The sequence below is a fragment of the Rattus norvegicus genome, chromosome 13 (genome assembly GCF_021556685.1).
Source record: "Rattus norvegicus strain SHRSP/BbbUtx chromosome 13, alternate assembly SHRSP_T2T, whole genome shotgun sequence".
Lineage (NCBI taxonomy): Eukaryota > Metazoa > Chordata > Mammalia > Rodentia > Muridae > Rattus > Rattus norvegicus.
In genome coordinates, this window is record NC_141546.1 from 23,249,158 (window position 1) to 23,306,030 (window position 56,873).

Below are 56,873 nucleotides of genomic sequence, written 5' to 3' on the forward strand. Positions count from 1 at the left end.
TTGATATAAAGTCTATCACAATTACCCTTCCTAAGACCCTTTAGAGACCTCAGAGGCTTAAGAAGATTAAGTTCTAGGAAAGGAATGTTAAGTTTCAAACCTGGGACAAGCAGCCTGAGGTGCCTGTTTAACACATCACAATAGACCTGGCGTCCAGGTTCTCCCAGAATCCCTCAGTCTCTGTCTACTACAGTATATGGGTGGCCTACTTCCCCCTCTACCCCAAACTCTCTAACCCAGGGGCTGAACTGTCCTCCACCAGAGGCTTTTTCCTGTATAATCCAGACTCTCTCTCTCTCTCTCTCTCTCTCTCTCTCTCTCTCTCTCTCTCTCTCTGTATGTGTGTCTTCCCCTCCCCCTCTCCCCACTACTCTGGACTCTCCCAGATGTGTCTGCCTCTGGCTATGCTCTCCCACATATCTATAGTAAACCTTCTCCTTCACCATGCCTAGGAGCAGTCACAGCCTTTCCTTTCCTTTTCACTGTTTTTTTTTCCACTCAGTGAGCATGGATGTGCATGTGTTGGTAAACTCTTCATTTCTGTGATGAGACACTTGAATCATAAGAAGATGTCAGTCCATGCTCATGGATTGACAGGAAGCTGGCATAGCTCTCTGAGAGGCTTCATCCAGCAGTGGATGGAGGCAGATGCAGAGACCCACAGCCAAACATCAGAGGGAGCTTGGGGAGGGCCAGGCCTGCCGTAGCCATGCTTGCCAGGCTTGGGTCTGTGAGAGCCTTTTCAGAAAGAACAGGTTTTTCTTTTTCCTTTTTAAATTCTTTTCTCATACATTATATCCTCACCCACAGTTTCCTGTAACCCCCCCTCCCCCACAACCTTCTTTCTTCTTTTGATCCGTTCCTCCTTTTCCCATCTGAAAAGGACAGGCCTCCCTGGGCTATCTGCCAAACATGGTATATCAAGTTGCAATAGGGCTAGGCACTTCCCTTCATATTAAGGTTGGATGAGGCAATTGAATAAGAGGAAAAGGGTCCCGAGAGCAGGCAAGAGTCAGAAGAACCACAAGGACAGCCAGCTGTACAACAGCAACAAGTATGCAGAGGGCCTGGGCCAGGCTCGTGCAGGATCACTGTCAGTTCAGAGAAGGACAGTTTTTAAGATTAATTAATTATTTTTAATTCTTCGAGAGAGTTTTATACAATGTGTTTTATCACATCCATTCTCTGTCCCAGCCCTTCCCAAATCCACCCTCTCTTCACTGCCCACCCAACTTTGTGTCCTCAAAACCAAACCAAACAAAGCAGGGAGAGGAGCTGAGTAGGCAGAGCATAGAACTGAGGGTAGAGGTGAGGCAGTGATGGGTGTGGGAGCAGTGTGGGAGCATGGCTGCGGTGGGCAAAGGGGCACACATGGTATGCGCTCGTTAAGAAGTGGCATTCACTGTTAAGTAAAGGACAGTCATGCTGCAATCCACCTGCTGAGAGGCTAAGTGACAGGAAGGCTCAGGGGGAGTGCCTGGATGCTACCGGGAAGGGGTAATAGACTAGATTATGTGGGTGGACTGCAGGTGGGTAGGGATGGGAAGGGGGGGTGAGGCAGAGGGTGGGAAAGATGACTGTGATTGGGGGACATTTGGGGGCAATGTAGAACCTCTTGCAGTAGAGACTCCCTGGAATCTAGGAGAGTGACCCTAGCAATGTCTCCTGCTAATGGGGGATACAAAGTCCAAATTGGTCATCTTCTGTAACCAGGCAAGGATCCTAGCAGTAGGACTGGGACCAAGTCACAAAACGTTAATGTACAGTCTGCCCTGCCTGCAAGATGGGCTGGGGCAGAGATGGCAAAGAACTCGTGTGGCCCACACCATGACACGAAGCCCACGTGCGACACTGCCTGGATGATTAGGAACCAGAGGTGGGACAGCCCAGAGACCCAGGATAGACCAAACAAATGGCAAAAAAAGTCAATAAAATGATTTCTTTTTCTTTCTTTCTTTTTTTTTTTTTTGGTTCTTTTTTTCGGAGCTGGGGACCGAACCCCGGGCCTTGCGCTTCCTAGGTAAGCGCTCTACCACTGAGCTAAATCCCCAGCCCCAATAAAATGATTTCTAATGATATTCTCTTATACTCCTAGATTGGTGCCTAGCCCCATTGTCATCAGGGACCATCAGACAGCAACTGCTGGGAGCAGCTGCAGAGATGACAGCCAAACATTAGGCAGGGCCAGGGGAACTCTGAAGAAGAGGGGAAGGAGGAACTATAGGATCCAGAGGGTGGAGGACTCCACAAGAACACAGCCCACAGACTCAACTAAGCAGGGCTCATAGTGGCTCATAGAGACTGATTTGACAAACTTAGGTGCTGTATGGGTCTGAGCTAGGTCCTCTGCATCTCCTTTATGGCTGTGTAGCTTGGTGTTCTTGTGGAACTCCCAACGATAGGAGTGCGGGCTGTCTCTGACGCTTCTGCCTGCACGTGGGACCCTTTACCTCCTACTGACTCTCCAAGTCCAACTGTTACACGAGGGGTTTGTGACCAGTCTTATTGTATCTTATTAGGCCATATTCAGTGCATATCCCTGGGAGGCCTGCTCTTTCCCTTTTACTTTTTCTGAAGGGAGTCAGGGGAGTTGATCTGGAGAGAGGAGAAGTAGGGAAGAAACTGGGAGGAGTGGAGGGAGGGGAAATTCTGGTCAAGAAGAAAAGGAGGAGGAAGAGGAGGAAGAGGAGAAGGAGGAAGAGGATGAGGGGAAGGAGGAGGAGGAGGAAGAGGAGGAGGAGGAAGAGGAGGAGGAGGAAGAGGAGGAGGAGGAAGAGGAGGAGGAGGAAGAGGAGGAGGAAAAGAACAAGAACAAGAACAGGAACAGGAACAGGAACAAGAACAAGAACAAGAACAGGACAAAAGAACAAGAGAAAGACCATGTCATGGCTGAGTAGGACCATCCTCCATCCACTGGGAGGCTCAGCCCAGAGGAGCCTGCCCTGCAGCTAGAGCTCCTCACCTAATGGGGAGAGGAGAACAAAGGGCCTCGCAGCCAGTGGGATGCAAGTAATGAGGGCCATGGAGAGGTTTGTGCTGAGGGCAGAGAGGTGTGCAGCAGCCTGGAGATCTTTCAGATTCTGTGCCAAGATACCATGCTCAGCTGCAAGATTATCCTGACTCTGGGCAACACTAAGATATTGGAGACAAGTCTCAGAAATAGCCCCATATTTATGGTTTTTCAGAAACTAGAAACCTTGAACCACACCAATGTCTTGTTGCAATCAGTATTTTAGGCAAAACCAAAACAAAACAGAACAAAAATACTGTGCGACATACAGCAATTTGCAATGCCACTTTGATGAATAAATGTGCAATGGAGAGGTAGGGAAGACGGCACAAAGGAGCAGCTCGTGGTGTATGTGGAGAGTGGTGGAACTAGGTACACCACGGCACGGTCGACAGGTGCTGGGACTGTGGTGGGGGTGGGGGGGGGTGCATTTGCTGAGTAGAATCTGCAGGCAGCTGTGCAGCAGCCTGGATGTCTCCCAGGCTCTGCTCCAGATAGTGCTTAGCCACATGATCGACCTGGCTCTGGACAAAAGCAAGTTATACAAGATGGAGGGTAATCAAAAGCAAAGAGAAGTGACAGTTATCTGTAATGTTTGGGGGTCTTTACACCTCTCTGGCCAGTGACCCCCAAGATAAGCAGCCTATTCTTGGCACTTGGCTTTTTATTGGGTGGTCTCTGATGTCCACTAGGGGCACAGTTGTCCCCATTATAGGGTAGCATATTTTAACTTTTTAATCTCTATATATTGTACATTATACATGTGCGCATACATGTACATATATAGTAAGCGCAATTTATTCCCCTTTCAGAAGTTTTCACAGTAGTCGATTTCTGTCATACTTTCCCATAAGGCCTTTCATGTCATTTGCGTCTCTCTGTGCCCCCTTTTCTACTAGGTTTTTTTTTTTTTCTTCGGAGCTGGGGACCGAACCCAGGGCCTTGCGCTTCCTAGGCAAGCGCTCTACCACTGAGCTAAATCCCCAACCCCTCTACTAGGTTTTTTTGGTTATTAGTTGTTTGTTTTTGTTTGTTTGTTTGTTTGAGACAAGACCTGTAGTTCACTTGACCCGGAACTCTCTATGTAGCTCAGGATGGCCTTGAAGGCAAGGAACATTTCCCCCCCTTCCTTTTTTAAAAAATTATTATTTTTATGTGTATTGATATTTTGCCTGCCCTCATGCCTGGTGTCCTTGTATGCCAGATGAGGGTGCTGGACCCCTTGAAGCTGGAGTTTCAGATGCTTATAAGCTGCCATGTGGGTGCTAGGAATCAAACCTAGGCACTCTGGGAAAGAACAGCCAGTTTTCTTACACCTGAACCATCTCTCCCACCCAGGAAAGACTCATTTTTGGCTTATGGTTTTAGTCTAGGACCATTTGGTTCTACTGCTGTGGGCCTATAGTAAGAAAGGGAGAAGAACATCAAGACAGAGGAGGTGGAGAGAGGGTTGGGGGACAGAGGGAGGGAGAGAGGGAAGGAAAGAGAGAGAGAGAGAGAGAGAGAGAGAGAGAGAGAGAGAAGAGGGACAGAGAGACAGAGGGAGGAGGGGGAGGGGGACAGGGACAGGGACAGGGAGAGAGAGGGAGGAAAGAAAGATAAACTTTTAATGCATTCCCCAGAACTTCAATGGGTTCTTCACACAGTGTACTACCTGTCAATAGTCCATTCAGCTGTGAGTCTATCTGTGAACTTCCCACTGAGGCAAGACACATCAAAGCCATCAAGATCCTATCAGTTTTCTAGGCTCCATCTCTCAGTGTGGCTTCTTGGACGAAGCTTTTAACATATGAACCTTTTTGAGGACAGTTCAGAACTAAACCCTAACAACACATAAACTGTGGGCCCTGCCTTTCATGTGGTTTGTGGGCCAGGAAGGGCCTGGACTTAAATGGGAATAGTATATACACATAAATTACAGAGTGGAAATCCAGTTGAGGCTCAGAACAATGTCTGTCCTCCACTCTCTCTGTTGGAAGCACTCATAGTTAAAGCACATGAAGAGAGTCCCCAGGTTCTGGAGGAGGTCAAAAATGCTAGACAGGACGGAGAGACCAGGGTTTAGAGTTCTTGCCTAAAAAGTCTATTATGGGCACATACGTATAAGGTAAGTGGATTCCCACTGTCTCCAGATTCAAATTCTGTTGACGCCTTTATAAAATTTCCTTCCTTCCCAGATGTGGAGGTCAGAGTTCTGAGATCTTTGAATCTCTATACTTCATTTCTCGTGAAGTTGATCTGTCATCGCAGGGTAATGAATGATATTTAGAGGAAAGCATCTGTTTTTTTCAATCCAGTCAGAAATGGACACATTAAATCCAAAGTTAATGACACACAGTTGCATCACATAGAGTCTATGTTAGGCACGTTCCTAGCTTCAATATTCATCTGTCATTCACTGCATTCTGACATAAAAGAAGTTGCTCAGGCACACTGCACACCGTGTTGTTTTCCTTTTCACTTATATAATTTTATAAAATATGAACATTATAAGCTGGGCATGGTGGCGCACACCTTTAGGGGAGGAGAGAGAGGTGGTTCTCTGTGAGTTCAAATTCAGCCTGGTCTTCATGGTGAGCTACATAAGGAAACTCTGTCTCAAAGACCAAAATTAGAAATAAAATAAAAGAAATGCCTTATATAAGGGGCTCTTGAAAGGCACATATAAAAGGTCTTATTAATATATTCCCACATGTGGCCCTGGGTATGGTCCTCTCATCACTTAGAAACACCTTTGTATTGACCTTAGTGATTTAAACTTAGAGATGGCCATGGGTCCTCCAGAGGGAAGCATTGCTTCTCTATGCTTTAATTACAGAAGAGGAGAATCTGGAGGTTTAGTGTGGCAGCTGAGTTAACTCTAATCTTGTCTTACTCATTTTCAGTTTTTGTTCCTGTGAGTAAGAGTCTTAGTAAAAATTTCAACCATTATTTTCTAGGACTAGTTATAATTTAATATAAGATTTCTTCTCCCAGGAGGAACCTAGGACTTGATAATACAAAAGGCATGAAACATCGATTCTCACAGTGGAGTAGCTACATCATGAGCGAGAAGATCACTGCCCAGGGTGGAATGTAGATTCATGAGTTACAGATCTGAGGCTTAGCCAGACAGGGCAGCACATGCTGGTAATCCTACCAGTCAGTAGGTAGAGGTAGCATAATCAGGAGTTCAAGGCCAGCCTCCACTACATAGAAGATCACAGTCAGCCTGGGTTGCATGAGATCTGTCTCACAAAGTAACCAAGTTAAACACAAATAAAAACCCAACTAGGGAAATACATTTCTATCTTGCCTGGTTCAGTTTTTTTCACAGGAGAAAAGAGATAACAGTCCTCTGTGAGTAGGCGTGAACTGTGCAAGCTTCCTGTGACCTGCTGGGAAAGTGCAAAGCCGGGGAGAGACATACAAATCAGTGGGAAAAGTCCTGAGGACTTATAAATGTGGGAGAATGTCCAGGAGTATACGGCTGGAATGTGAAAAGGAGAGAGAAGGAAGAAACGGAGAAGGGAGGGGAGGGGAGAAGGGAGGAGAAAGAGGAGAGAGAGAGAGAAAGAGAGAGAGAGAGAGAGAGAGAGAGAGAGAGAGAGAGAGAGAGAGAATATCAAAGAACATGTTATAACAAAGCTCCTTTGAGTTGCTGCTGGGAGTGGCTGGGTGTGCCCAGTCATCCCTCAGCTAGAATGCCGGGTAATCCAGTCATAATGCTTGTAATGTTTAAACCCATGGGCAAGAAAAACCACCAACCAGTCACCTAGGTTATTAAATATTTGTTCCACTACTTTTGTTGAACTAAAAAAAATTGTCATTTGATAAAAGTGCATAAGGAATGGCTGGATAATTCATTCTTTAAGCTGTAGTTCTCCCCCTGTCCTCAAAGCCCACCCACTCTTTTGATGTGCATGGCTGTAAAATGGCTTTTGTGTTGTATAGGAGAGAGACCATTAAGAATTATTCTGGAATTTTAGAGCAAAGAAAATTTCTACAAACAATTGTATTCTTTCCTACCAAACCTTCTTTAAAAATGGAACATGGTTGGAAGTGACCTTAAGATTCCATAAAGGGAACTGAGGGAAAGAGGGCTGTGTTTAAGGGAATACCTGCTTTTAAATGTATGAATTGGATTCATCATTGTTTGAATTAGCAGCATCTGTGCAACATACCTCTTCCACAGAGGTCATTAACCCCACATCCACCATGCCAGGGACCATTCAGAGAATGGTGAACCCTGCTTAGGTGTTAAGAGGAACTGACCAAGAGTACACAATGACTTAACCATACAGTGAAGTGTAATATACTGATGTCCAATTTAGTTTTGTATCTGTTTCTTAAAGGTTCAAATGTTATTTAAACTGGATAGAATATCAACAGTGCTCAAGAGTTGGATTTTTATGAGGCTATAAGTAAGGAATTGATGGCTAAAACAATGCTATGTGGATACTGTTGCCCTTGCAGAACTAGGATTGCAGCTCCTTAAAATACTGGTATGGATCCATTGGATAGCGTTGTATTTCATGAAGACAATCTTTCAAGAACATGTGTATTTGGATCATATTCACCTCTCATTCCCTCTCCTTCTCACCCCCCTCTAGTTTTCCTTTCTCTCTCATCAGCTTTCATATAAATAGCTTTATGTTGGTATTAAAATATAGGATTTTTTAAAAAGCCAGTACCATTCCTCTAAGTGTCCTTGCTAACATCACTGACAACAGTGCTCGTTCCAAGCTTTCCCTCCTGGCTGTGGATTTTCACATTACACTAAAGACCACAGATGTTAGACTCAGGTACTAAAGCTGAGCTAAAGCCTCCTAGACAGTATCTAGGTCTTATTCTTCTTGGTGTCTAGGTGCTCCAGGGACTCACTCAACAGAGTGCTGTTTAATCAACCAAGACTCCTGTCAAGAGGGCCCAGTTTGAAGGGAGGGGACAGAGTAGGAACTGACACGCTGACAGCAGAGATTCTTTCCAGAACACTTTCCTACACTGAATCTGTTGTGTTTTCCACAGGCTTGATTAGAAATGTGTGTAGACATATGAGATACTTGTAGAGCTCTAGTCTCTCCTACGTAACTGGTTTCTGGTGTCTTTTAATGTGGAATACAAGAATATTTAAATTTATGGCCACCACCGAGAAACATACTTAGGAAAACTTATTTTTAGTCAAATAGAATCAAAACATTAATTCCCCTAACCACAGAGGGGAGTCACTTTGTCTTCCATCACTAATTACTCTTGTCATAGATGTTACACACAACACTGGTCTCAAACAGAAGGCGCAGACACTTGGGTACATTGTCCAGAGACACTTCAGCAACGAGCGCTTTTGTGAGGGAAAGCTCTATTTAGCTGTTTGCTGCCATAGCTGTCTAATTCATTGTTTGCTGTTAAAACTATTCACTTCCCATTCTTTGTTTCTAGGCCTGCCCAGTCCACTGATGCCCAAGTACCCTGCCTCCATACCTCCCGAGCACTCGGAGGCTGGAAGACTTGTGTATGTAGTCCTACAGCAATCTTATGTTTCTCATTATGCACCGTCAAGTCCTTTAATTCATGTATGTACTTCCTACTGGGTTATTTGTAAGACTCCTGGGAGAGGGAATAGGACACATTCCTCAGTATGTGCTACCTCTAACTTTTAAACAATCAGAATCGTGCAATGTTTGGGATCCTCAGGGCTTGCTGAATGACCATCACCTCTCCAGGATGGGCAAAGAATGATCGAGAATGTAGCAGAGGAAATGAGAACATGAAAGAGGGAGAGGTGACCAAGCACTAAGAGATTTAAGGTCTCCGGAGGTCGTTGGATCACGGTAACCATCAGGGAGCAGCCCAGTGCTGAGCAGATAGTTGTGGTGAATTAGATGATAATGTCCTGGTTCAGCCTCTTGTGATTATTCTCTGAGCCTTTTTGAGGACTGTGCAAAGTGGTGTTAACTGTTGTCATACATGTGCATGTGTATTTACCTCACAACTGTGAAGAATCAAGGGCTAGAGAGATTAAGCATGTGCTTTAGGATTTCTCCAACTGTAAGCGGTAGGGGCAGTTTGCAAACTTAAGGCTGCTCTCACACCCACCTGTCCTCCACTTCAGCTAGACACTGTGGTATTTTACAAAGTGCATGGTCCACATCCTAAACTTTATGCTCTTGCTTCTCTTGCCCCACTGATGCCTGAAATGCTGCTTTCAGAGTTGAACTCATTTTTCTTTCTTTATGAGTTTGATCTTGGCTAATAGGACTCAGGACAAGGGGGAAGGAGAAGCTGTCATTGATCAAGTCAACGAGCCCTCACTGACAGCCTAGTAAGTCATGGAGACACCAAGGAGGGCTGCTCAGAATTGAATGAGGCTAACCCCTATCGTTCAAATTCTAGCGGTCAGTGTGGAGGATGCTGAAGTTAAAAGGCTATGATGAAACAAACACATGAACAACAAGGAGCATGGGGGATAGCATTGGAGAAGCAAACTGGCTCACTTTCAGGGGCTTCCCTGCAAACAGAGTAGGAAACAGATCCTGCTGTGGATCAAGTTGCTACAGGAGACCTGGAGGTGTCAAATCAGGCTCCCCGAAACTGTTTCAGAGCAAAACTGTGTCACCTATTAGGACACTTCCACCCTTGCAATTCTATTAAGCTATCTCTCCTAATCAATTTGGCACTGCATATTTTGCCTGTATGCTGTGTATGTTATCAGAATGAGTGATGGCGCTCGAGCACTCTACACAGAAAAGATGGAAGTCAGAGTTAGGATTTGTAGTATTTCTTTCTATCACCACCTATTCTGCTCTTATTTCCTCCCATTCACCTTTCTGGCACTCCCTTGGCAGGTAGGGTTGGTTGCCTTTATTTACTTATGCATGTGTATGCTTAGCTTAGGGCAAGATCCACCAACAGAACCTTCCTGCCCGTGCTTGTCGCAGGCCACCAGAAGCTGTGCAGACAGACTGCATCGGCAAGTTCGGCCTGAATCATGTCTTCCAATCTTGCACAGGCTGCCAAGAGTCATGAGTTAGAGCCCAGCAGTGGGGTGGTGCAGGCAGGGCAGGCTAGGCGGGGCCAGGCTGGGCGGGGCCAGACTGGGAGACTCGGGTGTGGTCACAGGTGAGCGCTTCTCCCTAGGCCCGGAGAACACAGCTTTCACTGCCTCTGAGTTCTTTAGGCCTTTTTCCCTTCTTGCAGCTCATTTGCTGGGATACCTGCAACTAAAGGTAAGCTAAGCGGGTGTCGCAGGGCTGTTGAGTTCCCTCTCGAGGTTGAGTCATGGAATAGTTAGGGGGTTCACTCCAAATGTTGAAGAAAGTGGCTGGGTTTTATCAAGGGTAGCCTGGTTTCAGTAAAGTGAGCCCCAGTGCCAGCTGCTAAGGTCTTTGTGTGCCTAAAGTGGCTCTGTGGGAGCTATCACCACATTGCCACCTACATTCAGAATATGAAGAAGGTACGGGATTGGAGGCTTGGCTGATGGTTCTGTGGTGGGAACAGCAGTGATTCCGGGAAGACAGCCTTATGGTGAGGAGATTGGAACCAGGATGTATTCGAGATACTGGTCTTTGAATTGAAAGGGTGTGGTACTGAAAGTCTAGGGAAGGTCAAGGAGATGGGAACGGGGGCTTACCTTTCTAATGGACATTGAGGGGTTGAAATTCTCGTCATTTTAAGCATTATATCAGTGCTCGTTGTCGGACACCCATCTTCTAGACAGAAATCATTGTTCCTTGCTCATATTAGATTCAGCAAACTTGGAAAAAATCGTGTACAACATAAATTCTTGAACATTTGTGATTGTTATTGTCTTTTCCTGATGGGCTGTAATAATAATAATAATAATAATAATAATAATAATAATAATACAATGATAACAACAATAATAGTTCAAAGATTTCATAGTGAAAACTCTATTCAATATAATAGGTTGTTTCATTTACCTAAATTGAATCTCAGAACTGGGGGACCAATTTTTGCTCAATGGCAAAGTGGTGTCTGTAGTACATAGCCTGAAGATGGGAGACTTAAATGGAAGGATGCCTTCAGATTGACAACAAGACATGTTCTCATGACACAAGTTCTGAAAAAATTTTCTTTTACTTCCTCCTTGCCCCAAGAGGAATTTTAACAAAATTGTGTTACACGCTTCAGTCACCTTCAAGTAAGTGCAAGTGTGGATCAGTTCTGAGATGGGTGGAGAAAAGGAAGCCTAGCAGAAAGGGAGTCTCAGAGGTGAGTCAGCGGCTTTGTACCATGCTTCCTCACGCCTCATAGGGTGCCACTTCAGCCCCTCCGGGTTTGAGGTTGACTTTGGAGCATGCAGTCTCAGCAGTTTGGGCTAGCCAGGTGTGGCCTGGTCTGGCACTGTGTGCCAGCAATGCCATGGGCCAGCAGTGAAGCTTAGGCTTCAAGAAACCAGGTGCTGCCATGATGGCTGAGACTATGTGAGACTACATATTTAAAAATATGGTACCAATTTTTATCCTCCCAGGGTCAGAAAGTGAACCATAGAGGCTGTGATTTTATGGTTTGGGTCATATTATTGCCCAAGGATCAGTCACATCAAAGCTCCATGAAAGATGGGCTTGGTGACAGATACTTGGGGTTCCAGCCTCTTGGGAAGCGGAGGCAGGAGAATGGTCAACTTAAAGGCCCAGTTGGGTGAGGGAAAGAATTCAAATCCAGCCTGGATAACATAGGAAGACTTTTTTTTTTAAATACAAGGTAGAATAGAATGGACTGGGGTCATAGCTCCACGGTGGAGCACTTGTCTAGTATTCATAAAGCCCCTAGGTTTGGTCTTCAATTTAACGGTGAAAGAATAAATAAATAAATACCTGAGAGGCCTTTGGTCATCTCCATTCTGTACAATGAGGTAAGCTAGGCTACAGACCATCCATACAACTCCGGTGTGAAAGTCGACAGGATCTTAGCTTACTGTGTAGCTTCGCAAATTCACTATGTAGGGCAGGCTGGCCTTGAACTTATGGCACAGATTTCTCCTCTCATGCCAGTGCATGTGGCTCCATCCATTCATTTTATTTTTAATTGAAACAGAATGATACCATTTCCTCCTCTCTTTCCTTACTCCAGCCCTTCCCTTATCCTCTCAAATCCCTCCCACAACCCTCACTGTTAGATTGATGTCCTCTATTTTTGTGATTGCATTTGTTAAACATACATACATACATACATACATACACACACACACTCACACACATTCACACTCACACACACACAGACAGAGAGACACAGAGAGAGACAGACACACAGACACACAGACACACAGAACATATAGAGACCCTCCATATGCATGCCTCTGTGTGTATATTTAAATAGAGTCTGCTGAGTATGTTTTGTTGTTGTGCATATGTGATTTCAAAGCTGATCACTCTGCATTGGACAGTCAGTAAAGGGGCTCGACCTTAGAAAGGAGTATTTCCTCTCCCAGCGGTCAATAGTCCTTGTCTGGGTATTGAACCTGTCCAGCTCTCCCCCTTCTGTGCCAATGTGTCCATTCATATTGTTAGCATTCTGGTTCTGCTTTGAGGCCATTTATGGGAAAGACTCTTTCACAACAGACTTTCTGGTATTCTGGATCTTAGAATCTTTCCACCCCTTTCCCCAAAATGTTTCCTGAGTCATAGATACAGGAGCTGTGATGTAGATGTTTGTTGGGGTTGGACTTTTCACGATCTGTCAATTTCTACTCTGTGTCCGGCTGTAGATTCCTGTGTTTCCCTGTAATTTGGATTCTCCTATTTGCAGCAAAGAGAAGTTTTTTGTTTTTTTGTTTTTTATTTTTGTTTTTTGGTTTTTTTTTGGTGAGGGGAATAATGAGGAGGGGCCTCCAGCTGGTGAGAAGAGAGGGGGCTTAATATAGAAGGAGAAGGAGGGACAAGAAACAACAAAGTTATTTAATAGGCCTCAGGAATTATATTATTATACATTAAAATTATATCAATACATAAGTGTAAACATACACACATATACACATCTATCTATCTATCTATCTATCTATCTATCTATCTATCTATCTATGAATAAATTGTCTACTTATCTTATCAGAAATTAAGCCACTTGGGATAGAGCCAGGCACAGGACATTCACTGGGAAGATGTGACAAGAGGGATACAGGGTGAGCACAGACAACCATAGCAAACTGTCGGTTAAAATAAATAGATTATTTTAGGTATGATACAATGAGAGAAAAGCCAGCTATGTGACCAAGGTATTAATATATTTTGATATATTTCTTATTTCTGGGAGCATGGGTCTGGGAGGAAGAACCAGCTCACACTCCTACAGTTGCTCCCATGCTTCCAGAAAATACTATACGAGCTGCCCAGGGAGGGAAGCTGTTAGGGAGCTTTGCTCAGCTGCAACACTGATGAACCATGACAATACCATCATGGCAGGGTGTGCAAAAGGTGCGGTAGTGTTCACATGTTGGTGGTAACTAGTAGCTAGCTAATTGCATCAATAGGAGGGAAGTCACATCTGGTCCTGGAAACCTAGCCAGCTTCCCAAAGCCAGTGAAGCCATGGACCTTCGTGAAGAATCTACTGTGGATAGACTAGCATAATTCCTGACTACACTCTAAACCTTATCCTTACACCCACAGATTTGTCTGCATTTTCTCTCTACCCCCCACATCTGTCTGGCTAAGATCTTACCCTTTCATATGACTCACTTGGGTGTCAGTGCTTCTTAGGAGGTGTCCCTGAGATTTCCTCTAGGGCGGCAGTGTTGATGAGAGTCCCCATGGTAACTAGTACACTCTGGTATCACTCTTAGGCCAGTAGCTGAAAGCTTGCTGGAGGCAGAAGTTACTATGTGTGCACCTTGGTTTTATTTTTTTGCTGATTGTTTTGGTTTCTTTATGTTTCTTTTATATGTGTGGGTGTTTTGCTTGCATGTATGTCTGTGTACCATATGCACATAGTGACCACAGAGGTTATTACAGCCTCTCGAGCTGGAGTTACAGATGGTTGTGAGCTACCATGTGGGTGTTGGGAGCCAAACCCAGTTCCTCTGGAAGATCAGCCAGGGCTTTTAGCCACTGAGCCATCTTTCTAGCCCCCGCCTTTGGATTCCTAATACCTACTTCTGCCTGGCTTGAGTTAGGTGCTCACACTTTATGGAACTAATGAAAGAATCGAAACACGAGAGCAGAAAGGAGGACTAAAGCATCCTCAAGTAGGAAAACCTTAGGGGAAAAGCCCTGTGTCATTAAAACCAACCAACTAAACAAACAACGGGAAAATCTAAACAAAAGCAACATCCCTCTCCAACACAGAGGGTATCTTAGTATCTTCGAGGGAGATCACTTAGAATACAGGAGTTTGGGAACTTCAGAAAAAACCAAATGCTGGCAAAAGCCCAATTATGAAGAAAGAAGGTGGGGAGGTGTGGGGAGGCCTGGCTGGGAGCCAGGAGAAATGAATTCTAGGGTTGGCTTTGCCACTCTCACTCCTGCGTGGGTGGCCTGGGAGAATCACAGCATCATCCTCCATTTCTCTCATTTGCCAAATGAAGAGGTAGGGCCAGTCTAGATCCTTTGCAAGATCTCCCCCTACTTAAAAGTCGATTATTCAATACCTCAGCTAAGAATGGCAGGGACACATCTCTCGACTTTTAATTCTCACCTTTCTTAATAGTTAAAAAATTAATTAAAATATAATCACATCATTCCTCCTCCCTTTCCTCCACCCACCCCCCCCACTACCCCTCAAATTCACGGCCTATTTTTCTTCTTCTTTTCACGTGGAGTTTTAAACAAATTAACATATACCTACAACCTACTGAGTCTACTCAGCGTTGCTTGTATGCTTACGACTTTTGGGCTGACCAGATTAGTACTGTAGAAACAATTAGTGGGGTCATCCCTTCGTCAAATACAGAGTCTTGAAAATTGACTGTGTTACTACTTGAGGAGTTACTGAGTTTCTTCCTAATAAGATAAAAGTTTCTTTAAAACTCCAAGGTGGTTTTAAATGGTGTAGTTTTTTCCTTTAGGGTAGAATAGAATAATAGCCATTAAACAAGATTCTTGTACTTTCGTGCAAGTGAAAGAAAACAACTTGTGCGAAGTTGATGAAAAGGACATGACTGACGAGACTAGCGTTTTGAAGCTGCTGTCAGCCACAGAACCGACTGTGTGTCACCCACTCGTCTCTGATGTGGCATTTGAAAGCTTTAAAATAGAACTGACTTCTGCAAAATGGCCTGTGGAGGAGCGTCTCACCTTTCCCAAGGCATTACTGCCAGCATGTTGAAGTAAACCTTTGCGTAAACCTTACAGCACAGGGAAAGCCAGTTGACTGTGTCTCAGGCCTCTTTCAAGCTAGTTGGAGCAAATCACAGAGCCACTCATGTGATTTTTCCATGGGACATTTCGGTTGATTTCTTCTTATTTATTTAATGTATACGAGTGTTCTGTCTTCCAACACACCAGAAGAGGGCATCAGATCCTGTTACAGATGGTTGTGAGCCACCATGTAGGTGCTGGGAATTGGACTCAGGACTGCTTGCCACATGTCTAGTTGTTGTGACAAAATGCCAGAGGCAAACAAAGTAAATGACTGTGTAAGGAAGGGTATGTTTCCTTTGTCTTTTGGTTTCAGAAGATTAGAGCCATTCCTGACAGGAAGGAACAGCAGGGACCAGGGACTGGGTGTCTGGGAGCTCTGAAGCCACAGTCAGGAAGCAGAGTGTGATGGTGGTTGTTCTCAGTTTGCTTTCCCTTTCTTATTTCGTCTGAGATCCTGGCTCCTAGCATGGGGCCACCCATAGTTAGGGCGGTTCTCTACCTTAATTAATCTAATCTTAAAACTACCTCACAGGCATGCTCGGGGATCTGATTCCATGGTGATCCTAAATTACGTAAGTTCCCCGTGAGGATTAACCATCACACCATTTCAACACTTTCCACATATACAGACCTTACCTTAGGCTCTATCAGGCAACTGTGCTGTGGAGGGGACCTCAGATATTGAGGGCTGCTACCTTTCTCCATAGCCGAGGAAGATTTTCTGATAAAAGAGCCAGCTGTCAGGCAGATAGACAGGTTTGGACTTCAGGTGCTGAAGCTACCATGCAGAAGAAGGTTCTCTGTGGAAGGGAAGGTCTGGCAGATAGAAGCCTGTCAAGTATAAATCAGTTTATAGTTTCTAAGCAAAATGTGGATTCAAGCCTCAGCAGCACTGAGATACTTTGTAATTAGCCTTCTTAAAAGCTGAAGGAGCCTTTGTGCGCAGTCATTTAGGCTAAGTGCATCTCTGCACAGGCTGTGTGCGTTTCTTGGTCCTGGAATGAAGTCTCTGATAGCTTCCCTTGTGGCGAGCAGATGCCTCAGAACTGTTGCGGTATTTAAATTTGCACAAACTTCCCCATTGTTGGTGGCAACCCGACTTCCTTGCTATCTGCCCCAATGGTCTTGATTCTCTAATGAAACACACACACACACACACACACACACACACACACACACCACACCACACAGCCTTGTATTTAATATGCCTTAAACAGCACAATCAATCAATGTCTGGGCACTGCCAAAGCTTCCTGTAGCTAACACTCTCTCCTCCAATATTTCTGAGTTATTTCTTACTAAATCCTATCCTGCATCCTGGCCTGCCCTGGGCCCAGGCCTACAACCCTCCGGCCTAGATTCCTGACTTACGTGTTGGCAGTGTCTGTCCTGCACTTCTCAGGCTGGATCTTTGTTTCTCTGCCATGGCCATTCTCCTTCCTTTCTCTCCCGCTTCCCTTCCTGGGAACCTCAAATCCCGCCTCTGTCTTCCTGCTCAGCCATTGGCCACCTGTGACTTTAGTTACAAAATTAGAGCCAGCTGGGGAAAGGGACCCAGAGAGTCTTATATGCAGACGTGCAAATTCCTGTGTAATTTGGGAACCCATAATGCAGGCATTAAACCAAATCCACAACACAGAGTCCTCCACAGACATCCACAGCAGGCGACTCTGCTGATTTCTATGAACTTAACACCAGTCAGCCTCTAGGCTGGGCTGACGACGTTTTCTCTTCTCACAACCCAGTCGAAGAGAAGGAATAAGACTATAAAGAAAGTATAAACACCCAACCTAACTTTTGGGTACTTTGTGATATATTTGCAATAAGCATACTAGCCTGAGGGGTACAGTCATCCAGGTATAAACAGAGGGAGGGAGTCACGAAGCACGGCTGGTGGTCAGCAGTGGAGGGTGAGGTCAGGGAGCACGGCTTGTGGTCACCAGTGGACTCAGCTTTGTCTTCCTTTTGCTAATAAATACCCTTTTTGGATTCTGAGGAATATTATGGTCTATTTGAGTTTATTCTGTATACAGCCCTTTACAGAGGATTCTGAACTCTGATGTGAAGATTAGGAGCCCACTTTTCGACTTCATTTGGACTTTCTGTAAAGGACTAAGGTGCAAACTGTAATCCTGTCTATGCATTTGACTCTAACACACCTGTGGGTCCTAGCTAAGGAATCTTTGACCTTGAGTGGAAAACTGTCTCTCTGACCTTGGGGTGCACATCCTGTCCAATTTATGTGACGGTTGTGTACAGGTTGTCTTTTCTTTTCATACATGTCTCTGTATTTTCTTTTCTGTTTTTAGAAAGACACTTGTCACATTGGATTAATCCTTACCTAACTTCAGTATGATCCCATTTTAACTAATTAAAAATGCAGGGCCCCTGCTTCCAAACAATGTTACATTCATTGGTGTTACAAATTAGGGATTCAGTGTATCTTCTTTGAGCACAAAATTATACATTTAATAGTAAGTAGAACTAAATACTAAACAGAACCACACATAGATGCTATAATTATTTTTCTTATATAAATAACTTTTTTGTATGATTTAACCAAAGGAGTAATAGAAATATATGATTTTTTTAAAGTGAGCTGAGTGTTTCTGATGCTATTGGCTGCTCTGGTCACTACCTGAGGAAGTGACACATGGCTGGGTTCCTGATGCTGGCCATAGTGGCTGAGCATAGAGATATGCCATGTGCCTCAAAGCATCTGCCCAGAGGTTTCTCTATTCTTGTCTCCTGTCCAAAAAATCATTGCTTCACGGAATTCTTACTGTTATTGGCAGGGTGTAGCTGGGTACACATTTTGCATTGGAAATTAAGTTTTGTGCTTGGTTCTAGGCCCAAGATGGATGCCTTGAGACTGGCAAATTCAGCTTTTGCTGTTGAATTGTTCAAACAACTATGTGAAAAGGAGCCAGCAGGAAACATTCTCTTCTCTCCGATATGCCTCTCCACTTCTCTGTCCCTTGCTCAAGTAGGCGCCAAAGGTGACACGGCAAATGAAATTGGACAGGTAAGCTGCCCATGCTTTGTTTTGATTTTGAATGGGGATGGTCACTAGAATTCATAGTCAAGGCCTAAGGAAAAAAATGTGTGAGTGGACCTATTCAGGGCTGAGAACTGTACCATTTCCAGGGCTCTTTTAATCTACTCTAAATGTGAACACTTATTTAGGGGTAGCAGAACCTACATTTAGAAAAGGTATCAGATTGGGATGGAGAGCATTGGGACCTGACAGGTGTTCCACTCACCAGTGACTGTCAGTCGGCCATATGACATCCCGTACTGACATATTTGAAGGTCAATTAAAATGACTTATTAACTACTCCATTGCACATATATATTGTAAATGGGGAATAGCTATCTCCTGCCTCCTGCCCTACATTAAGAGAACAAAGGCACTGCTCTTCAAAATCAATTATTTTAGGACATCAAACTTAACGTTAAGATAAAAGCAGAATCGCAACCTCAGCAGTAACATCTTAAATGCTCTATACTAGCATAGATGAAGAAAATAAATCGCTTGAGATCTCAATTGAGAGGCATGGACTAAAGTAAAATTTCCCATGCAAACACATACATATGCGTAGGGATGTCTCAGGGTTGCTTTTGAACTATGCTTGACTAGCCTTGAATTTCTGGGACCTTTAAATGAGTTGAGTTTCTTGATGGCTGTTTTGAGATGAGGTCTTAGACAGTAGGTGTACTTTCCCATTCCTTTCTACTATTTTCCTTATGCAGATTGATGTAAGGTTCAAAGGAAAAATAAAAGCCCTTTCACAAGTTCATCGGTGTTTAAAATAGAAACACCTGTTTCACCAGGACCCCTAAAATTATGACTGATACAATGTTGACCAGGTCAGGATGAGAAATTGGGGGAGGCAGAAGAGTCTCAGCCCTGGCGAGAGGAGATGTGGCATTGAACTTCTCACCTCCATATGCTACAAAGCCAGCCTTCGCTCTTCAGGTTCCATTTCTTTTTCTGGAAGGACTGTTGGGGGTGGATGGGGTCCATGCCTCAACAAGTATCAACAAGGAAGGTACTTCCCTGCATGTGACCTGTTTGTCTTTCCCAGCACATCTGGTCTCTTTGCAATATTATTTTTCTTATTTCTTGAGAATTTAAATATATGTGTACAATGAAACATGATCATAACTCCCTTCACATCCCCCCTGAACATGGCCTTTCCCCAGCTTCATGTCTGTTCTTTCCAATAATCTATTTAGTCCAGTTAGTGGTTATTGTATGTGTATAGGTGCAAGGCCATCCGCTGAGGCACAGGGATTATACCAGTCGCTATAAATGTTCTAAATTCTGGTTGGAGATGGAACATCTGTCTTCACCTCTCTTTCCCTCACAACACCAAGGAAGTGATGTGAAATGCAAACCTCTGGACTAGACATGTTTAGAGACACATATACTCCTGGCAGCTGTGGTCACCTGCACAAGACCCATACAAGATTGATGCAGCCCAAATCCTGGATTGATGGGGAACTGATCTCTGTGCCTCATCCCTTACTGAGGACCTACTGATGCATGGATCTGGTTATCCAATTCAGGGCCGCATGTTTGCAGGGCAAGTACCCTGTCTCCTCAACCCCCAGGGCAATGTTTTTGTTTTGTTTTGTTTTAATAATGGAATTTTTATTCTCTTAACAGGTCCTTCATTTTGAGAATGTTAAAGATGTACCCTTTGGGTTTCAAACAATCACTTCTGATGTTAATAAGCTCAGTTCCTTTTATTCGCTGAAACTAATCAAGCGACTATACATTGACAAATCTCTGAACCTTTCTACAGTAAGTTGTTTATAACAGTAGGGCGGGACCTTTTCCCAGAAGGGGCATTTTACACTGCTAGGTTTCCTTTCTAGAGTGACAGTTCTGATTTTAGGAGTTTGAAAGCGAAGCAGCCCGCTGTAGATGTTGAATGCTAGTGGACCAAGCAGTAGTCGCTTCTGCTCAGAGTATAGAGGAGTGTGTCTCTCTTCCCCAGCAAAGTTGACAAGTACTCCCCGCCAACACCCAGTCCTTTGGAGAAAAGGGATAATGGAAGCTCCAACTATCTAGTAAATGGATCTTCACATGGGCTCAATCTGCAAAAAGCTCTCTCAAAGAACCATGGCCTGATGATGTCTTAAATTCCCCAATTCAATTTTTAACATGGTCCAGAAATCTTTTGGAATCAGTAATAAGACAACCACTACAATTGATCAGTTTTTCATCAGATGTGAATCGCTGTTGTTTTCCCAGGCCAATTAAGAACATTCGTATAAAACTGTTGTAGTCATTTAAGTCGAATCCTTTCTTGAAGCAGTCATACGAAAAACATTGTGGTCCACTCTTGTTAGGATCCAGAGTGTTGCATAAGACTTTTGAGATCTCTATTTAAATACATAACCAAGATTCTTGATGACCAGACCTTCCCATGTCTGCTAATACAGGGCTGACTCAGCTCTGATTTCTGTGGTCAGAACTTCAAGCTTCTTGATCACCAAACCAAATGTCCCACCACGGCATGACAATGTTCTGGACTCAGTATTTGTTTGTGTTTAAGATCTCTGGGAATTAAGTTACTACATACTGTTGCCAGTTTACTCTTATGGCTTGAGGACACATACGTGTAACTATTTTTATTCCAGCTGTCACCTGGGAAATTAAAGAAAATTGAGATGTGAGTTTCATCCGGGCATTGAAACATTTTAAAAGCTCCCTAAGTGATACTTAAAGACTTCTGTCATTCCAATGACAGTGTAGGCTCCTCACCTCACCGTGTTTCTGGTGTTCTTAGGCAGTGCTGGCTGCCTCAGTCAGTTCAAGGTTGGGTTCAATGGACTGGAGCTAAGTTAATTGGCTAAGACTGTTGTTTCTGCGAAGGAATTCAAGGGTAGACTGATGTGCCATTCAAGTTATGTTAGCTTGGTTTGACTTCATTCCCACAGTTAGAAGAATTTCTACCAAACCAGGAGTGTAAGCGTTTCTTGTTTTCTTTTCCCATCATTTTCCCTTTCCTCATTCCCCTCCCCTCCCCTCTCCCACCCTTCCCTTTCTTCATTTCTTTTCCTTTTTTTCCCCTCCTCTCCTTTCCCTTTCTTCTTCTCTTTCCTTTCTCCCTTCTCTTCCCTTCCTTCCATCTCCTTCTTTTCTGCCCTCCTCTTCTCTCTCTCCCTTCCCATTTCTTTCCTTTCTCTTCCTCAGTTTGTTTTCCCTTTTCTCCTCTTATTGTGTAGTGCCTGCAAATATACAAGTTATAGTGCAAACAAATGTGCTCTGAGGGGCATTACCTGACTCTACACCACTCAAATGTTTGTTGAAAGGCCATTTTTGTGGCCTCGGATCTCTTATGTCAATACCAGTGGAAATAGGATTTGCATTTTCAATGTGAGTTAGAGTTAGACAAAGACACACTGCTGTGTTCTTTACAGCCCCAAGTTTCACTTTTGAACATGCAGATGAAACTCCCGGAAATCTGGCTAAAATGCCCAGTCTAAGTCAATATGTCTAGAGGCCTAAGAGTTTGTTCTAACAAGAGCTCAGATGCCTGACTCATCTTTGGATCTTATTTGAGTGCCAGAATCCTAAAAAATATTCACTAATTTTAGTGAAGATAAAAGTTTTCTGTTCATTGTTTTATTTTCTGTTTTAAACACACACACACACACACACACACACACACACACACACACACACACACACACACGCAGTGTTCGTTATTTGTTCTTGTTACTCTGATAAAATGCCATCCAGAAACAACTTGATGAATAAATATTTATTTTGGCTCCAAGTTTCACAGGGTTCCATCCCTGGCTGTTTGTTCTCATTTGCTCCGGCAGATCTATCAGTAGGGTATAGTTGAAGACCGTTGTTCACAGCATGAAGCACCGGGAACTATGGACTGACAGGAAATGGTCAGAGATAATAGAATCCTCAAGTTTTCCAGTGACCTATTTCCTTCTGTTAGCCCCTGTTTTCCAAAGGCTTAGAAAGTCTCAAAATGATGCCAGAAGCTGAGAACTAAGTGTCTAAACCATAAGGGTCTAAGGCATTTTTAAATTGAAACCACAGCTATATATTTGTATTATGTATGTACCAATATAAATAAATATTTTTTAAGTAATGGGGAGATTCACATCTAAATATATATTTAATAATATAGTGTTTCTTTTGTTTTTCACAAAGTTGATATCCAACTAATAATTTAGTAATTGGTATGTCTTATAATTGAAGAAATAAAACATCTAATTCAGAGAAAATACTTATTTCTATACAATGCTTCAGATAGTGTGACCCATTTTGAAAATGTATGAATAGTAATAGGCATTTAAGGAAACTGTTTCTTAGCACAGTGTGGTACTGCATTAGCTCTAGTTACATTTCCAAAGAGCTGCCCTAAGTGTGTGATTTGGATGTTTTCATTTCAGGAATTTATCAGTTCTACAAAAAGACCATATGCCAACGAATTGGAAACTGTTGACTTCAAAGATAAACTGGAAGAGACGAAAGGTCAAATTAACAGCTCCATTAAGGAACTCACAGACGGCAAGTTCCATTTAATGCTCTGTTGGCCCTCCCTGCTTAAGAATCCTCGCTTTAAACTTAGAAGTTTTGAGCATCTGGAAGCTTCCTTAGATATTTTTAGTACACAAGCTAAATTCTTTGCTCCTCAAGACATGCCAACAACTTGAGTTTCTGGGCATTTCTCATACCAGCTCATTACTTGGCAAATTATTGAGGTGCATTGTTCTCTATGGGCCTTGCCTTGCTCTCTGACAAGCTGCCACATGCCCACACGCCCTAGTAGGGGCCCAGATGGTCCTTTTACGCTATGGGCTTTGGCAAATGATGAAGGCAGGTTTTAAAGTCTTGAAAGATGATCCTTGAATCTATTTCCAACTAAAAATTCTTATAACTTTACCCAAAATGAGAAAGGACAAAAGGTCTTAGGCAAATGTGAACGTAGAACAAAGCCAAACCTAGTATCATAGTGGAAGTTTGTCCTGCGTTCCTCAGCCGATCAGGCTGCAGTTGAGTTCCAGCATCCATTCCTGCTTCCTGTGGAGCCTTCTCTGCCCTTACTTCAACCCACCCCAACCCCATTAAAGGCCCAGTCAGTTGTCTTCCTTGCTAGAAAAGCATTGGAATGAAGATGGTTTGGACTGCAATCAGTGTCTAGGTATCCTTTCCTAGAGACTTGTTTACAGTGTTTGTACGGGGGAGTCTGTTGGGAAATAGAAAGTGATTGTGAAGGGCTGGCAGTCATGGTTGGTTATGGAGGGATCCACTGCTGGAGTGAACAAGCACACAACAGCGAGTGATTTAGGTGAGTAACTGCTCTATGTGGTTTTCTGTAATTATTTGCAGGCCACTTTGAAGATATTTTGCCAGAGAACAGTATAAGTGACCAGACCAAAATCCTTGTGGTTAATGCTGCCTACTTTGTTGGAAAGTGGATGAAGAAATTTCCAGAATCAGAAACAAAAGAATGTCCATTCAGAATCAACAAGGTATGTGCATCATGAACTGGAAGTAGAGTCCAAAGTCGTGGCAGTAAAGCAGGGCACAGGAATGAATCTCTGTGTAGAAAAGGAAGACATGTGGAAATCGAAGGAGGAGAAAGGAAAGAAAGCAAACAGACAAAGCAGACTACAAGCCTCCGGATTGTCAGGAAGGCTTGGCCACTTAGGACTTACGTTCCTGACTCAGTAAATGCACTTTGATCCCAGTTTTTTACTCACCTGGCAACAAAACACATGGTTTAATATTTATCCCCACTCCTCTCCCTCCCTTTTGTAGTGCCCAGCCTAGCTCAAAGTATTTATAATATGACTGACTATGAAGAGAAAAAATATAGCTTTACTCATTTACGTTTCTGGGATTCATTATAGAAAGAGTTAGAAACCTGTTTTTCAGCTATTGAGGTGGATGTAGTAAAATTACTATTCATAAGTAAAGAGGCTTTCTTTTTTTAAAATCAAACCAAAGAACCGAGACTAGAAGTCTTGAGAGAAACTAGGGAAACTCAGGGATCTGTTTGTGATGTGGTCTTCCTTGATGGGATGGGACTTGTGTGAATCCTCAGACCTGGGCCAGACGGGTGAAGGGACTTACTGCCAACTCTCATGGCTTGTGCTTTGTCCTCAAACCCCACATGGTAGAAAAAGAGAAATGACTATTGTATGTGTGTCCTTTTGCCATGGTGCTTGCATATATGTGCACACCCTCACAGGCATGAATGAATGTAATAAAAAAAAAGAGCAAAAGAACTCGGGCCCATAGCAATTAACCCTTCAGTTGCAATGTTCAAGGTATCTTGCTTTATAGATATTATGCAATATTTTTTCAGTGTTGTGTTTCTCCCAGATACTGACCAAATGTCATATTCTAAAAATAAATTTATTTTTATCATTCTTTCTGACCATAACCCTCTCAGAGCCTCTTCCTCCCTGCTCACCCAACCTCATGATGTTCTCTCTCTGTCCAAAAACCAAACAAGAAAAACAACAAAAACACAAGCAACAACAAAAGAGTCAAAACAAATAAACAAAATAAAAGATAAAATAAGACAACAAGCAAAAAGTACACACATGAAACACATGGAGTCTGTGTTGGCCCCACACTCCTAAGCGTGAAGCCTGCCCTGGAGTGTGGTTGATTAACACCTAGTGGCACTCCATTGGAGAAAATGTCTTTGCCCTTTTCCAGCAGGTATCAACTGCAAATAGCTTTTTGGTCAGGGTAGAGCTTTGTGTCTACTTCCCCTTCTCATGATTGGGATCCCATCTAGATGGACCTTATGTGTGCTGCCCCTGCCTCAGTAACTTCATATGTGAATCCATCCTGTTGTGTCTGGAAGATGCTGTTTCCTTGGAGCCACTCACTATGTTTGGCTTTTACAGTCTTTCAGTCTCTTCTCCTGCACAGATCTCTAAGCTGTAAGGAGAGGGGTTAGATAATGACATCCCATTTAGGGCTGAGTGCCCTGAAGTCTCTCCCTCTCTCCAGACTGTCCAGTTGTAGATTTCTTTGTTAATTACCATCTACTTTAAGAGAAAGTCCTCTGATGATAGTTGAGTGATGCTCTGATGTTTGGGTATGGCAGCATGTCATTAGTAGTCATTTTATTACTATGTTTCTTTAGCAGAATAATAGTAGTAGGTCTTTTTACCTGGGTCCATGACCTATCTAGTCTCAGACTCTTAATGCTTGAACCTAGGAGGAAATCCCTTTCAGATACCAACTTGGTCGGGGTTAGCTAGAATGGCTTCTATGACTTCCCCTTTCCCCCCATAGACATTTATACCACACTTGCCCCAAATGTAATTTCCTTCAGATAAATTTACTTTCTTAGTTACTGTGTTAATGTGTGGACTTTATAAGGTCAGGCACCTTGTCTTTTTCACCACAGTGTCTACAGGGTCTTACTGAATATTTTTGGGCGAATAATCAATTTCCAAAGACCAGCTTTAATTTTCTTTGGACAGGCTCAGGTAATCTCTAACTTGTAATATAACCCCAAACATCTTTGACCTTCTCACTCTCCTGTCTCTACCTCTCCAACACTGGGATTATAGGCAGGCACCACCACACTTGGTTTATGTATTGCTAGAGATTCAAACCAGAGCTCTGCATGCTTGGCAAGCATTTGATAAACTGAGCTATGCCCTCAGCCCTAACATCAGTGTCAGATAAAACCCAACAGTCCATGACTGTATAGTTTCCCAGGGACAGAAAAAGGCTGTTATTGCTCCTAATAGATTTGAAGTCTGCCAGGGTGCTGGGTAAGGGGGGGGGCGTCAGATCTCCACTCTCTCCCTGAGCTTTCTGACTACAGTGGACTTAACCAATTTCAAGGGACAGAGCAATTGTTACGATTTAGACATCTCAGACTCAGTGTAGTCCACACACAGGCTTTTAGCATGGCTCTGGACATTCTTGGCACTGTCTGTCATTAAGGGCTGAGGCAGCATGTACTTTACAGCCTCTGCTATTACAGGGGTAGCAATCACCCCGCTGCTAGTCATGTCAAGAAGACGGCACAATCAATTGATGATTTAATTGGTGGTTGATGTTTTTTCCTGTATGTGTGTGTGTGTGTGTGTGTGTGTGTGTGTGTGTGTGTGTTTGCGCGCGCGTGTGCATGCACGTGCAAGCATGTGAGTTTAGAGAATGAAGCCAGAGCTTTACACATAATAGGCAAATGCTAAACTCCTGAGTTATGTCCTTAGCCTGTTGCTTTTGTTGTTGTTGTTGTTGTTTTTGAGACAAGGTATTTCTATGTAGCTCAAAGTGGCTTTGAATTTATTGTGTGGCTCAGGCTTGTCTTCAATTCATACTCCTTCTACCTCTCTCTCCAGAATGCTGGGATTACCAGTCTTATATAATTCCCTGTATTTTGATTGTTGTCTGTCACATGACATATGAAGTCATATTGTCTTATTTTTCTTTTTATATATGTAAATATAATAGATATAGTTCCTATAATGTAGAGTACATGGGTTAGTAAAGTGCGTGAATAACTTTCAAGGATGTCATAAGATGTTTAAAGGATTCATACCATGTGGATTCTTGTGCGTGTGCTTAAGCCATAATGCTCCAAAACTACAAGAGAAGTTTGAATAGTCCGATCTTGACTGTCATTCCTATCTTTAATTCTGTCTTTATCTTTTATTCATCTAGATCTATATCTATGTTTGCACATATGTATATATATATGTATCTATATACACACACGCATACATATATGTGTGTGTGTATATTCATGTGTTCTTTTATAAATTTGAAAATTAACCCTTTCAAAATGTTTTCTTTTAACAGACAGACACCAAACCAGTACAAATGATGAATCTTGAGGCTACCTTCTGCTTGGGTAACATTGATGACATCAACTGTAAGATCATAGAACTTCCTTTCCAGAATAAGCATCTCAGTATGCTCATTGTGCTCCCTAAGGACGTGGAAGATGAATCCACAGGCCTGGAGAAGGTAAGGAGGCAGCTGGCCACTTAGACAAGAAAGCCCTTTATAGTAAAGAAGTAAAGATCGGGTCCTGTGGAAGCTCAGAGGGGCCAGCCTCACACACCTCAGCTCAGTCATCTTTAAGGGATTTGAAGTCCGTTCTGTGTCTTTTCTTCTTTAAAACGAAAAACAGACAATATTTATTGACATGTACAATAGGTGGAGGATAGCTTTTTTATTTAATTTTTATAGCATTTAGAACACAAATTAGAAACTGTTATCATGTTCTTTTTTTACCAGTGAGGAAGGAAGTCACAGAGGGGAACTAGCCAGTCCATCGCCACATGGTCATCTGAGTACATGAAGACCAAGGATCTGAGCTTGAGAGGAAAAGAGCCCTTGGCTTATACTCCATGCTCAAGAAGTAAATAGACAGAATAACAAGCATATCAGTTGCAAAGATAGTTAATGCTAATGCTTTTGGTTTTTTTTGTTTTGTTTTGTTTTGTTTTTTCGTCCTAGTAATTTTTACCAAGCAAAACCGAGAATGTAACTGAAAAGTAATTGTTGTAGTCTAATAAGATAACAAATTATTCTTTTCCCACTACAAAATGCACTTGTACTAGCTTATAACCTTAGTGTACCCTTGGCTTTTATTTGCACCAGGAGAATAACACTGGTACAGTATTGTTTCATGTTAGTAGTAGCAGTTAGCTACTGTCATTCTTGGTGGCACCTGTGTGAAGGTCAAGGAGCAACTTAATTTCATTTGCTCCAGGAAGAATTTTATGACTAAGTTATTTTCTGCTTTGTTGCATATCTACTTGACAAATCTCTTAACCCAGTTGAAATGCTTGTGCTCATCACTTTTGATAATGAAAATCAGAGCTAGTCTAAGTTCCTATTATTAAAAAAAAGAAGGAATAGGTTTTAATTAACTTCGTAGTATGCCTAGATCATGAATTCTCTTTGTAGAGAAGTTCTAACAAACCGGAGATCTACAGGAGAGTCCCTCATTTTACATTCCTTTCACTGTTGTGTGTATAACATCACAATCTGTTTCTGAAAAACTGTTCTAGAATTTAAGTAGATAAAAATCCATGCTTCTCAGACTGAGAAGAGGACCTTCCCATAGAGTGGGGAAGAGAAATCTAGGTGGCTGGTAGATCTTACATGAGGAACTTGTTTCTGTCCTGTGCTGTCTTCAAACCAAGGTTGATTTAAATTCTTTAAAACTAGACTTAACACCTACTGTTTTTAACAAACTAGTTTTAAACATTCTTTTCAATTAGAAGTAAATAAAATTAAGTACTTTTCATTTTTGTCTTTAGATTGAAAAACAACTCAACCCAGAAACACTGTTACAGTGGACCAACCCCAGCACCATGGCCAATGCCAAAGTCAAGCTTTCCCTTCCAAAGTTTAAGGTAGAAAAGATGATTGACCCCAAGGCTAGTCTGGAAAGCCTAGGGCTGAAAAGTCTCTTCAATGAAAGTACATCGGATTTCTCTGGAATGTCAGAGACCAAGGGAGTGTCCGTATCAAATGTGATTCACAGAGTATGCCTAGAAATAACCGAAGATGGTGGTGATTCCATCGAGGTGCCAGGGTCCCGGATCTTACAGCACAAGGATGAATTCAAAGCTGACCATCCATTTCTTTTTATCGTTCGACACAACAAAACTCGAAACATCGTTTTCTTGGGCAAATTCTCTTCTCCTTAGCTGGCAGGGCCTGGCCAACTCTCAGGTAACTTGTCTGTAGTTGCAGGGCTCTGTAAACTTTGTATCCAGAATCACTTTCTATACAATAAATTGTGAATGTTGCTGAATCAGGAAGCACTCCATATTTGTCATATGTCACCTTCATACTAACAGACACTTCCCCCTAATTCCTCCTTGTTTTCCTTTGTCAAAGGAAACAGAGGATACTTGTGAAAGGGAATCCCTTTAGAAAACATGTGCTCTGCATTTGTCAAAGCATCCAGAGCGATGGGCAAAAATTCAGTCTTCAAGGGAGGAATTGCTGTAGGGATGACGTGGGGACATTATTCTCAGGGCTTTGCCTTTACTGAGATAATAAAGAATGTTCTAGAAATCTTCACTCCTTTCAACCCTTAAAAAACAATAGTGTATAAGACCCACAAAGTACCCTTTTCAAGTGAATTTGTGTACATGTCACAATACTGTAGGTCCAGAAGTCTTCATGTTAAACCTTAAGAAACAGTTTTTTTTCAAGATACTAATTGGAGATTTTAGAAGAATGACATATTGTTAATACTATTTATCATGGAATACCACAAATAGTATCTGGAATATTACCCTATCAACCAATATCTTAATATTTCTTCTATAAATATACACTATTTTCACAAAACGAGTATATAAAGATAGTTCATAAGTGATCAATTTTTCTGAAAAATGAGTACATTATCAGCTCATAAAAACACTTTGAAGAACATTCTAGATCTTGGAGTGTTGGATAAAGAATTCTGGGCCTATTTTAGCAGAAGATCAAGACCCCAAGGGAACGCTCAGCTTTTAAAAAAAACTGGCTTTCATTTTCCCTAGCTCTCCCACGTGGTCATTTGGGTAATGCTGTATCGGCCAGGCTTCTAACCAGATCACAAGGTCCCTGACGTCTCCAGCATCAGCAACTTAAAATCTACAGGGATTCTCGTGATGATAAGAGTTTTGTGGCCATTAAAGGGACTTTCCTCTTTGCCTAATGTGTCGGGGGTGGGGAGGTAAGGGATCCCAAACTCTCAGAAAATACAAGGAAAACTATTTAAGTACCCACAATGCTTTGGCATATATTTTTCTCAGTTTATAAATTTAGCTATTTCAGATAGCAGTTTGTAGCCTACATAAATAATTTATAAAATGGTAAGTCAGTTATGTTGCAATCCAATTTTTAAATTCACCACCAAAAGGAAGTATTTGCTGCAGTTTTTCTTATGTGTCTTTCCTTATCCAATTTCTTACCATTTATGGCAAATAAGTTGTTCCAAGGGTTCAGTGGTGACTTCTTTTCTGTGCTATTTGACAATAAAATATTATTGAATTACGTGCCTGTTCTTTCTTTTGGAATAGAACCAAGACACCCATTTATTAGAAGCATTTACATGTGTAAATCCCTTCTGGGATAATGCAGAGTAAAAAAAAATACAAACGAGTCATGTCCTTGCCATTCTTCCTTCTCCCTGGCCATCCGTTCTTTCACTAAGTAGTCCAACAAAGATGAGACCAGATTGTGTCAGAATCATTCAAGCAGTTCTAAGTTGAAACCACATCCACCTATGAGGATGTACAGATTTTCCTTTTGGGTCCTTCCTCAAAGTGTAACTTTACTAAGATCCGTAAGCTTGTGGTGTTTTCTTAGTTGGTGCATTTTCTCCTCAATGACACGTTCATTTCTTTTTAATTACTCATAACATCCTTGAATGTGTCTGCTTTTCCTTTGCAAAAGGGAAATAATCACTTTTACAGGCTGCCCACTCTTGCTCATTTCCCCCTTCCAACTTATACATAAAGTATGAGACGACTCTGGGAATGGTGCATGAGTGTAGAATAAGGAAGGGCCTTGTGTCTCCTGGCCAAGGGCTCAGGGAGCTTCAGGTGTCTCCCAGAATTTGGAAAACACTGACAGTTTTGGTTAGTGTCTCCCTGGGATAGTCTACATTGGTGGTTTCCAACCATAGACAACGTCTGCCCTCTAGGGGATATTTTTGTTTTACTACTGGAGAGCATCTCTTGGTTTGGTTAATACCTGCAACAGCAAACGATGCCTCCTCTCTGAAGAGTGTTATCAGGTACACTGTGCCTAGAGTAACTTAGGAGATGTCAGTCGGGTACTCCCTAAAAGACAGATCCAGAGACAGCATCCCTGAGGCAGACAAAGAAGAATGGTTTGGAACTGGAGTAGAGGATGAAGGATGTCTTCTTTCTGTCAGCTGCAATGAGACCTAAAATTTATTTGATTGTTTATTTTGGCATAGCCTGCTTAGAGGACCTATTTGGCTGAGGTATGGATTCCAGTGGGATTAGATGGTCTATAGAGTCCCCAGACGATGCAGTGCATACAAACCATTGGCTCCTCTCATTCCTGATAGCACATCACAATGGCTCCAATCTAGCAAGGCCTTTCTACCTCTTCTTGTTCTCCTATGCATATGGAGTGGAGAAGGATATATGTGGTAAGGAAAAGCAGAAATGAAACTCACTCCTTTCACCTTTCCCTGTGAGTTAGTAGATCTCAGGCAGACTTAGCTATGGAGGATGGTGAAGTTTTCTATCAGAAAGGACCCAATCCTGATTTAGGTTTCTAAGCTTGTTCATTTCTAGAAATGTCCATATGACATATGACAGTGGCTGGGGAACATCATACACAAACTGAGAGCTCAGTCTTTGCCATGACTAATAGGCCTTCTTTTTCTTTTGAATTTTAATTTTGTTTTATTGACTTTAACAATCTAAATTAAAATTTGAAAAAATCCACCATTTTTTCTGCTCATTTTAATGACTATACACGTGCATTATTCCACTTAAATATCTCAAAATTCTCCTACTTCCAGTGAGTTTTTTCTCCAACTAATACTTACAACCCACTGTACTTTTTAGGTGGGGTACAATTTATTATTTTCCAATTTTTCCTGCCGACTACCATTAAGGCAAACTTCTTATCTCTTGATTATGGATACCACATGTAGCAGCAGGTCTCTAGTCTTCCCTTCCCTTCTTCTGCTGGCCCTACCTGTGGCTTTGAAGGTGTGCTAGAAAGGGAGCTAAAAGTTCACTCGTGTGTTGGGATTGCATGTAAGGTGAGAACTGGCCATGGCATAGCAAGAGGAGGTCCTCACAGTCGAGAGTTCATCATGTGCGATATCATGAGTGCTATCTCTTTCGACAGCTCAGGGGCTACTGCACTTCTATCTGCATTGCCAAATGCCCAGTCAGCTTGTAGCCATACTATGGACAGGAGAGAATTAGCAAAGGACAGATACTAATGATTTCAAAACTGCATTTGGATACTTATCCTCACAAACTCTAGGTTTGCTTTTTGAAAGTATTTTTCATGATTGTATCAACCAGTGTTGTTTGAGGGGCTCTGCTTGTTTATGCCATTTTGGGCTAAGTGGAATGGGAGTTAAGAGGTATTAGTTTCAGAGGCAGAAGGAGCACCCATTCAGAGCCTGCCCCACATGTGGCCCATACATACACAGCCACCCAATTAGACAAGATGGATGAAGCAAAGAAGTGCAGGCCGACAGGAACCGGATGTAGATCTCTCCTGAGAGACACAGCCAGAATATAGCAAATACATAGGCGAATACCAGCAGCAAACCACTGAACTGAGAATGGGACCCCTGTTGAAGGAATCAGAGAAAGGACTGGAAGAGCTTGAAGGGGCTCGAGACCCCATATGAACAACAATGCCAACCAACCAGAGCTTCCAGGGACTAAGCCACTACCCAAAGACTATACATGGACTGACCCTGGGCTCCAACTGCATAGGTAGCAATGAACAGCCTAGTAAGAGCGCCAGTGGAAGGGGAAGCCCTTGGTCCTGCTAAGACTGAACCCCCATTGAACGTGATTGTTGGAGGGGAGGGTGGTAATGGGGGGAGGATGGGGAGGGGAACACACATATAGAGGGGAGGAGGAGGGGTTAGGGGGATGTTAGCTTGGAAACCGGGAAAGGGAATAACATTTGAAATGTAAATAAGAAATACTCAAGTTAATAAAGAAAAAAAGAAAAAAAGAGGTATTAATTTCTGTCTTCAGGGGACTGATAATTTAACTAGATAAGCTACATTAAAGATGACCTCCAATAATACCAAGTCTAACATTTGCCACCTGTTCATGCCAATCAAAGCACTGAGAACTGCCAGCAGCAGTGTAACATTAAGAGTCTTCCACTGGGATTCCACAAGTGTCGGGTGCATCAACAAGCATTTGTTTTATGTGAGACTGCAAGAAGCCAGTGACATTTTATAGATCCCCATAAAAGAAGCTGCAGTGCTTATAGCTTGCAGCGATGCAACTGCTTCCTGACTACCATCCTTTCACAAAACAACAATGTCCCCATTTGTTGTTCTATCTAAAAATTTATTCAAAGAGTATACATGCAGAAAAGGCCGTGTGTACAGCTGGATGGGATTTCCCTATTGTCGGCACCTATGCTCCTTGTCAGGAGTCTCAGGAACTCTTCTGGGTTTGCCTCTCCTGCTTCATGCCACCCATCTGCAAGATAAGTTGGTATTCACCAGCAGCACAGAGACATGGTCAGTCCTGTTTTTGCAATTTGCATACGTGAAGGCACGGTGTGTTCTCTTTCTAGTTGGCTGTACAAACACCTTCCATATGGCTGCGTGCAGTTCTGGATCATCTTTCTCTTTGCTGGACGGTTCCTCAAATTTGTGAATAAGTTAAGCTGTGAATAAATACTACAAATTATTCTATTTTTATTAATTATTCTTTTTTTTAGAGGGGGCTGGTGAGATGGCTCAGTGGGTAAAGGAAGCTGATATTAAGTCTGATTAATCGAGTTTCATCCCTGGGATCTGTGTAATGGAAAGAGACATCCGGCTTTACAAATCCCTTCTCTCTCTCTCTCTCTCTCTCTCTCTCTCTCTCTCTCTCTCACACACACACACACACACACACACACACACACACACACACACACACACACACGAAATAAAATGGTGGTGCATGCCTTTAATCCCAGCATTCAGAAGGTAGAGGTAGGCAGATATCTGAGTTCTAGATCAGCCTGGTCTACAGAATGAGTTCCAAGACAGTCAGGGATATACAGGGAAACCCTGTCTCAAAAAACTAAAATAAATGAATAAATAAATAAATATGAATAAACAAAATACAATAAAACCTTTTTAAAAGCATAGGGGCAGTGACTGAACCAACTTAACAGTGTATTTTTTTTTTTTGGTTGATTCTTTTTTTTTTTTTTTTACTACTGTACTTTATTGTGTTCAACCAAATCACCATGTTACAAAAATAGCAAGCTGCCATAATAAAAAATAAGGCTCCTCTATCCAGCACCACATAGCATCATTTTACTTTCAAGCCTAGAAATTGCACACTTGTATATAAACCAACCGAAGATGAGGATTGAGAGTTCATCTTGGTGGATTTTTCCTTTGATGAATATGAAGTGTCCTTCCTTATCTTTTTTGATGACTTTTAATTGAAAATTGATTTTATTTGATATTAGAATGGCTACTCCAGCTTGCTTCTTCTGACCATTTGCTTGGAAAGTTGTTTTCCAGCCTTTCACTCTGAGGTAGTGTCTGTCTTTGTCTCTGAGGTATGTTTCCTGTAGGCAGCAGAATGCAGGGTCCTCATTGCGTATCCAGTTTGTTAATCTATGTCTTTTTATTGGGGAGTTGAGGCCATTGATGTTGAGAGATATTAAGGAATAGTGATTATTGCTTCCTGTTATATTCATATTTGGATGTGAGGTTATGTTTGTGTGCTTTTCTTCTCTTTGTTTTGTTGCCAAGATGATTAGTTTCTTGCTTCTTCTAGGGTATAGCTTGCCTCCTTATGTTGGGCTTTACCCTTTATTATCCTTTGTAGTGCTGGATTTGTAGAAAGATATTGTGTAAATTTGGTTTTGTCATGGAATATCTTGGTTTCTCCATCTATGTTAATTGAGAGTTTTGCAGGATACAGTAACCTGGGCTGGCATTTGTGTTCTCTTAGGGTCTGTATGATATCTGTCCAGGATCTTCTTGCCTTCATAGTTTCTGGCGAAAAGTCTGGTGTGATTCTGATAGGTCTGCCTTTATATGTTACTTGACCTTTTTCCCTTACTGCTTTTAATATTCTTTCTTTATTTTGTGCATTTGGTGTTTTGACAGTTATGTGACGGGAGGTGTTTCTTTTCTGGTCCAATCTATTTGGAGTTCTGTAGGCTTCTTGTATGCCTATGGGTATCTCTTTTTTTAGGTTAGGGAAGTTTTCTTCTATGATTTTGTTGAAGATATTTACTGGTCCTTTGAGCTTGGAGTCTTCACTCTCTTCTATACCTATTATCCTTAGGTTTGATCTTCTCATTGAGTCCTGGATTTCCTGTATGTTTTGGACCAGTAGCTTTTGCTGCTTTACATTATCTTTGACAGTTGAGTCAATGATTTCTATGGAATCTTCTGCTCCCGAGATTCTCTCTTCCATCTCTTGTATTCTGTTGGTGAAGCTTGTATCTACAGCTCCTTGTCTTTTCTTTTGGTTTTCTATGTCCAAGGTTGTTTCCATGTGTTCTTTCTTGATTGCTTCTATTTCCATTTTTAATTCCTTCAACTGTTTGATTGTGTTTTCCTGGAATTCTTTCAGGGATTTTTGCGATTCCTCTCTGTAGGCTTCTACTTGTTCTCTAAGGGAGTTCTTTATGTCTTTCTTGAAGTCCTCCAGCATCATGGTCAAATATGATTTTGAAACTAGATCTTGCTTTTCTGGTGTGTTTGGATATTCCGTGTTTGCTTTGGTGGGAGAATTGGGCTCCGATGATGCCATGTAGTCTTGGTTTCTGTTGCTTGGGTTCCTGCGCTTGCCTCTCGCCATCAGATTATCTCTAGTGTTACTTTGTTCTGCTATTTCTGACCGTGGCTAGACTGTCCTATAAGCCTGTGTGTCAGGAGTGCTGTAGACCTGTTTTCCTGTTTTCTTTCAGCCAGTTATGGGGACAGAGTGTTCTGCTTTCGGGCGTGTAGTTTTTCCTCTCTACAGGTCTTCAGCTGTTCCTGTGGGCCTGTGTCTTGAGTTCACCAGGCAGGTTTCTTGCAGGGGAAAAGTTGGTCCTACCTGTGGTTCCAAGGCTCAAGTTTGCTCGTGGGGTACTGTCTAAGTCCTCTCCGCGGCGGCAGCAACCAGGAAGATCTGCGCCGCTCTTTCCGGGAGCTTCCGTGCACCAGGGTTCCAGATGACGTTTGGTGTTTTCCTCTGGTGTCTGGATGTGCACAGAGTGCAGTCTCTTCTTTATTAATTATTCTTTTATTAACATACAGGGGTTTCCAGTATTTATGGAACTGGTGTTATTATGAACATTGTGATACTTTTGGGGAAATATGTATACAGTATTGATACCTGTTTTTAGATGTAACTTGTAACACACGCACAAATCATATGTGTAATATATGTGACACTTGAGAGTCAGACCAGTGAGCCACAGGAAGCACAAATATTCAACTTTGGTGAATAGATAGTTTTCCACAGTGTTTTTTACTAGCACCTATCTATTTTTGTTATTGTTATTAGATTATTATTTAGAGACATTGCTTTTTTTTTTTGCAACCATGATATCTACTGTCACTATTCATGCCTGGAGCAGTTAGGCTCTTTGTTATGATGTATATCATAACTTAGCTTTCAGAATAGTACTCTGACACCATGCAGGAGATAAAGAAAACTGAAATAAAATACGAATCCACTGTGCACACATACAAAGCAAGTCTTACTACCAGAATTAAAACTCCAGTGTTCTCAGTCCACAGGCTGTTCAGGGTTATTGAAAGCTACTCTAGAGGAGTGGAAGGTCTTCAGGAAAAAAGTCACTGCTATACAAAACCTTCCATGGTTGAAGTCTTTTGAAAGCTTATGTTAAATAAAGCTAAGCACTGTCGAGAAGGTTATGTGTTTTTGAACCTCTGGAAAATCGGATGGCATTTGTTTCTCATGGTCGTGTGACCTCTCAACATGGTGCTCTCATTGTATCTTGAAGGGCTACTTTCTCTTGTAACAAACTTTGAGAATAGTCATCTAGCTTCTCCTAGAAATTGATCTGGGGAGAAAAAAGTGCAAATTTATTGGACTGTCGCATGAGTGATGAAGCCTTGGATTCCAACACTCAACTGCACACCTTATCAGGGGCTCTGGTGTTATTGTAGAAGAAGGAAGGCATCTATATCCTAGTGATTTCTGAGGCTCTTCTTTGTACCAAAAAATAACAGAGCCAAGGAAAAGTCAGCATTTATCTAGAGGAAGCATTCAATCTCCTCCATCTTCCAAAGCATAGCTTAAGGATCTAACATTCATCCTTGACACTAGGAATATCCCTGACCCGCAAGATGAAGGAACCTGGCTACTATAGACTCATCTCACTAGAATGAAGTTGGGAATTTCTGTGCTAAGGATTCTCTATTTCAATTTCCTGAACCTGACATTAATGATTAAATGATTTTTTTTCTCCAGTAAGCCCCACATGGTTGTGGAGGGAGGGAAAAGTCAAGGGAATAAAATTAGCTTTTGGCAGGTACCACACAGTTGTTTTGTCTGCCCATTTATGATTATAGATCTGTTTCTTCACCTGTAGGGTATCAGTCTCTCCCTCTTTCTTTGGGCTTTTCCCTACATGTGTGTCACTGCATACAGTTGTATAGGTTGATCTGTGTAAAAGGGTATCTAGTAGAGAGGGTGAAGGAGACTGAAGGCAAGCGTGTGTCTAACTCACATTTGAAGATTCACCTCTTTTGAATTCACAGAAAGGCGCTGTGTAGGCTGTTTACTATACAGTAAAATTTGCCATAGTAACAAAAGCATCATAATGTAATCAATATTACCATTGCTGTAGTTGACACCAACACCATCAGTTCAGTCATTGATTTTTTTATACAATAACAATCCTAAGTGAAATGAGTCAAATTAGAAGTGAATATTTCTGGGGAATCTAAGGTGATGGGAACAGTCTATGCTTAGGGGACATGCATACCCTGAGGAAAGAGGACTAGGGAGGAACTCCAGGAAGCTCTCCACACTCATTGAGCACAGATAACATCAGAAAATGGTGCAATGATCAACCAGTATGCTGTAAGGACAAGCTGAGACCTATCTGAATAGCCTGGTTTTCATCCTTGCACCCAAGTTGGCCAACTCGTAGTTCAAAAGAGGTCACTGGTCTCACTAACACTATCATTCTTTAGGAAGGTCTTTTGCACAAAGCAAGTTTCATGCTTAAGAACCAAGAGTGTGTGTTCTTAAAACAGTGATACTTGGGCAAGGCATATGAGAAAACAAGCTTTCTTTTTTTCTTTGTCTAAAGCTTGTTGGTGATTGCTAAATTTGACTGGCCACTTGAGGGCAGGCCATGGGAAGGAAAGAAGAGATATTTTCTCCTGCCCTTAATTCATCTTCTTTGCTGACTTATGGGAAAGTAAGCACTCAGAGGGCAGGGTAATTGGGTCAGTGCTTTCCCATGTAGAGAACAGGTTTTCCCATCCTTGGGGAGGCATCATTGCAAAATTGCTGGCATTAAAATCCAGTCTGCTTAAGCTGCTATACAGGAGACTATACAGAGTGTCCTATTTCTCATTTTGGTGAGCCCCTATAGTGGAGTTACAGTTAGTAGGTTCTGAGAGTCACATTTTGATATCTAATACTTTTAAGTATAGCATGTTCAATGATAACAAATGTTGTCACTTGGTGACATTAAAGATCTGGGAACATCTGGGAAGCTGCTTGATCACACGGTTATGAAACCACCAAGCCGGACTGACAAAAACATTTTAACCAACCTGCTAACCCACTTATCCATGAGCTTACTGGATAAAAGTTTATCCTGTTTCATTCAGGCAATGCTGAGGTGAGACAGGAATAAGACATGGTGGTTAGAGTCCTGTCATGAGGAATGACAGGAATCAGTGAGTGATTTGGGTCTTAGAGGATGTGGAGAACATATGGAAGACCCTGCTCAGTGTGAAGGACCTCTCGAGAGCTGAGCTGAGTCTGGGATGCCCATTAGGCATCAGGGATAGGAGGAAAGCAATAAGGAGCATATGACCATGAATTGAACATGGTGAATTTTATAAAAAGAAAGAGTTTAGCTGGGCCTTGCTTATAGAGTCAGAGGTTTAGTTCATTATCCTGATGACGGGGAGTGTACCTGCAAGCAGACATGGCAGCTGAGCATTCTACATCTAGATCTGGAGGCAGCAAGGAGAGCCACTGAACTCACAATGGGTTTTTTTTGAAAGCTCAAAGACCACCCCAGTGACACATTTTCTCTAACAAGGCCACACCTCTTAATCCTTATAATAAACAAACAAACAAACAAACAAATAAATAAATAAAAGTTAAAAAGGATGGTTCCTATGGAATGACAGCAAAGGTTTTCCTTTGGCTTCCACATGCACACAGACTATATGCACAGACAAATGAATGAACACATACACAAACATACACACATACAAAAAGAAGGGGATCTAAAGAAGGCCAAGCCATGTTGGGGCATACCTTATGAGAAGGCTCAAGATTATTTAATAATGCCCTGTGGTGATCAAGCATTCAAATCTATAAGCCTATGGGGGGCATTCTTATTTGAATGGTCACATTCATTTTTATTCCACAAGTTGAGTGAACAAGCCATTTATAGAGAAGTTTCCCATGCTCAGTAGTAGAGTATTTGACGAACATAACAAGACTTCAAGGTTCAATCTCTAGTACTGTAAACCTACACAACACCACACAAAGCAGGTTATACTAAAATCACCTGTCCCGCGTGATCTCGCCAGCAAAACACGCGGGGACACACGAATCCTTCTGTAGCCAAAATGTTTATTATTTATTAAAAAGAGGGCAAGGGACGCCGGCATGGCGCGGCTTATATACACCCTAGCATGGCGCATCTACACCTGATTGGTTGTTTACCCATGATCTCATTAGGCACGCCCCGGAGTGGGCAAAGACCTGGCACGAAGGCACTCTTGTACATGCGCACACAATTAACTTCCTGAAAGGAAGTCGGCTGGCGTGGCGGAGGCCAGCGCCATCTTGTAATGGCGAAAGCTATCCCGGCCTTCCACGTGGGGTGCAGTGGAAGCCAGCGCCATCTTGTGGTGGCGAATGTTATTGCGGCCCTCTACATCTCCCCCTTATTGTTTTATTAATAACAATAAATTATTGTCTAGGCTGGTCTAGGTCCCTGTAGTTACGTCCATCTGCTGTGACTCCTGTCTTAGGTCGTTCCTCTATGTCACAGCCTTATCGAGGGTAACCCTATTGCCACCGGGCCCTGTGTACTGTGCATGAGGAAAGTTGCCCATCTCTGGATACCGCAGTGCTGTGTGACAGTAACTGTTAAATGACCTAGGGCGAACTCTAAAAGGAGGCCAGCCAGAAAATGAGTTAATGGGGAAATCATGATCACCCTATCGTGTGCAATGAGGAAACCTCAGCGATGTAGAAGGGCTGATCAAAGAATCATTGAGTCTCTCTCATCCCAGTGCAATGGATCCACAGATCCATGGGGTGCAAGAGCAGAGAACTCAGATACCGACTAATTTTTGAGGATAGATAACCAAATTTCAGGGGAGGCTGTCCCGCGCTACGTCTCGCCAGCAGGAACGACGCGGCACACACAGGATCCTACTACAGAAAAGCTTTAATGCGTCTTGAGAGGGAGAGCATAAGCTTACAATGCGGAGACGGAGAGTGAGGAATAACCGTCCCTTATATAGGAAACTATCCTCGCCTAGGACGTGTCACTCTCTGACTGGTCGCTGCCAATTATGCCAGATGATGTACCAAAACGTACGTGTCCCTTTGAGTAGGGACGTTACCAGGCGCCTGCGTATTGCCCTTTTTACTAGGTGCGTTCTGCCGGATGCCGGTGCCATCTTGTAATGGAGTTTGTGAGGACAGCTCCTCACATATGTGAGGACAGCTCCTCGGACAGCTCCTCACATCTCTGTGAGGACAGCTCCTCGGACAGCTCCTCACATCTCCCCCCTTTCTGTTTTTTTTTTTTTTTAAGCAAACAGGACACCCAGATATAGGAGGGTGAAGACAGAGGTCATATCCTCGTACGAAGTTGGCGAACCTGTACAAGAGAGATACCCTTAGGCTGTTGTTGGGACCCAGGGCACTCCCGACCCGTCGCACTGCCATTTTTCGAGGGAGGGAAAACTGGGGCAGAAACCCTCATGTAATATGACATGCCTTCCAGGGAGCATATTTGGTAGAACTTCCCTGTGCGATGCTAAGCTCGTCACCCCTCATGGGCTGCTCAAGCCGGACACTCTAATCCTGTGCAATGAACCGAGGTTCTAGGAGTGCAAGAGCTGTCCAGCCGGCGACCTGTTGCTTGAGCATGGTCAACCAGATATCGGCTGACGCTCCTTGTTCAAGGGCTACAAGCGCCTGGGCGATCACTACTTTGTCCTTTCTTGTTTGAGATCTCAATTTGCAAAGCAACCAGAGGAGTAACACTAATCCACAGCAGAGGATCACTCCAAAAAGTCCCACTCCCACCCATTCCTTGAAATAAGAGACTGCTGAGGTGATCCAGGACGACAATCCCTCCGTCAAAGACAGGTCCAGTCGGGTAGAATTTATTTGAATGATGGTCGCTCTCAGCTCCCGAAGTGTCTGTTCAAACTCCGAGGTCCAATTCTGTAACAGATGCTGTGAAAGACTCTTAGACAGATTAGCAGCTCGGGTAAATTTGTCATATTATATGGAGGTGACACAAAGGCCTGGGAGTTTTTGCTCACAGCCAAGCTGGGCCAGTTGCCATAGAATGTCTAATTGCTCTCGGACCAGATCTATACGTTGGTTGACAAGCATAAGGCCTCCCTATATCTGAGTATTGGCTGAGGCCTGTCTGTCCCGAGCCACAGAGATGGTGGCCGATAAATCGTTGATAGTTTGGGTTGTCTGTACTGAATTTGACAAGGCCAATGCCGAGGCAGTAACCGAGGGAGCGACTGCTGTCGTAGCAATAATGCCAGCAATAATTGCAGAAGTACCAAAATCTCTTTTTCCTCTAAATAAGGTCATGGTCCCCGGGGCATCAACAGGGATCGGGATAAAGCGAGGCATGCGGGTAACTACTGCGATATTTTATATGAGTAGCTGTCCAGACAGAGGCAGCAGGTTTGATGTTCCCCGTCCAGGAAAATGACAACCGTCCCTTTTCGCCCTTTCCTCCAAGTAGCATCGCTATGGGCATAAGATCAGTGCAGCTACCATTAACCCAATGTAAGGCCACCACCATAGAGAACTGTGGCGTTAGCCACAATGTCCTCCTCACCAGTTCCCCATGTGGCCTCCCTTAACCAAGCAGAAGATTGATTATATAACATAATGCAAGGGAGATCAAAAGATGTTTTGTTGAATATGCCAAAACAAAGGCTGCCCTTAAGGGGAATAGTCCTATTTTCTTTTAGTCGTTCAACCTGTGGATCCTTAGGTAAATAGGCCAACCCTAAATCCCTGTTAGTGGTACATCACCGGCATCGGGAGTGGAAAGGTTGACATTATTCCCCATCGTAGCTCGCCCTGCACCGTTGCTGGCATCCATGGAAGAAGAGTGAGGAGGTGCAGGAGTCCCAGTCCCTTCTTGATCACTTGCTGTGATGCTCCTAGTAAGTCGTCCTGGGATCCATATGGGATTTTCATTGTCCTGTGGAAAAACACAGACAGCTCCCCTGGATCTTATTAAAACAGGATCCGGGCCTTTCCATTCATTTGTTAATACTTCCTTCCATTTGACTAATTCTTTTGTCCTCTTGGGCTCTGAGCAATGTCGCTCAGCCGCTGTTTGTCCAGCTTCATCAAGATTTAAAAAATTTAAGGTAAAAAGGGCCAGAGCAGTGGCCACTCGGGGTGTTGGGGGGAGTTCTATCATAATTTCCCTTCTTTGTTTTATTAAATATGATTTGAGCGTCCGATGAGCACGCTCTATGATTCCCTGTCCTTGAGGGTTGTAGGGCAGGCCCGTCAGGTGGGTAACCTGCATCTGAGCACAAAACTGACGGAATTTTTGAGATGTGTAGGCGGGGCCATTGTCAGTTTTTACACATTTTGGCTTTCCCCAAGCACTCCATGCTTCAAGGCAGTGCTGAATGACATGTGTTGTTTTTTCTCCTGTAAGTGGGGTGGCATGTAGAATGCCAGAACATGTGTCTATAGATACATGCACATACTGAAATTTTCCAAAAGTAGAATTATGAGTAACATCCATTTGCCAGATTTGCAATGGCTGTATTCCTCTTGGGTTGACCCCGATGTGAGGAACTGGGAGGAACTGGCAGCACTGTTGGCATTGGGTGACTATATCACGTGCCTCTTTTCTAGTTATAGAGAAGAGGCGGCGTAAAGTTTCTGAGGTGACATGGAAATTGCCATGAAAGGCTTTAGCGGCCTCTAAAGGAGAGGCCAGGGCCACAGCTATCATTTTTGTGGCTTTGTCAGCCAAATCATTCTCTGAACTCATTGGGCCAGGGAGTCCAGAATGGGGCCGTATATGAGTAATGTATACAGGGAATCTTCTATTTAATAGGATAATTTGGATTTTTCGGAAAATATCTGCCACCTTACTAGTGGTTTTAATTATACCGGCGGTTTCAAGAATACTAACAGCATTAACCACATAGGAGGAATCTGAAACAATATTTAGAGGAACCTGGAATTTTTCAATGACCTCCATGACCACTAGGCATTCTACCACTTGGGGTGAGGTTTCAAAATATTGTCGTGAGAATACTTGGGAGTTTACCACATATGCTCCCACCCCTGTTTTTGACCCATCCGTATACACCGTTATCCCCTCCTTTAATGGTTTGTGGGATGTGATGCGAGGGAAAACAATAGGTTGTGATCTTGCGAAACACAATAGGGGGTGTTTAGGATAATGATTATCTATCTTCCCTGTAAAGGATGTGAGCAGCACTGCCCAATCATCAGAGGTAGCGGCTAGAGTTTGGACCTGGTAGGGTGTATATGGGATAATCAAGGATTGGGGTGGAGTCCCAAAATGACAGATGGCAGCTTTTAGGCCCTTAATAGCCAGATGTGCTACTGCGGCTGGATACCAATCAATAATCTTCACAGGGGAAGCATGTGGATGGATCCATAACAGTGGACCTTGTTGCCATAAAACGGCAGTGGGTAAATCCTTGGTATCTAGTACACAGAGTGAAAAAGGTAGAGACCAATCAATGCGTTGCAATTGGGCCTGTTTTATGGCATCTTCTACTTTTAGTAAGGCCTTGGTTGCAGCGGGAGTTAGCACACGAGGGGAGGTGATGTGGCCGTCCCCTTCCAATATTTCGAACAAAGGTTTTAATTCCGCGGAAGGGATTTTCAAAAATGGTCTCAACCAGTTGATATCTCCCAAGAGCTTCTGAAAGTCATTAAGAGTATGGAGGTGGTCTCTACGGATTTCCAGTTTCTGGGGTATAATCTTATCAGGGAAAATAATGGATCCTAGAAAATGACCTGTGTCAGCAATTTGGACCTTTTCTGTAGCAATATGTAAGTCCCATTGTTTAAGGGTTTTTTTGTAATAAGGAATAGGCTTGTTTGAGTAATTCTAAGTCTTTATGACACATCAATATATCATCCATGTAATGGATTAACAGTAAATTTGGATAGGTCTCCCTGATTGGTTTGAGGGCTTCCTGAACATATAACTGACACATTGTAGGGCTGTTGGCCATGCCCTGAGGTAGGACCTTCCACTGGTATCTTTTATCAGGTTCAATATGATTAATTGATGGAACAGTAAAAGCAAACCTGGGCCTATCTGGGGGGTAAAGAGGAATAGAGAAAAAACAATCCTTGATATCTATTATTACCAAATTCCAATCTTTTTGTAGGGCCGAGAGTATAGGAAGGCCCCGCTGAATGGGTCCAAGGGATTCCATCTGATCGTTAATGGCCCTCAAGTCATGGAGTAGTCGCCATTTTCCTGATTTTTTCCTTATTACAAAAATTGGGGTGTTCCAAGGAGAGGTAGAGGGCTCCAAATGTCCCAATCTTAATTGTTCATCCACCAGTCCTGTAGCTGCCTGTAATTTCTCAGAGGTTAATGGCCATTGGGGAACCCACACTGTGTCCTCCGTCCTCCATGGTATGGGTCGTGCTGCCCCAATGGCGCCTAGGAAAAACCCAGGCCTTGTTTATGGGGGTTGGCGATCGGTTCAATGGGCGTGAGACAACCCTGTTCTAATCGCCCAAGGCCTTTCCCTTCCTTATAGCCCATCCTTGACATCATGTGGGCCACTTGTGGGGGGTATTCATTAGATAAGGTCAGTCCCGTGGTCTGCATAACATCCCGCCCCCAAAGATTAACAGGCAGGGGAAGTACATAAGGAATAAATTGTCCCTGTCGGCCATCGGCAGTTGTCCAAGTTAGAGTGGCAGAGCTGATCATAGGGCATGACTGGTAGCCTAATCCTTGTAGTGAGTGAGAAGATTTTGTGGTAGGCCATGATGGGCCAGGAACGCCGGCGGCTTATCTACGTCCGTCTGACAAGGCGTGAGGTGAAAGGGTAGAGATGGACACGCTGCTCTCTTATGTACGGGAGTCTTACACGCGCCTCCCGGACGGTGCCGCTTATCTACGTCGGCCTTATCGCGTCCTTGTTCCTCAACAGTCAAAATCGAAGGTAAAAGGGAGCTGCGCGAAGCTCACTTATATACGAGAGACTGAGACGCGCCTTCAGCTGCTGTGATCGTCCTTTTAACAGCGAAAACAGTGAAAACAGAACATAAAGAGTAGGGTGGCTCCCAGGACAAATACTATAGCCTCAACAAATCCTTCCCAAGGCGGTGACAACCCCAGACCAAAGTTTAAGAGAGGGCTGCCTCTCCGAACGTATCTACCTGCAGTTCTGAATCCTCCTTGTCGCCAAGGGATCTCCGAAGGTGCTGACGATGGTGAGGTCTTTCCCGGGTTTTCGGCACCAGATGTCCCGCGCTACGTCTCGCCAGCAGGAACGACGCGGCACACACAGGATCCTACTACAGAAAAGCTTTAATGCGTCTTGAGAGGGAGAGCATAAGCTTACAATGCGGAGACGGAGAGTGAGGAATAACCGTCCCTTATATAGGAAACTATCCTCGCCTAGGACGTGTCACTCTCTGACTGGTCGCTGCCAATTATGCCAGATGACGTACCAAAACGTACGTGTCCCTTTGAGTAGGGACGTTACCAGGCGCCTGCGTATTGCCCTTTTTACTAGGTGCGTTCTGCCGGATGCCGGTGCCATCTTGTAATGGAGTTTGTGAGGACAGCTCCTCACATATGTGAGGACAGCTCCTCGGACAGCTCCTCACATCTCTGTGAGGACAGCTCCTCGGACAGTTCCTCACAGGAGGCCCCTTGTCCAATGGCCACAAGTGCTTGAGTGACAACAACCTTGTCACGTTTCTGTTGAGATCTGAGTTTGCAAACCAACCATAGCATGAACACTAATCCACAGCATAGGGATGCACCAAACAGAGCCACTCCCAATAAGTAGTGGGCACCTCATCTGGTTCTTCTCAGCTGTTACCACCAAGGGCCATAGTCAAGCCGCTCCTATAATAAAATTTAGAATTCCCAATTGTCAGCAACTACTCCAGAAAGTTCACTCACTGTGCTTGTCTAGCAATAGATTGGGGGAGGGTAACTCCAGACACTGTAGACACAATGGCTGTAGCAGTAAATGGCTGCTACAATAGCAGCGAAAATAACAAGGTCTTTCCCAGGACAGTTCAGGATCAGTCATTCTTCTCTGGAATAACCAGCAGGCAATGGAACCACGTCTGAGATCTGCATAACCAGGACAGAGTTCCCCAGTCCACAGCAGCTTCACAGAGATGGCATTCCTGTGAAGCTACAGACTGCAAGATGACAACACCAGTTAAGGCAGCAAGAGTCACCAGGGAAATGAGGGGGGCAGCAACTGCTGGAGTCCAGTCTTCTCCAGCAAGCAGCAGTGCACAGAGGGTCAGAAAGCAGGCCACAGTGGGACGGGACACATGCAGCGGTAACACTGACTATAGCAACGCCAAAATCTCTGTGATGACAAAAGATGAGGGGGAATCTTCCATCTTCCTCTCGGGGCAGAGGAATGACTCTAGGGACCCGAACCAGGAGAGCTGAATCTTTATGCAACCAGGATCAGCAAGTCTCACCAACCACCTCTGGCAGCTGGCACACTCTTGTAGCATCCTATAGAAAAAACACAAACATCCCCTCTTCCCCATATAAAATATCTGGACAGGATCATGTCAATATGTGGATCTTTCTATTTCACCTAGGCAGAAGTATGCCTAGTTGTAGGGTGCCATAAACTTTGGCATCCAAATTTTAAAATTGAAATAAAAGGAGCATTATTTAGCATACAGGGATAACTCCCCCTTTTTATCTATTAAGATATAGTAAAGATATTCTTTATTAAGGTAAGTCCTCGAGGATTAAATTGAGGACACTGAGCACTTGTATTTATAAATTGACTTGTATACCAAATTATTGTCTCTAGCATTATTGTTTTGGATATATAAAGAATGAGATTTTTTGACTAATTGTTCTTATGTAAGGCCTATAATCTGTCTGGTATCATTGTCCTCCCTTGTTAAGGAGTCTAGGCATTCCAGTTTGAGTTCTTAAATGGCCTATAAAGGAACAGTATTTAGTGCTCTTAACCACTAAGCCATCTCTCAAGCACCTCACAAGTTTTATTTACCTAAACATAAGCATTAATTAGAAATGTCAAATCCTGTAAATATTGTTCTGATTCAGTCGTACTAGAAATCCCTGAGCTGGCAGGGCAAGGCTGAGAATTGAAAGTAAGCAAATGGAGTCTTTTTCTTTTCATATCAACTCCATTAAAAAACTCCATTTTAAAGAGCTGGGTCTATGGTTTTGTTTAGTTGTCTGAGCCAGAGCACTGAAAGGACAGTGAGTTGTCAGACAATTTATACTGAAATCATCACTCACTAATTTTAAGTAGAAAACCTGTCTCTAATAAAGCATTAAGTAATTGAAATCAATTGTAAACCACAAGCCACACATTGACTATCAGTATGTGAATTGAAAGCTTGATTTTTTTTAACATTATAAAAACAGTGCCTAAAGCACAGAATTTAATAAACTGTGCTGAAGCAGCAGAAACTCAAGACAATAAAGAAGTGATCCAATCATACATGTAGCCTTTTCATTAGATGAACCACCTATAAATACAGTAAGCGCATTTCCTATGGGTTGTATGTACAAATATACAGGAAGTACAAAAGCATGTAAAGAGTAAAATTATCAATTTTGTCTGAAAAATTTGTATATGTAATAGGCCAAATATCAGTATTTTGTAATAACCAATTTAACTGTTGTTTGGAATAATATATGTTTCACCAGGTTTCTTTTTAAAATACTTCCATGACTCTAGCCTACAATTCTGTATTAACACAACTGAAGTTTTGTCTCTAATGTGGATAACAAGACCTAAGTCCTCTGGCAAGGTGAGGTACTTAGCCAATTAACATATCCTTAGAAGCTTAAAATTAGTTTCAAATATTCTTTTTTGGAGTAGTGTAACAGCTACTCCCCAAATATTAAAGCTCATTTTGAGAGCAAAGGTTTGTAGTAAAAATTTCCATATACACTGAAAGATTCAAAGTTCTAACTTTTTACATTGAAGAAGCAACAAAATTACATAATATAAAGCTGTTAGCCATTCTTAATGATATCACTTTATGGGCTCTCTAAAATTATAAGCAAGCTCACGAAATGAAAACTCAAAATCAATCCTCTAAATCTATCTTGAAATGGCAGTTGGAGTAAACAAACTGGCTGTAGTGCTCTCACAAGTTCTAAAACTTCATCAATCTTTTGTAAATCCTGTAACAATCTCTACCTGTTTGATTTTTTTCTTAATTATAAATAAGTTTGAGTTAGTCAATGTAACACTGGCAATCGTTAATCACAATCTTTAAGTTCTCCTTGTAACACCAGAGCACAGCCACAACTTTGGAAAGTCACCTGAGTTCTGAGTATGTGACGAGGCAGCTGTTCTTGGGGCAGTGGAATTAGCATCAAAATACAGATAACTTTAAGGCAAACAACAACTTTGGAAAGCAAAACTCAACTTCTAACAAACTAGCTTCTAAAATCTAGTCTCTAAGACACCGAGTCTATCCTTCATGTTATAAAGTTTGACTGCCAATTCCTCATATGAACGCACGATGGTGTAGTCTCCAGTACCTCAACAAAGAGACATTGTCCTAAATTCTTTTAGAAGCCTGGTTTCTAGAATAAGAATTCTATAAAAATATTACCTCAATTTAGACCTGTTTCCCTAGGTTGGCTCATGCCACATGTTGTCTAGAATGACTCCGTCCAAATTACCAGTTTTATGTCAACTTTCTGTTATCAATGTTATACCTCTTTAAGCATATCTAATAACTTGAAAGCCAATAGTACATAACCAAGGCGTGTAGAGCATATTTATACATTTAAAACCAGTGAGAAACAAAATTGAAGTGGCTACACATATCTTTAATATTTAGACCAAGCACCATTTTTACCTTTTTAGCTATGATTTTAAGAGAAGCACCTTGTCACCTGTTGAGTCAAATAATAAGTCAGGGATTTTTCTAAGAGAAACAGCTATCAGCTCTTGTACCAAAGAAGCTGAGGAGCTGTTGGCGCCTTTAAGATCAGCTCATGTAGACGCTCACCCCCGGGGAAGCTTCTCTAGCTGACCTATGTTCCTAGCTACAGGTGTAGGGCTCTAAAGGCCGATTGAAACTGCTTTTTATTCATTTGTTCCTTTTTGAAACAAGTTAAAACCAAATCAAGATGTGAACGATTGGCAGATAAAGTTTTTACCATTTTTTCCTTTGAACATGAAACATAAAACATTTAAGCAACAGAAACAAAAACCACGGACATAAACTGACATACAGGGACAGCTTGGTTCACCAAGGACAGACAATAGACAAAGGGAAAAAAACCAGATGGTGTCAGCAGAGAGGTCTGATTTCCCCTTTCCCACCACTTCCACGGTGACTATTCACTCGAGTGGAGTTGATATGGACGATGGATTGTCTCAATTCCTGGACTAGTCCATCAACGTGTTGAAACCAAATTCCTGTAAGATATTGAGATATATTACGGGATATCTGAGCAGCACAACTGACATTCACAAATGGTATGGAAGTGAAACACAGTCCTGAATATTTTTACTCACAACCCAATTACATTAACTCTATCAAGCTGTGTATGGGCGTTGAGATGTTCTTTTGTTTGATTCTCCTGAATAAATTTTCAGGCGGTCTACCTCTATCAAATCTGACCAGTATGACTCTGTGAAGCTCTTCTTCATAGTGAGCTGCCTCATCTTCTAAATCCTCTTCCTCAGAGGAGCCAAGCTCGTCTGTCTATGAGCTATCAAGCTCTGAAGCCTTTAATTCCTTTACCGGATAAAGACTTCTCCTTTTCAAGACTTTTTTCTCCTTTCTCTGTTTTATCTCTCCCGTGGTGTTTTTTCCCCAATCTCTCGCTTCTGCAGATCTGAAGTCTTTGGAAGGGACTGTCTGCTTATATTTATCTTTTTTCCTTGAGCTCTTTAATTTTTTACCCCACACTGTTTCTGACATGTCATCTTGTACCTTCCCTAGCGCTCTCTGCCCTGCTATTACAGCTGGGCGGCTCCCATACGACCTCTGACGCTGTCTGGCAGCAGCCAAAAATTTAAAAACCAATAGAGAAAGCATGAAGGCTGCTAAAACGATAACAAAAACTTCCGCCACATCTAGCGGGGGAGTGAAGTGGAACAGATCAAGACTAAGCATGTCTCTCAGAGCCTTACCCACGTCCTGCAGCTTTTCGATTCTCTCTGCAGACGGAGGAACTCCTCTCTCGGCGCCTGGCGATGGTGTGGTGTTTTTTCCCGGATTTCGGCACCAAATATCCCGCGCTATCGTCTCGCCAGCAAGAACACGTGTGGACACCAGCATCCTTCTGTTGCAAAGCGTTTATTACATCTTGAAGAGGGGAGGGGCGCTGGCATGGCGCGGCTTATATACACCCTAGCGGGGCACATCCACACCTGATTGGTCGCTTACCCATGATCTCATTAGGCACGCCCCGGAGTGGGCAAAGACCTGGCACAAAGGCACTCTTGCACATGCGCACACAGTTAACTTCCTGAAAGGAAGACGGCTGTAATTGTGAAAGCTATCCCGACCTTCCACGTGGGGCACAGTGGAAGCCAGCGCCATCTTGTGGTGGCGAATGTTATTGTGGCCCTCTACACTCAGCAAATTGGAAATAGTCCTACTTGAAGACCCAGAAATACCTCTCCTGGGCATATACCCAGAAAATGCTCCACCATATACAAGGGCATATGCTCTACTATTTTCACAGCAGCCTTATTTGTAATAGCAAGAAATTGGAAGCAACCCATATTTTCTTTAACCAAAGAATGGATATAGAAAATGTGGTTCATTTACATACTGGAATAATATTCAGCTATTAAAAACAAGGACATCATGAATTTTTGCAGGCAAATAGATGGAACCTGCGAATATCATCTGCAACGAGGTAACCTAGACCCAAAATGACATACGTGATATGTACTCACTGATAAGTGGATATTAACCAAAGTTTGATGCACCCCACAGATCCTAAGAAGTTAAACAAGAAGGAAGGCCCAAGTTTTAATGTTTTAATCCCACTCAGAAGAGAACAAAGTAGTCATGGGAGGCAGAGGGAGGGAGGCATCTGGGTGGGATAGGGGAAAAGGAGGGGGAGGGGGAGGGTAGAGGGTGGGATCATGTGTGGGTAGACATAGGAGAAGGGGCCAGAGGGCTAGGAGAATGAATGGAAATATGCTGCTGCCAGGGAGTAGCCAATGGGGGGAATCTCTAGGAAGTCTTAGAGGCCTGGGATGGGTAAGGCTCCCAAGACTCAGTGTGGGTGACCTCAGCCATAATGCCCAACAGTGGGGAATTGGAACCTGAAAAGACCACCTCCAGTAGTCAGACAGAACTCCCAGTGGAGGCTTGGGGACACCAATCCACCTACAAAATTTCTGACCCACAATTCCTTTTGTGAAAGAGAAATGCAGGACAAAAATGGAACAGAGACTGAAGGAATGGCTGACCAGTGACTGTCCCAACTTGAGATCCATCTCATGGGTGGGCACCAATCCCTGACAGTATTACTGATGCTATCTTATGCTTGCAGACAGGAGCCTAGCATCACTGTCCTCTGAGAGGACAGCTGACAGAGACAGATGCAGATACTCCCAGCCAGGCATTGGATGAGAGTAGGAGACCCCTGTGGGAGAGTTAGGGGAAGGATTGAAGGAACTGAAGGGGATGGCAATCCTGTAGGAAGACCAATAGCATCATCTAACCTGGACTTCTGGGAGCTCCCAGGGACTGAGCCACCAACCAAAGAGCATACATGGGCTGGTCTGAAGTCCCTAAGCACATATTTAGTAGAGAGTTGCCATGTCTGGCCTCAGTGGGAGAGGGTGTGACTAATCCGGTAGAGACTTGATGCCCCAGGGTTGAGGGATACCTAGGGAGGAGGCCACTCTCTCAGAGGTGAAGGGGGGGGGGGCTTGGAGGAAGACAGCATTTGAGATGTAAATAAATAATTAATTAATAAAAAATAAAGTTGGAGAATACTGTGCAATAGGGTTGAAGAGTCAAATTATTGTCAAGAAAGGGACTTTACATATATTATTGTTTTTAATTTGAGAATTTCACACAGGAATATAATGTATTCTGATTACATACCATCTGATTATACCACTGTCTTACTCCTTACCATTCCCACCAAACACACCTCTTTTTTTTTTTTTTTTGGTTCTTTTTTTCGGAGCTGAGGATCGAACCCAGGGCCTTGTGCTTCCTAGGCAAGGGCTCTACCACTGAGCTAAATCCCCAACCCCCAAACACACCTCTTCATCCTTACCTGTCACTTTAGCAAGTTCACGACTTCATTTTGTTTTTGCGATCCATCTGGTTTAACTAGAGCTATCTGTGAACTCTGAACTGGACCAATCCATGGAACTTCACAGTCCCTTCTTGTGCTGTAGTGACTTCTGTTGTTTTGTCTAACGTGGGTTCTTTGTTGTGAGCTGTTACCTCATGCCTGACACAAAAGAAAGGGTTGTTTTCGTACGTTTGTAAGGACACTAGGGATAAATAAGGGAAAGGCCCAGCATAGGGCCAAGGACCATTATAGGAGGACTCTGAGCCATAGATGCCCAGGAACTCACAAAGCAGATATGGAGTCCGCCATCCCAGGCTGCAGTCAGTCCTGCTCTTCAGAGCCTCTGGTTTGAAGCCTTTCCAAGGCCCGGGACGTGAAGTTCAGGTTTTAGTCAAGGTTTACTGCTTGAGAAACTGCAGAGCTTGTGAAAGAGTCTCTGTGGCCTCTTTTCTCCACACAGAGCCCTAAGGTTTGTTAGGGCACCAGCACAATGTGTAAGAAGGCTCACGGATATCTGCCAGTTGTTCAACTCATGTCCCACTAGATGGCGACATTCATCATACTATGGATGGGCTGTCCACTGTCTGAAATGCTGTCTTAATCCTTTGAAGATCTCTCAGCTCTAGAAGTGACTTCGACCTTCTGTCTGCATCGCCGAGAACTATTTTTTTTCTAAGTGAAAAACACACGGTGCATTTTCTTCTCTTAAATGACAATATGTCTTAAAGTTTCGTATTAGGCACCCGGCACTCCATCTATTATTGTTTTTATCACCATGTGCGTGCATACGTGAGCTAGCTCCATTGTAAACCGTTGTAAAGTGTGCAGCAGTAGAGAGCTGTTGACTACAGGGACAAAGCTGCTCAGTGGACCTGTTGATCTAATCCATCTTTCTTAACTGACTTTTCATGTCTGTGGATAACTAGTTTAGCATTTCCCTCTCACTCTCAACTTTTGTCAAAAACCATCTAAGAGTCCATGATATTAACAAGGATGATACTACTTTTTGTTTTATGCAGGAAAATTGAATGCACTTTCGAGGCACTGTGCAATATTTTGAAGCACATACATGGATGTCTTGAATTTGACTATTTTAGACACTGCAAATGATAGAATCCCGCTCACTGTATTTGTCTTTCTGGGCTGGTTTAGGTTACTTTCCATGTTTTGCCATTTCATCTGTGATATTGGTACTATAGAATGTCTTTCTTTTAAAATGCCAAGAGGACATTAAGTCGTCATCGTCGTTGTCGTCGTCGTTGTTGTCGTCGTTTTCTTCTCCGTCTCCGTCTCCGTCTCCTTCTCCGTCTCCGTCTCCGTCTCAGTCTCCGTCTCAGTCTCCTTCTCCGTCTCTGTCTCCTTCTCCTGCTGCTGCTGCTGCTGCTGCTGTTGCTGCTGTTGCTGCTGATTCTGCTGCTTCTGCATGTTCTATTATTATTATTTATGAATTATTATTTTATTATCTCTTTAGTTTTTTTCTTTGACGCAGAGTTTCTCTGTGTAGCCCTGGCTCTTCTGGAACTTGCTCTGTAGACAAGGCTGGTCTCTAATGGAGATCAGCCTGCCTCTGCCTCCTAAATGCTGTGATTAAGGAAGTGTCTGCTCTGGCTCTTTGAGAATTTAATATCATGTGTTTTGATCATATTTATCTCTTACTCCTCCTCCATCTCCTTCCAGATCTGTCCCCACATGTCGTCTTAAAAACGACAAACCCCCGGCCCCAAAACATTGAGTTCAGTTTTTGCTTTCTGTATACTCCTGCGTATGGAGCCATCCATTGGAGCATGGTTGACTTAAGAGGCGTGCAGATGAGTGCCATTTCCTTAAATAAAACCATCTCTCCCTCTACCTGCATCTATTATGGCCAAGAACTCTTCAGCTCAGGGTGGGACTTAGTGATCACCTCTTTCTCCTTCCATGCTGGGATTTTCTCTGACTTGATTGTTCGCACTCTGTCACAGCTGCTGTGTGTTCCTTTGTGTCACGATGATATTGTGTGGAGAGAATACTCAGGCTCTTACAGCCCTTCTGCCCCCTCCACAATGATCCCTAAGCCTTGGGAGGAGGGGGTGTGATACAGATGTCACAGTTAGGGCTGAAGATTCTGCAGTCTCTTATTGTCTGCGACTTGGTCAGTGGTGGTTCTGCGTTAATCACAATCTACTGAGGAAATGAAAGGCTTCACCAATGAATAGTGAGGGGTGTACAATCTGGGCATAGCACTAAGTCATTACAAGTTGACTTTTAACTATTTTCATTTAGCAGAACAAAAGAAGTAATGTGAGTAATACGTTTTCCCTAGGACCTATAATCTAGTAAGCCACAGATTCCTGGCCCTGATCACAGTACCATATGTTAATTGTCTTGTAGACAGGTTTGAGCTCACATTAGAAAGTGGTTGGCCGCTTCCACTAAATATATTTTTTATTGTGTCAACTGTACTTATTATATTGCACCTTTTTGGCCCACAAGCTTTCGTGCTGTCCCCACATCTTGCAGTCAGGGCTGCAGTGAACACTGGGGTCATGACATTTTTTTCAATTATTTTGAGTCTACACACAGAAGTGGATTGCTAGATCATATTGCAGTTCTGATTTTAATTCTTGAGATGCCTTTAATGGTTTCCATGTGGCCACACCATCTTACTTTCTCAGCAGCCACATACATGGATTCCATTCTTTCTACTTCATTGCACCTACTTGTTATCTTTGGACTTTCTGATAACAAGTATCCCACCATCCCACCAGGTGTGCAACTATCTCTCATTGTGGCTCTTACTGGCATTTCCTGGGTGATTAGTGATGTTCAGCAACATATATATATATATATATATATATATATATATATGTGTGTGTGTGTGTATATATGTATATATGTATATATATATATATGGTGGCATCTGCATGACTTCTTTAGAGAAATCTCTATTCAAGTCATTAATACATTAAAAATTAAAATGACGTTATTACTATTGAATTGCAAGAGCTCATTCTATATTTTAGCGATTAAACCACTGGGACTTTTTGTGATGATACAACTCCCAGACTTCCATTACTAGCTCCTTGCTGATCACTCTTCAGAATTTACCTTCCAGGGTTCCTCAAGGAGCTCCAACTATGCTTAGCATCTCTGTGGACTCCTGTGGATGACTGGAACCCACATTGAACACAGTCTCTCACACAGGCTTTCTTCCCTCCTCAGTTCCCTTGACCTGGATAGAGCAATGTCATCTACCTGGATGAGAACTCTATACTCATCACTTTCTACAATAGATTTTACTCTCAAGACACACAAGCATATTTTCTCACATTAGTCTTCCCCTCTCTGCATGTGTGTATGCCTGTGTACATTGACGATGAGGTCAGAGGTCAAAGGCATTTCTCTTTCCCTCTCTCCCTCCATCCCTTTTTTCCTTCCCCCTCTTTGCTTTTGAGATATATTCTTTTGCCAAACCCACTGCTCACTGATTGGCTAGCATGCCTGGCCAGAGACATGTCCACCTGTCTTTGACTCACTCTTTCAGGTGAGTGCAGCCACACCTGTAATTACGTAGGTGCTAGGCATCCAAACCCAAGTACATGACCCCACTGAGCTGTTTCTCTAGTCTGTCACATTAGTTTCTGTAAGTGTAATTTTATAAGTGTAATTTTACTTCTGTATCTGATTTCTGTGGTCACTCTTGTGGTCACTTGGACAGGGTTTTAAATTGCTTCATATTTTGCTTTTCCTCCTTCCATTATCCCTACATTACAGCCATACATGTACATATATGTACACCTACACGGGAATATACATCTCATGCATACTTATATCGATCTGTGAAGAAATATATAAAGATGTATGCATGAACATATTTTTATGTCTCTTCCTCGCCCCAC

At 42.8% G+C, this 56,873-nt stretch overlaps 1 protein-coding gene across 2 annotated transcripts; it reads left to right on the forward strand.

The window, feature by feature from the left end:
- The first annotated feature begins 9,923 nt into the window (after positions 1-9,923).
- On the forward strand, positions 9,924-30,333 carry Serpinb5 (serpin family B member 5). 2 transcript variants are annotated; one of them, XM_087579852.1, is made up of 7 exons: positions 9,924-10,108; positions 18,153-18,327; positions 19,975-20,112; positions 22,734-22,851; positions 23,674-23,816; positions 27,127-27,294; positions 28,599-30,333. In XM_087579852.1, exons 1-7 carry the CDS (start codon positions 9,978-9,980, stop codon positions 28,989-28,991), a joined length of 1,266 nt encoding a protein of 421 aa, XP_087435978.1. In that variant the 5' UTR covers positions 9,924-9,977; the 3' UTR covers positions 28,992-30,333.
- Positions 30,334-56,873: the final 26,540 nt, after the last annotated feature.

Excerpts from the sequence above, each read along its gene's own strand:
- Serpinb5 (XM_087579852.1), top strand. The coding sequence starts at position 9,978 with ATGTCTTCCAATCTTGCACAGGCTGCCAAGAGTCATGAGTTAGAGCCC. Across the intron at positions 20,113-22,733 it reads AATCTCTGAACCTTTCTACA|GAATTTATCAGTTCTACAAA; the intron begins GTAAGTTGTTTA and ends TTTTCATTTCAG. Across the intron at positions 23,817-27,126 it reads GTCCATTCAGAATCAACAAG|ACAGACACCAAACCAGTACA; the intron begins GTATGTGCATCA and ends TTCTTTTAACAG.